This window comes from Crinia signifera, chromosome 9 (genome assembly GCF_055691185.1).
Source record: "Crinia signifera chromosome 9, ASM5569118v1, whole genome shotgun sequence".
Taxonomy (NCBI): Eukaryota; Metazoa; Chordata; class Amphibia; order Anura; family Myobatrachidae; genus Crinia; species Crinia signifera.
This window is the reverse complement of record NC_139225.1, coordinates 70,981,403-71,053,491: the sequence shown is the minus strand read 5'-3', so window position 1 is coordinate 71,053,491 and position 72,089 is coordinate 70,981,403. Positions and strand designations below refer to the sequence as shown.

The window sequence follows — 72,089 nt, the reverse complement described above, 5'->3', positions numbered from 1 at the left end:
ACAATGGCCCTTATTCTGATTGAGTCAGACGGCTGTATGTTCGGTCGGACGGCCAATGTTTTGCGTTTGTGCATGTGCAAAGGAGTTTCTGTGCATGTGCGAATGCCTCGCATGTCTGACCAGGGTGTGAATTCTGTGCAGAAAAGGATCGTACAGACCCATCCGAGCAGGGGGTGGAGAGGGGCGTGAAGGGCTGTTTGGGCTCATTACCATATGCGTACACCCCACCCCGCGTTTCATGGGCATTCCCATGAAAACGCTTGGCGTACGTATGGTAATCCATCTGTGATGCACATGTGGGGGGGGGGGACAGCTGACATAGCCGGATGCCAGTTGACTGCCCATATCCCTGCTTTCACACTGAGAAATGTCCAAGTCTGGACATGAGAAATGTCTGGAGCACTCAGAGCTGTCTGACTGCTTGGTCCATCATTCAATGGTCGGCGACCATCGGAGGATGGGGGAGTTGTTCACATGAAACATCCACTTGTGGTCTGTTCACTCGGCGTCTTACCACATTCGGACTGTGTGAGCAATCCATACGGTAGGCAGGGCTAAGAACACTCGGTGGCCGTCCGAAAATACGCATCCGTCCGAGTAAACTAGAATAAGGGCCAATATTGTGAACTGTTAGGTGGTCAAAATTGACTGGAAATGTATGTTATTGAGGTTAATAATAATGTATGAACAGAAACATGCCCAAATAACATGATTTTAACTGTTCTCATCTATTTTCTTTTTAAAATGCAGGTCCAAATTTCAAACCAATACCTAAACATGACACTTGATCTTTAAGAAAGCCGCCAAAAGACATAGGCAGGAAAATGCGTCAGTTCGACAATTCTTGCCTTACCCCCCTGTCGACGGCTGGCACACCCATCAGCGAATTGTGAACCAGAGGCAGTAGTCCCATTTACAGCACCTGGGAGAGGATCAGAGTGAACCCACATGATCACCGGTAGCTGCAACCACTAACTGAGTTAAAAACTATGCTCCACTTTAAAGCACAAACCATGAGGGGTAACTATATTACAATTAGAATGTTATAATGTGCCTTTTATGACTGACTATTTCTGAAAATGATTATTAACATCATTATCACAATCAAGGACAGCTTATGCCTTAGGACAGTGGTTCCCAAACTGTGCACCTAGGCTCCCTGGGGTGCCTCGGAGCACTTGCAGGGGTGCCTCGGTTTGGTTGTCCAGAACAGATTCAAATTATTTATGGTCAATGTAATAGGCAAAATCAGTGCTTGTGTCTTACAGTTTATAAATATGTGGACAAACAGAAGTGAATTCTGTCCCTCACCACATAACTGGACCTAAAGATGACATACAGATGTAGCAGGCTACATCTTTGCCCGGCGCCCGCCAGATCCCTTTCACTGTTGAGCGCCGGTGATAGGGACTGGGACGCGCGTGCGCTTGCGTCGTATGCGCATGTGCTTCCCAGTATTACAGCGGCTGGGTAGCGTCTTCCTACCCATCTCCGCTTCAGGGAGACGCTGTCCAGTTGGAAGGGGGGGTCGGGGCGGCGAAGGGGACCGGCGGCGACGGTGGGGCGATGGCGGGGGAGGCGGCAGGGACCGGCGGCAGGCTCTGTTACCACGGAGCATGCGAGCGTCTCGTGCACGCGCACCTGGCGGTAGCCGGCCGATGGTGGGGGCTAGCGATGGAATCGCCAGCCCCTGCAAAGATGTAGCCTGCTACATCTGTATAAGCACAACTTATTTAATTAATTTTTTTCTGAAATTCTCGTTAGAAAACTTTGCACCTTGACAAATATTCTGATAATCTAGTGTGCCATGTTGCAAAAAAGTTTGGGAACCACTGCCTTAGGAAATACTAATGAGTCTGATAGACTCTTTTTCCTTTTTCTACTTATTGAGCTGTATCAGCCGGAACATGTGGGGTTGTTTTTATATTGTATTTTTATATTTCTGCATATTTTCATTTTATTCGGATTTTTCAATTTTATCTTTATGTATAAAACTATAAAATATCTTAAATAATCTACATTTTGGTAGCTTGCTCCTAACTTTGTCTTAATTTTTGCTTTTGGTTCCTTTTATTGGGAGTGAGTGTTCCCGTATAGATGTCAGCTGGAGTGGTATTATCCCTTTAGCGCTCAAAATGTTTTAGTCTTTATCTTTTACCAAACCAATACCTGATGATAAATTAGAACCAAAACCAACACATGGGGGTCAGTGCATATCTCTAGATATGGTTACATTTTAACATAAATTTCTTGACTGGCATTTGTCAGGACCTAGATTTATTGTGAAAGGATTGGTTGTTATAGCCCACTGATTTACTACACCTTGCAATAATTGACTCATTAAATATGTAACTCAATTATTGTAGACTTAAATATAGCTGAATAACCAAACTCATTTCCACTTGTTTTTCATCATTTTCTATAAAAAATGTATAAACATAAAGATGTAGCCCACTGATCACTGGTTTTCCACAATAAGTGTTCCTGTTAATTTAAGGGTTGCCTACTTTTGAAAAATCATTTCAGGGAGAGATGTAATAGCCGGGGGAGCTTACGTCACCAGGGGACGGCCTTATGTCACCAGGGGGTGGGCCTTACATCACCTGGGGGCCCCTACAGTACTTTTATAAGCATGTCACCAGATTGGTAGTGAGGACGGCATACCCTCCAACATGGCCCATTCCATTAGGTACAAAATGCTCTGTTCCTGGACTTCCCTGCCAGTGGCAGTTGCAGAGGTGAGGCTGCAGCACAGTCCAATATTCAAAAAGGGGAGCCACACCTACTGCCACCCCAAACATCATTGTCCTGGACTCACTGGCAGTTGATGTGACCCCCCTCATTGAATTTTGGTCTGTGCTGGAGTCCAACCTCTGTAACTGCCACTGGTAGGGAAATCCAGGAACATAATTTTGTACCTAATGGAATGTGTCATGTTGGAGGGTATGGGACAGTGCTAGGAGACCATGCAGAGGGGAGTAAGGGGAGAGGGCAGGGAAGGAGTAGTGGGGACAGTGCTGGGATCCCAGGCAGAGGGGGGGGCAGGGGAGAGGGCAAGTAATGAGTAGTGGGGACAGACTAGTGCTGAGAGAGCGGGCAGAGGATAGTCGGGGGAGAGAGATCAGGCAAGGAAGGCGTAGTCATGGGAACAGTGCTGGGCGACCAGGGGGAGGGCAAGGAAATAGAAGTGGGAACAGACTAGTGCTGGGAGGAGAGCAGGCAGAGGGGAGTCAGGTGGGAGAGAGGCCGGGCAAGGAAGGAGTTGTCATGGGGAAAGTGCCGGCTGCCAGGAGAGCAGGCAGAGGGCTAGTGAACAGAGTGCCAGTGAGTGAATAAACTTACCCCGCCCCGTAAGACACGCTGTTCTTTCCTCCTAAGTTACTCTGGCAGCATCATTGTGAAGTGGCCCCCACAATCCTTAGAGAATTCATTGAGCAGTCATACATCTGCAACGCATTGGTGGCGGTATGTATTAACATACATCGCCACCCTTCGCACGGCAGCCGCCACGATGCTACCGCATATGTACTAACATATGCGGCCAGCATCGGGTTGCGGTAACGGAGACCCCCGCGATACCTGTGATGTGGGCTGCGGGGTCTCCGTCACCTCCCGGCGGCTGGCAGCATCCCCCTGCGTCTCCTCCTCCCCCCTAAAGCCGGATGTCCTCCCGGCTGTCACACCAGGGGGAGGAGGAGATTTTGGAGGGGGGTGGCGATACCCAGGGGGGTGGCGATACCCAGCCTTGCGAAAACGGGGCGGACGGGGATTGATACATAGGAAAATGCCGTAAAACGGGGGTATTTTTCCTTTAGTAAATCTCGCCCTGTGGCAGAGATCAGCCTGACTATGGGCCAGATGCACTAAGCTTCAAAGGTGATAAAATAAAGAGTGATAATCAACTAATCAGCTCCTGCCTGACATTTTTCAAACAAATGTCTGTGACATGGCTGGTAGGAGCTGATTGGCTGGCTGTTTATCACTCTCCATTTAATCATTTAATCACAGAAGCTTAGTGCATCTGGCCCTATATTTGGAGAAAGCTCTATACTTCTTTATTGTCTCTTTTATGCATACCTTCCTACTTAAGATGAGCATTGGGAATCCTGCTCACAGCGATCACTACTGATGATGACTGTTTCAACTGTTACCAATCAGGGGACCAATTCAGAAACGCTATTAGCAGGTCAAATTTGTCCCCGTCCCCGATAGTCGGGGTTTGCCCATGCGCAAATGTTCACATGTGCCAATCCCGGGAGCGAAGGGCTTCATCAAGTTCCACACTCGTCGCCCATTCGCTGAATGGTGGGTGGGAAGGGGGTGGGCATGGGGCGGAAGCATTTTATGGGTTTGCCTATAAAAACACTGGTCATACCCCTGCAGATGCAGTCATGTCGACGCCTGCTTTGGGCGGGTGACTGACGTCACATGATGTCACCGCCCGCCCCCTTTTCGCCCATCTCCCTCCGGGATAAAAGTAAGTATACACTAACTTTTATCCACGAATGGCAAAAAAATAATTTGATGGTGAGCGACCATCCAATGATATTTCCTCAGTGCGGTTGCATACAAGTGGATGTGTAAGCGTACAATCTAGTGAGCAGCTTTGGGCAGCGACAGGGCCAGGCACTCGGCGGAGCAGCGGTTTGCACTTACCTGTTTGCTAGGCTGCGAACATACACAGCCTAGCGAACAGGTGTAAATCAGGCCCCAGATTCGACAGGCTGTAATCTGACCATTATGACCCAAAGTAATAATCTAGCAGTGGTTTACTGAACAAATGACTACACATTTTGTTTTATTTCACACAAGGGCATTATTAATAAAATGCAATTTGCTTCTCATGCTGAGCCTTCTAGAGATTCAGAGTGACGTATTTCAATCACTAAGAAAAACTGTAATGCTAATCCATTAAAGCTCCCTGGAGCGCATGGACCCTCAGCAATGCAAGTTTTACTGGTGAGCTTCGTTTCTCGCATTAACCCTTTGAGCGCCAAGGGAATTTGCCAAAGAAGCTGTGAAAATTGCCAAGCAAACATTTTTATTCATCATACTGACCAGTAATGTTACCAGTCATATAGGAAACAATTATTTTTTACAAAACATTTTTTATTTGAATTTATATAACAAATGTGGGTGACGCTGGCATTTTTAGTGGATATTTTGCGCATCACTCACAGAGATGTTGGCACTCAAAGGGTTAAGTATATTCTTGTGTTTACTCTATTACATACAATCACATTGGGCAAGATTCAGCAAGCTGAAAATGCCGTAAAAACCCAGTTTTCTGGGTTTTTACTGCATTTTCATATGCAGCAAAGCCCCATTGCTGGGGCTTCGCTGCGGGGGGTTATGCCAGTTCCTATTTGGCGTAACCCCATGGAAGCCTATGGGCTTCCCTTCGCGTCCCCCGCCGCCCCGTGCGCCCCCCGCCGATCCGCGCCGCACCTGTGTCCGGGCAGCCTCCTGCTGTGCTGCCCGGACCAGTGATTTTCTCCTGCCTGCACCACTTCTGAGTGCAGGGAGGAGGAACCGGAGCCCTTACAGCTATGTAAGGGTTCCGGCAGGGAGGGGGGGGGGGCCCGGTGCACATCGCCGGGCATTGCTTTTGTGTTAATAATCGCAAATGTTAGTGCATATGCGATTATTAACTATGCGAATGCCGGCGATATGCACCAGGTATTATTGCTGAATCTCGCCCACTATGTTGATTTTTTTACATCTGCTAATTTCATTGTCTTTTCTTAAAGATACTAGGGGCGAGATGTACTGTAATAGCGATTTCTGGCAATTTTTTAGTAATGGAAATGTGCGATTTTAAGCAAAGGTGCGATTCTTAGTAACAGGAATGTGCGTTTTTTTGTAACGGGAGTGTGTGGTTGTTTTGTAAATTGAAAAATAAAAATGGCATGGCCCTCAGCATAACCAGCCATGGGCTCATGGAGCCAGTCCTGGTTTCCCAAACATGGGGGGGGGGAGAGTAGGGTTCCCCCATATTTTGGAACCAGCACTGGGCTCAAACAGCTAGCGGTATCATACCACAGCTGAGGGAAACTTTTTATACAGGGATCCCTGCCTGAAACATGAACACCCTGGCAGGTCATCCCTGGACAGGGTACTTGGGGAGTTGAGATATAGGTTCACCCCCCAGGCTTAACCCTTCCGGGGTTGAAGCCTGGGACTATCCCCGACACCTCTGGGTGATGGACGCTGGGCTGATTATTTTGTTTTTAAAAGCTTAGCCATGATGGCATGTAGCTGCCTCCATGGAGATGGCTACATTGAATCAGGTGGGGAACTCCTCTGGAGCTCAGCCCTGCTTTGGCTGATGTCACTGGGGATATCTTTATTGGGGGAATCGCTACTCACCTATGTACCCTGTCCAGGGCTGATCAACCAGGGTGTTAATGTGATGTCTGGCGGACCTTGTATAAAAAGTGTCCCCCGGCTGTGGCTGTTGGAGCCCAGTGCTGGTTTTAAAATACAGGGCACCCCTACACTTTTTGACCCCCATATTTTTGGAACCAGGACCGGTCCAAGAGCCTAGTGCTTGTTTCTTCAATATGGGGGGACGGTCCCATCACTTTTCTCCCTGTATTTGGGAAACCAAGACCCGTTCAATGAGCACAGATCTGCTTATGCTCACAATGTTTTTTTGTATTTTTTTTACTTTTAGACACATTGTTGGACAGAACCATGCACAGATCTCACTGTCTGTGCGTGGTTCTGTCAAACTCACCAGCCAGGACCTGGTCTATATTATTAGCGATTTTTGGAAATGTTTAGGGTGTGATTTGAAAAATCACACCCTAATAAAAGTGCGATTTTATGTTTTCTATGAGAAAACGTCTGGATGTGACTTTGAATGTGCAATTTTTGCTCATGGCAAAACATGCGATATTTACCGAAAATGACACACTACTACATGTGCGACTTTCTGTAAACATGCATTTTTGGATGCTTTTGTCTAAAAAAATGCAAATTACTAAAAATCGCACCCTATTACATTTTGCCCTAGATCTATTATACACAAGATTGTATATCACAAGAAATATTTTCACACTCACTTCTCTTCATGGCCAATCTATTTATAGATATTTACTCCATGTGCTGGTGTTAATACTGGTAACACTTTCTTACTAACATCAATATACTGTACATGTGAAATCCATAATTCAAATAAATGAGTTATGCCTTAAGCATAATTATGTTTTGCTTGACTGTAGTTGCTTTTCACAAGCTTATAATAGAAAATGGAATTAGCAATGGCATATACAGTACTCTATAAGATGGGGTCATCTTCATTGTTTTGACATGTGACATAAACTCCACACTTCTAACTCCTAGAGGAATGTACACAGACCTGCGGATAAGTATTCTTTCCTTTTTACATTAACCTGTGCATAGACTCACACTGTGGTGAAGAGAATCCAGGGAACAGCTGGGACAGAAAACACAGAAATATAGGTACACTGTAGATTAATAGCACTTTTACACCAAAATCCCAGATCCAACCCGATATTTAGAACACTGGCCCTTATTCTAGTTGATTCGAACAGATGTATTTCGGACAGGAACTGAGTGTTCTTAACCCCGCCTACCGTACGGATCGCTCACACCGTCCGAATGTGGTAAGACGCCGAGCAAGTGAATGTTTCATGTGAACATCTCCATCTGTGGGAACCTCTGCCATCCTCCGATGGTCGCCGACCATCGAATGATGGACCGAGCGGTCAGACAGCACAGAGTGCTCCAGACCACTTGGACATTTTTCCATATGAAAGCAGGGATATGGGCGGGCAGCAGACATCCGGATATGTCAGCTGTCCAACCCCCCCCCCTCACACATGCGTTACGGCAGCATTACCATACGTACGCCCAGCTTTTTCATGGGAACGCCCAGGAAACGCGGAGCGTATGCATATGTTAATGAGCCAAAACAGCCCTTCACGCCCCTCTCCACCCCCTGCTCGGATGGGTCCGACCGATCATTTTCTGCACATGCGCAAATACCAAACATCGGCTGGCCGAATGCACACGCAGTAGTCCAATTTAATCAGAATAAGGGCCACTGTTCCATTGCAGGTCTGATCTAGTCTTTGCCTTGTTTACACTGTGGTGTCGTCCCAGAATATTCCCGGGCCAGCAATGAACATGCGTACATGGGGCTGCACTTGTAGATGACATCATCTCCAAGTGCCAGGAACACCGAATGACTCGCCGGTACTGCCGATCGCCACACTGGGGGCAAGCCAAGCACTCCCCTGCCTTTCTGCACCCCTAGCCCCCATCTGCGAGGTGAATGGATGACGTACACAGGCATCATTTCGGGATGCAGTTATAATCCCGGCTTTCAAAATTCTGACCCCGGAATCCCGGGCACCGAAATCCCGACCACTGAAATCTCAACACTTTCTCCACAACACCCATAGAGGGAGAATAAATTAGTGTGCCGAGCGTAGCGAGGCACCGGGCTCGCAAGGGGGGGCGATACATGTCCCCCCCTTATCAGGATTTCGGCGGTCGGGATTCCGGCGTCGGGATTTTGAGCGCCGGGATTCCGACCGCCGGAATTTCGTATCAAACTCATCCTTTCACCTCCTCTTTTTCATCGCAGGGTAAACTTGTTATCAAAATATGCAAAACGATGTGTATTGCAGGTGGGGTAGTAACATGTGCAGAGGGAATTAGATTGTGGTGGGGTGTGTTGAAACTGAAATCTATATTGCAGTATAAATAAAGCTGCCAGTATTTACCCTGCACAGAAACAAAATAACTCCCCCAAATCTTGTTCTCTCTCTGCACATGTTACATTTGCCCCTCCTGCAGTGCACATGGTTTTACCTATTTTGAGAACAAATTTGTCCTGCAACCAGGTCTGAAGGGGGCCCCTTGTTCAAATGAAGCTATGCACGGCCAATGCAGGCAGTGTGGTGTTGCATGGATATTACATGCATCTCCTCATAAGATTTATGGGGTCATTCTGGTTGGCTCGTTAAGTAGCGGTAGGTCACTGCTTAGCATGCCTTCTAAATTCTGACATCGCTCGCCGGGTGTTTGAATACCCAACCCCCGCCTCCCAGTGAATATCCCTGCCACACTTGAAATGGATGTTTTGCATGCTCAGGGTAGTGTGCGGGCAGAAAATCATTCGATGGTCGCCGACCATCTAATGATTTCTACCCTGCTTACAAATGTAAGCCAGTGTGGTCTGACAGACTTGTAGTGTCCGGGTCTGAGAACTGGGCAGGCGGCTGATGTCCTGTGACAGCAATCATTGGCGGATTCAGGGGGGGAGGCACCTGGGCACGTGCCCCTGTCATTTTGTAGCTGAGGACCAGCCTCGTGTCTCTAGCCCCCCGGGAACCAGAGATATCGACTGGCAAAGCTGTAACGTTTTTTATCCCCATAGGATAATATGGGACCCCTTAATTCCGCCCCCCACCCGGTTCCGACGGCTGCCAGTTCCCCCCCTGGCATCACAGAAGCTTTTGGTTGCACCCATTCAATTCCAAATCGCTGAGCCTTCAATATGATACCAGGCTGGTCCATATCAGTCTATCGGTTCCAGAGATATTGTGGGTAAACCGATTTTTTTTAATTTTTAAATGTAATTTCATGGCTGTTCGTGTTCTTTGAGGGCAGATTACTCTGGAACCAAACGTTCCAGTTTTACTGGACCAAAACCATTCAAAGCCCACTCAAAAGTTCTTCAATATGATACTTGTCTCATGTAAATGGGTCAGTTGGTTCCGAAGAGATAGCCGGTTAAATGAGATAACTGGTTAAAGGGGGGGAGGGGTGGTTGTCTCTCTCCCTCACACCAAAAAATGCAGGGATTAGGCTGGTGTAAAAGGGGACAACCTGGGAATGCATTTTCTGGTTTCAAAGGGGTATTATTTCAAATAGCCGGGAACTGCAGTGCTCTGAATACAGGCAGGCTCTGCCACTGTCATTGGCTATCACTTCTGCCTGGCGGCTGTCCCCCATTTACCGCAAGCATGTATTCCCCCTTGGCCAGGGGCGGGCTGGGCCGGGGGGGCAGGGTGCCATGTGCCCCCCAGGCCGCTCTGACAGGAGGACTGCAGGCTGCGGCCGCCTTACCGATTTCTGCACTGCCGGCGGCCATGTTCCTGTAGTCTTTTAAACCATGTCTGCGGCTACAGGAACATGGCCGCCGGCCTCCACAGCTACGTGGAGGAGGGCCTGGCCGCCTGTTCCCTCTGATCCCCGGCACTGGTGGATTTAGGGGGGAGGGCACCCGGGCACCTGCCCCCCCCCCCCCCCCCCCCTGTCATTTCTGACACAATATTTTTTTTTACTTTAAATGCCGCCGCAAAGAATTAACAGCCGGGCAGATCGTCCTGCTGCCCGGCTGTATACAGTGTCAGGCTCATCTGTGCAGCAGCCCCTAGCTCCCGAGTCCCGGCTATTTTAAAGCGTATCTCGCGCTGCCGCGGTCCAGCAGCCAATCAGGAGCCACCACTCCTTATTGGCTGCTGGACCGCGAGCAAGCTATGATTGGCTCACGGTCCCGACAGGCGGCAGCACGAGCTAAGCTTAAAAATAGCCGGGAGCCGCCCGGGACCTAGGGGCTGCTGCACAGCTGAGCCTGACACTGTATACAGCCGGGCAGCAGGACGATCTGCCCGGCTGTTAATTCTTTCAGGCGGCGGCAGGGGGCGGCATTTAAATTGAAAAAAAAAAAACGAAGTACAGGAGGTCATAGTTAACGATGGACATCCCCTCCCCTGAGATTGAGAAAAAAGCCTGCTAGCAAGAAGGAGGAAACTGTGCAGGTAATGTTTCACTACACAATGATATACAAACCATGTGACCCATGAACTCATTGTATCACCTTTTTTTTATTAGAGGTTGTTAGTTAAGCGCTCACCTTTGTGTGTGTCAATAAGTGACAAGATGCTGATAATGTGTAATCAAAAATGTTTTATTTGGTAATTGCAAACAAATGTACATATGAAATCAGGGTAAACGGTGAAAGCTTTGAATGAGCCCCTTTGGGGGAATTGGGGTGCCAGCAGGCCCCTTTCTACCATAAGCCTGGTGGGCTTATGTCTCATCCAGGTGGGGGTGGTGTGGGGGCTGCCAGTGATAAGCCCTTGCGGGTGTAAGGGGTCAGCAGAACCCTTTAACCATAAGCCAGCAGGCTTATGTCTTATGTGAGCAGATGAGTGTGGTAGGGAGAAGGGGTTTGAGGTGGGCAGGTGCAGGTACAGTCCAGAGCAACAACAGTAGCAGGGGCTGGAGGCAAAGTCACTGGATCACTGTGTGGGTTTTGCTGGGTGGCGGCGTCCCGCTCCCAGGTGACTTACCCAAGTGATCTTCCTGCAGAGTGGTACGCAGCGGTGCTGTGCTGAGGTCCCTGGTTGCTTGTGCCAGTCCGAGGTGAAGGATGTTCACCCGGCTGGCTGAGAAGTGTGAGGCCGCTCCGTTGGAAGTGCGGCCTGCTCGGACGCTACTTCCGGGTAGTCGCGGTGACGTCACCGGGGGACCGAGCGCTCGACTCCGGCTTGGAGGAGACTTCGTTCTGTCGAAGTCTCCTCCAAGCCGGAGTCGAGCGCTCGGTCCCCCGGTGACGTCACCGCGACTACCCGGAAGTAGCGTCCGAGCAGGCCGCACTTCCAACGGAGCGGCCTCACACTTCTCAGCCAGCCGGGTGAACATCCTTCACCTCGGACTGGCACAAGCAACCAGGGACCTCAGCACAGCACCGCTGCGTACCACTCTGCAGGAAGATCACTTGGGTAAGTCACCTGGGAGCGGGACGCCGCCACCCAGCAAAACCCACACAGTGATCCAGTGACTTTGCCTCCAGCCCCTGCTACTGTTGTTGCTCTGGACTGTACCTGCACCTGCCCACCTCAAACCCCTTCTCCCTACCACACTCATCTGCTCACATAAGACATAAGCCTGCTGGCTTATGGTTAAAGGGTTCTGCTGACCCCTTACACCCGCAAGGGCTTATCACTGGCAGCCCCCACACCACCCCCACCTGGATGAGACATAAGCCCACCAGGCTTATGGTAGAAAGGGGCCTGCTGGCACCCCAATTCCCCCAAAGGGGCTCATTCAAAGCTTTCACCGTTTACCCTGATTTCATATGTACATTTGTTTGCAATTACCAAATAAAACATTTTTGATTACACATTATCAGCATCTTGTCACTTATTGACACACACAAAGGTGAGCGCTTAACTAACAACCTCTAATTTATACTATTTCTGAGCACGGACAACTCAAGTTAAGCTGCCCCACATACAAAAGGCTAATAAGTGCTGTAACCACCCAAATTATCTACTATCACCTTTTTTTTAACCAAATGAATACATAGAGAAGGAGCTGACATCTTGTTATATAAAAACAAATCTCATAGTTTAATAATAACTGAATAAATAGAAGGGAACACTGGCCATGACACCACAGGCTGCTCCCCCTGTATAATAATAATAATGCCATGACACCACAGGCTGTTCCCCCTGTATAATAATAATGCCATGACACCACAGGCTGCTCCCCCTGTATAATAATAATAATGCCATAACACCACAGGCTGCTCCCCCTGTATAATAATTTATATATGGCATTACTTGTGTTATATTATACAGGGGGAGCAGCCTGTGGTGTCATGGTACTATTATTATAAAGGGGGAGCAGCCTGTGATGTCGTGGCATTACTTTTATATTATACAAGGGGAGCAGCCTGTGGTGTCATGGCATTTTTATACAGAGGGAGCAGCCTGTGGTGTCATGGCATTATTATTATACAGGGGGAGCAGCCTGTGGTGTCATTACACGTGCTTGCGTGGGTTTCCTCTGGGCACTCTGGTTTCCTCCCACAATCCTAAAATATACTGGTAGGCTAATTGGCTTCCAACAAAATTAACCCTAGAATGTCTGTGTGTGCATGTACATGTGGTAGGGAATATAGATTGCACGCTCCAATGGGGCAGGGACTGTTGAAATATTCTCTGTAAAGCGCCGCGGAATATGTGTGCGCTATATAAAAAACTGTAAATAAATAAATATCTGCAGAGAGAGTTAAGGCCCATACACACTTGCCGATTTTCAGCTGAAAATTGCTCAAAACAGCCGTTTTGAGTGATTTTCAACTGAAAATAGCCTAGTGTGTATGCCCCCCAGATTGCCGACTAGCGATGATGCGCGCTCCCGCATCATCGCTAGCAATGTGGTTCATCTGCTGGTTTTACCAGCAGATGCAGCGATGATGGATGGTTTACCATCCATCATCGCTGTGTGTGTACGCTGCGCCGGGCTGAAAGATTAACCACTTTCAGCCCGGCTCCCTCCCCTGGCTCCTGAGTCCCTCCCCCCTTCCCCTGCTCGTCGCACGGAGACGGAGCAGGGGGAAGAAGACACACTTCCAGCCACACCTCCACCTGTCAGTGGAGCTGCAGCTACCTGCTCCGGAGTCCGTCCGTCCGCCCCCTTCCTCACCGGCACGCAGCAGCAGCTATACTCACCTGTCAGTGGAGCTGCAGCCGCCCGCTACGGAGTCAATATGCCCCCCCCCCCCCCCTCACCTGCACGCAGCAGCAGTTTTTTTCCAGTCCCCCTGCCGCCTCCTCAGCTGCAAATAAAACAATAGCAGCAATTCTTGTGAGCAATTCAGTGAGACCACTGCCACCAATGTATGGCTGCCTAATCAGATATATATTATATACTCTGTGTATATATATATATATATATATATATATATATATATATATACATATATATATATACACTGTATATATGTATATATATACACACACAGTATATATATATATATATTATATATATATATATATATATATATATAGTGTGTATATATATATATATATACACTGTGTGTATATATATATATATACATACAGTGTATATATATATGTATTATATATATACAGTGAGTGTGTGTGTGTGTATATATATATATATATATATATATATATACAGTATATGTGTGGGTACTTGCGTATTTTGGCGGCGTCCATCGCATCGCATACCATAAGGCATGCGATGCGATATTGTACAATGTCATATAATTTTAAAATTGTATGACATTGTATATGGCATACAATGCTATACAATGCGATTAAACATTGTATAAGCACCCTAAAGGGTGCTTATACAATGTTAAATGCACCCCCACGCCACCCCCCAACTATAAACGTGAACCCAAGGCGTGGCGAGCGCAGCGAGCCCGCGAGGGGCGGCGGTACGCGTCCTCCGACCTTTTCATACCCCCACTATCCACGTCGGCGTGGAGTTGAGAATAGAAAGTGTGGCGAGCGCAGCGAGCGACCGAACCCGAAGCGTGGCGAGGGAACGCGGATACCTCTGAAGCCCGCAAAGGGACGCGAATACCTGTGAAGGTATCCGCGTCCGCTCGCCACGCTTCGGGCTTGGTGGCTCGCTGCGCTCGCCACACTTTCTATTCTCAACTCCACGCCGACGTGAATAGTGGGGGTATGAAAAGGTCAGAGGACGCGTAGCGCCGCCCCTCGCGGGCTGGCTGTGCTCGCCACGCTTCGGGTTCACGTTTATAGTGGGGGGGTGGCATGGGGGTGCATTTAACATTGTAAGCACCCATTGGTGCTTATCCAATGTTTCATTGGGGCAAAAATCGGGTGCATGGCATGCGATGTCGCCAAAATACACAAGTACCTATGTGTGTGTGTGTGTATATATATATATATATATATATATATACACACAGTATATGTGTGTATGTGTGTATATATGTATGTATGTATGTATGTATGTATATATATATATATATATGTGTGTGTGTATATACACACATACAGATGGAGTCGGCTCCATCATTGCAGGAGCTGGCGGTGGATTCGCCACATGCTAGCCCCCGCCAGACTTTGCAAGGGGACATGTGCGCGTATCCTTACAATGGAGCTCCCCTCGCCGCCGGTCCCCGCCACGTTCCCCTACCTCCCCGTCTCCCTGAAGCGGAGACGGACAGGGCTCCCGTCCCCCACCGACGGTAAACTGGGACGCGTGTGCGTGTGGGACAGTCACGTGTCCCAGTCAGATGTAGTGTCTGCTCGCCAGCGGGGGGCTGGTCTGGCGTGCGCTGGAGGAGCGGCGCTACATCTGTGTGTATATGTGTGTATATATATATATATATATGGCAGGAATGGCCGGGGCGGCATTTAGCTGATCGCTGGGCTCCGAATATACTCAGCCCAGCGATCAGTTCTGAATCAGGCCGCAATAACAGAAATGCACTGAAATTAAAGGGCCTCTTCTCCCACCCTTGCAATACAAACCCTGCCCATTATGTAAATATCCTTTTATAATGAAAGATTTTCATCAAAGTCTTTGGCCGCCTGAAAATCTCTTGCTCTTTGGGGAAAGTAGCTCAGTGTGTACGCACTACTTTGGTGAAAGATATATCTATCAGAGAAGTCTTTTGAAATGAAAATCTTCAAGTGTGTATGGGCCTTTAGATTTGGGTGTTATTTTGTTTCTTTATTTTTACATTGCAATATAGATATCAGTTTGAAGTACAAACCCCACCCAAATCTAACTCTCTCTGCACATGTTACATCTGACCCCCCTGCAGTGCACATGGTTTTGCCCATTGAGAGAATTTGGTTTTGCAAGTGAACCAGAATCAGGCCCCAGGTCGTTAGTTCAGTGTACGCAATGTGAAAGCAACTATAGCCGATTTGCATCCAGCTCTGCGTCAGCCTTTTATAAGATCGCCATATTATCTCTTCAAACGTGGACATCCATGAATTACACATGTTCTATGGCTCATTAAATACAGGTGAAATGCAATCTTTAATTAAACCAGCCAAAGAACCTGCGTAATTCCTGAGTGTTCCGGTTTAAAGGGATATTATGGTAAAGCATAGGCCCGAAACCGTGGGTGCTCCGGGGCCCGAGCACCCACAGAAAGTGTGGAGCACCCACGGCACGGGCCACGGCAGCGGGATCCCAGCAGCGGGTATGCTGTCATCAGTGGGGGTCCCTGCGGCGGATGGGAACTAGTAGTGGTATTAATATGGCTGCTAGTTCCCATCTTCCGCAGGGACCCTGCTGCTGACGTCATATCTGCTGCCGGGACCCCGCTGGATCCAGGATCCATGGGGGTGAGTCCACGGTGGGAAGGGGGGGGGAGCAGGGGGTTGGGGTGGTATTGTGGTGTGTGGGGGGGGGGTTTCTCTGTGGGGGGGGGGGGGGGGGGGGATTTTGTGGGGTAGGAGCACCCGCCCGAAAAAATATGAATCGGCGCCCCTGTGGTAAAGTTAGCATTATATTCCAGACATTTAACACAAATTGCTATGCAAAATATTTACTTGAATTCATTGCTTTAGATCTAGTTAAATTGTAATCCTAATATGACTTGTATGCACTCTAGTGGTGGATATAGAGAATATTCTTGGAATTTAAGGGAATAAATAAATTATGTGCAAAGGAAATCTTTATTTTTAGAATTTATCTACAAGGAATGACAATTGAAACTTTAACACAAGGAGGTACTAAAGCTCAATTTTGAATGATCTTAATTCATTTTGGGCTTCCAGGGCTAAAACACACATTTACTGACAGATGCATTTTTATATTAATTTTTAAATATTAGTAAATGTGTGTTATAGCCCTGGAAGCCCAACATCAATTAAGATCAATTTAAAATTAATCAAAATTGTCCTTTATTCATACCTCCCAACATGACCCTCTCCAGAAGGGACACATTGCTCTGCTCCTGCACTTCCGTCTTAATTTATAATTGCGATCACCTGTGTTAAAGCACCTTTTCTTACAATTTCCCTGTTCAACACAGGTGATGGTAATCATACATTATGAGGAAAGTCCAGGAGCAGAGCATTGTGTCCCTCCTGGCATTCTGATTTTTGGGAAATTGAGCTTCTCCCACATTTATTCTCAGCGACAATAAAGCGCTGCAAGGCACAATTTGCACGGTATGGCCAGCCTGAAAGAGTGATTTCGGACAACGGTCCGCAGTTTGCTTGTGAGCAGTTTAGATGATTTGCTTCCGAATGGAAGTTTGAGCATGTTACCTCTTCCCCACGTTATCCAAAATCGAATGGTAAAGCTGAGTCAGCAGTTAAGATTGTGAAGAATCTGTGCAAAAAGGCTAGCAGTGATAATACAGATGCATGGAAAGCCATATTACATTGGAGGAATACACCAACAGAGGGCATGGGGACCAGTCCTGCACAGCGTCTAATGTCAAGGAGGCTTAAGACATTTTTACCAGTAGCAAGTACTTTACTCTATCCAAGTGTAGTACAAGGTGTACCAGAAATGCTACAGCAGAGGAAGCAGATGTCCAAGTTGGGGTATGACAGATTTACTAAGGAGTTGCCTGAACTTGCTATTGGTGAGCCAATTCGTATGAAGCCACTTCCTGGAGATCGCACAGGCCGTTGAAGACGTGGTACCTGTGTGCGCAAAGTTGCACCGCGCTCATATCTTGTGGATGTGGAAGGTAATTTTTACAGATGCAATCGTGTGGATTTGCGAGTAGCTGAGCGGCCAATTCTACAGGAGACTGTAGGGCATTCCGTTCCTGGTCTAATTATTGAGCCAGATGTGCCAATGGCAAATCAAGAATTTGAAAGGCCCCAGGTCATTCTACCAGGTGATGGGGAAAATGAGAACATGGAATACGCAAGCATACCAGATGGCAGTCCATCATTATCACCCGCTAGAGTTCTAAGGACTCCGGCTCAACAGAATTCAACTCTGGCTCAACCTGTCTATACTCGCAGTGGACGTCAGTCACGGCCACCTGACAGACTTGATTTATAGTTAAAGAAACAACTAATGAAGGACATTAGCAGTGTCAGTTATGTTATACCTTAAGTATATTTAAAAAAGGGAGATGTTTGTGTAATGTCAATCTTATGTGTTTGGCCACACCTATTGTTGCCATGGGAGTTGGGGGTGCGGTTTCCTGTTACTGTTGTTCTTGTTTAACATGGCTACTTGAAACTAGCATGCAGTGTCTGTCCTCATTTATTACATCTGAAACACATGGGTCATGTTGGGAGGTATGCTTTATTAAATATACCCCAAAAGTTTTGAGTATATTTAAGAAACTCAGTCATGACACAAGGTGTGTACACACGGGGGAGATATATTGCTCAGTGTCTCCTTTTCATCAGCGACCAGAGATGGTCGCTGATGAAAGGGAACCTCTGCCGGCGGTGCCGCAGAGGTAATCAGCTGGTCTCAGGAGTAAGCTCCTGCGACTAGCGATTAGAAGGGGGCTGAAAACGGGAGCGCTCACTCCCATCACTGGAAATTTGGTCACCAGTGACCATATTCCCAGCGATATCAGCCCCTATCGCAGCCGTGTGTGTGCACAGCTTAAGGTGGGAAGTTACTAAAATAAGAGTTTTATTTCAGGGTGGATGTTGCTATGGACAACCAATCAAATACTATCTATTACAGGTTGAGTATCCCGTATCCGTATATCTCTTATCCGAATTATTCCAAAAAGCGTGGTTTTTGGAATCATTCGAATTTTTTTTTTTTTTTTTTTTTTTTTTACCCCCCCCCCCTAACCCTCTTTTCATACTTACCAAGTCCCAGGGCGTCCACAGCAGGCCTCCGGCATCTTCTCCAGGGTCTCCAGCGGTCCCAGGAATGCATTGCGCGAGTGTGCGCGCACACTCGCGCAATGCATTCCTGGGACCGCTGGAGACCCGGAGAAGATGCCGGAGGCCTGCTGTGGACGCCCGGGGACTGCGTGGACGCCGAGGGACCACCGGACACCATCAGGTAAGTATGGCTAAAACAATTTATTCCAAAAACCGGAATATTCCCCTATCCGGAATGCTCTTGGTCCCGAGCATTTCGGATAGGGGATACTCAACCTGTATCTTCTAGAAAAGTGGTTCTCAACCTTGGTCTTCAGGACCCCCAACAGTGCACATTTTCCAGGTCTCCACACTGAATCACAGGTAAAATAATTAGCTCCATCTGTGATCTTTTAAAATGTGTCAGTGAATAATGAGAGCACCTGTGCACATGCTGGGTGACCTGGAAAACATGCACTGTTGGGGGTCCTGAGGACCCAGGTTGAGAACCACTCTTCTAGAAGGTGCTAAATAAATAAGGACTGTTTATTCTGATTGGTTGCCCAACATGCTATGTGAAATAGAACTACCATCTTACTAAATGTCCCCCTAATAGTTTGGATGAAATGAATATAAAATAATAACAATAATAATAATAATAATAACAATAATAATAATGTAATTTATATAGTAAAAAATTAAAAAATACTCCAGGAACCTAACATTTGCATTTCAAAAAGTCGGGGAGCACTTCTCATCCATTGCTACCTTCACCCTGTAGTGGCAGAGTGGTCTCACTGCACGACCTCTGACCCCACTACTGCACATGCACTGCATGTCCACACATCTTCCAACTCTATCCTCCATAGCAAAAGGATGTGCCACTAAGTGTCTAGAGATGGAGACTGTGGGGGTGCACTGCCATCGACGACCATCGATTGAATTCTCCAGGGCTCGCAAATGGAGACTGACTTATATTTGCGGGCTTCTGACTGAAGACAGTGCGGGCAGCTGACGTCATGTGACACACTGCGACGCGCTGACATTTACATAGGAACGCCTAACATTTGCATGGGAACGTTTCATGGGCAGACCCATGACGGAGCGCCACCACCGCCCCCCATCTGCCCTCTAGTTTTATATCTCTTTTTTGCCGTGCAGTGTTCTGGATATTTAAAATACAGTGCAGGATTCCCAAGTGTGCCTCTGTGGCGTGTATTCAGTGTTAAAAGGGAAAACGAACTGTTCCTTATTGTCTGCTGTTTTTCGTATATTCAGCTCCTCTGCAGCCGTCCACCTCCATAGCCGGTCTCCTGTGCTTGTGGTTAGGCACTGCTATTGCCGATTCCCTCTGCAGTGTTGGTAGAGAAATATTATTACAAATACTGGAATAATTTGAGGACATTCTGTGCGTATAGGACATTTCTGTATGTATCAAACAGTAGAATGTAAAAAAAAAAAAAATCATTAACAAAAATATGTACAGTTACTCCATTATCATGTACAATTATAGCATATTGGACAATATTAGTAACATGTAGGTATTTTGTACAGTGACCCACTGTCAATGGAGATGCTTATGTTAATGGTGTGAGGTCACAATGGTCTGTCAAACTATGTCACAATGGATGGGGCACCATGGCCAAAGTACTGGTGACATGACAGAATCTAGACACATTACTGTATATCTTTAGTGGCAGCATCAGGAAATGTTCATCTGCATTGTGCATGGAGGTAAATGATTTCTGTTGTTTCCTGGGGTCTCTGTATATTAAGCACCCCAGTCATGTTATGATATGTACAGTGCTCTTTCCTTACAGATAATCAGCAGTTCCTGGTTAATATCAACTGTAATGTGATTCAACTGTTAGATCACATCCGTAAGAAGCTGCAGTTACCAGTTACAGGTAATCAGTAGGGTTAATATAATATGATTCATTATCATCATCATCATCATTTACTGTAGAAAAAAGTAAACTAAACCTGTCTGACCCTTAAATCAGATGTGATTTCCCTTGAACCTAGGGTTACCACCCTTTTGTTGAGAGATTCCCGGACAATGTCCCGCCCCTTGACCCGCCCCAACCCCCAGCCCCACCCCTTGACGCACCCCAGCACTGCCCCATGACCTGCCTTATCATGTTTTTTAACCTTTACTCCAGTGATGTGCGGTGAGGACATTGCCTGGGGAGGCACTCACCTCCCCGCACACCCACACACCCCCCACTGCACTGCCGCGAGCAGGAACAGGCAGCAGCGGGTACATGCTGCAGCCTCTCTCTCCCCCCCCCCCCCCCCCCCACTGCCGCGAGCGGGCACAGGCAGCAGCGGGTACATGCGGCAGCCTCTTCCACCCCACCGCACTGCCGCGAGTGGGCACGGGCCTCTCTCCTCCCCCCCCCCCCCCCCCCCCTGGGCAGACTCACTTGTCCTCTCCTCGGCTGTGGCTTTCTCCCAGCAGCGCCCGACTACCCGCTGGCCGCGCTGCTGCATCTTCACCATGTGTGTGATAGGACAGCGGATCCAGCACTGGAGCCGTTGGCCCAATCACATTCATACTGGTGCCCCTGTCATTGCGGCATCAGTATAAGTGCCGCTTCACCATTCATTTTCAATGGGCTTTTACAGCCCATTGCTGCACCCTGCCTCCTGCCCTCCCCTACCCACCCCCCGCTGCCCAGAGTTTTAATGTTAACAGCGGGAGGCACCTCTCCCGCTGCCTCCCACCCTCACATGCAGCAATGTAAGAGGGTGGGAGGCATCGGGAGAGGTAGAAATTATGAAAATAATAAAAGATATATAAATATATCTTTTTTTTATTATTTTCATCATTATGACAGGGGAGTCTCTGCCTCCCCTGCCTCCCCTGACTGCACGTCCCTGCGTTACTTCCATTGATTTTGCACACCGTGATGCCCATTACACGATAAGCCACACCGCAATGACCATTGCGCCACACACCGTGATGCCCATTACACGTTATGCCAGGGCTCGACAATTTTTTTTTTAAATCTAGGAGCCAGGATGAAAGTGTAATGCCAGACAAACTATAACCAGGGAAGGTGCGCACCAAATATTTCCACTGTAATGCCTATTATGTCACAAACCCATTACATGTTATACCACAAGCCATAATGGCAATTTCACATTATGCCACACACCATAATACCTATTATATATTACATCACATTCCGTAATGCCCATTACACATTTTGCACACATACACAGTGATGCCCATTACAAGTTACATTACACACCATGATGCCCCTTACACGTTACGTCACACACACACACCGTGATGACCATTACACGTTATGTCATACACCGTGATGCCATTTACATATTATACCACACAATGCATATTACGTGTTATGCCACATAAGTGGCACTTACCTACATGTTAATTGCTAGGGAATTCTTGCTCGGTCTGAATTACCACCGGACTCCTGGGAACCCTAGGCTGAGTTGACATAAGGTGAGAGGGAATGATGGGGTGGCAAGGTGATAGGGTGAGGTGAGGGGGCAACAGGGGCTGAGGTGACAGGGGGTGAGAGGGGATAATGGGGTGGCAAGGTGACAGGATGAGGTGAGGGGGCAACAGACTGAGGTGACAGGGGGTGAGAGGGGATGATGTGGTGGCGAGGTGACAGTGGGCCTTATTTTGGTTCATTCTTTCTGACAAAATCCTTCTTAGATGGACAAAACCATGTGCACTGCAGGGGGGGCAGATTTAACATGTGCAGAGAGAATTAGATTTGGGTGAGTAATTTTGTTTCTGTGCAGGGAAAATACTGACTGCTTTATTTTTACACTGCAATATAGATCTCACTTTGAAGTAAAACCCCACCCAAATCTAATTCTCTCTGCACATGTTACATCTGCCCCACCTGCAGTGCACATGGTTTTGCCCATCTAAGAAGGATTTTGTTAGAAAGAATGAACCAAAATAAGGCCCAGTGTCAGGTGAGGGGGCAACAGGCTGAGGTGACAGGGGGTGAGAGGGGATGATGGGGAGGTGAGGGGGCAACAGGCTGAGGTGACAAGGAGTGAGAGGGGAGGATGGGGTGGCGAGGTGACAGAGTGAGTTGAGGGGGCAACAGGCTGAGGTGACAGGGGGTGCGAGGGGATGATTAGGGGGCAAGGTGACAAGGTGAGGTGAGGGGGCAACAGGCTGCGGTGACAGGTGGTGAGAGGGAATGATGGGGTGGCGAAGTGACAGGGTGAGGTGAAGGGGCACCAGAGGCTGAGGTGACCGGGGGCGAGAGGAAATTGGGGTGTGTGTTGGAGGGGGAGAAGAGAGGTTGGAAAGAGGAGGCAGGTCTTACTAGCGTCATCGTTGGGCCTCCCATTCACTTGCGCCGGGCCCCTGCGGTGTGTGTCCCAGCGCTGGCTGCCATTGCTGCTGCCTCCTGTTCCTGGCTGCTGCTGCTACAGCCTCTAATCTCCCGGCGCTGGCTAACACTGCAGCTCTCCATCTCCCAGCTGCTGCAGCGCTCGCTTAGTCTCCCGGCCGCTTCCGCTGTCTGTCTTCCGGCAGCTGCAGCTCCTCCTCTCCTGGCCTCTTCAGCTCCCTGTTTCCAGGGCAGCGCAGTATTCCCGGACATTGTATAGCCCGGAATGCCACCCGTCCGGACTCTGGATGCCGGTCTGAATTACTGGACTGTCCGGAGTAATCCCGGACAGATGGTAACCCTACTTGAACCGGGAGTGATATATATATCTCATGCGATTGATCAAGCCAAGATAAATCACATGAGATATATCTTATGGTATACAATTGTACCATAAGATATATCTGATGGGTTGGATTAGGGGGCTAGAGGGACTGAAAACATCAGTCAAACTTCCTGCGATATATATCACATACGATTTTTCATCATTTTCCATCTGATTCCATGTGATTCTGATCAATCAGTGGTGCAGTACGAGCAATCTAGGGGCTCCTATCCCACACTCTTGGGACCAGAGCCGGCCCTAGCCAATATGATGCCCTAGGCAAGATTTTGGCAGGTGCCCCCTAGCACTGCCACTAGTTCCGCCTCTGACCCTGCACCGCTTTCCCAGCACCATCATCACTCATCACAGCAGTTAACATTTTGGTGCTCCTACCCTCTGTATTTTAAATAGAAACAGTGCGCACATTTGGCACGCATCCAAAAAAGGGGTGTGTTCTCACTGGGAAGGGGAATGGCCACACAATAGTATCCCCAATTCAAATTATGACACACATTAGTGGGTACTTCTTTACTTTCACGGCGCCAGCATGGCGCCGCGCGTCAGAGTCCCCTTGCGGGGCTCGCTTCGCTCGCCCACGCTGCGGGCTCGGTGGCTCGCTACGCTCGCCATTCTAATTAAAATCAACTCCATGCCAACATGGATAGTGAAGGTATGAACTATCCATGTTGGCATGGCGTTAACTCCGTTTATTTAACTTAATTAGTGGCGAGCGTAACCCGGAAGTACGCGCGGCGCCATGCTGGCGCCGTGAAAGTAAAGAAGTACCCATTAGTGCAACTTTATTCACATTATATCATGTGATAGTGTCCCTTATTCATGTTACATCACTTAGTAGTACCACTTAACCTTATATAATTTACTTCTCACAGTAGTGCCCATTATTCACATTACATCACACTGAATTGCTCTTTTAGACCACACAGTAGTGCCCATTCTATATGTTAAACCATACAGTAGAGCACCTTATACACATAATGCCACACAGCAATGCCCCTTACACATGACATACAGTACATTATTAATGTCCTTATAAACATAATGCGCAATACACATTACGCCAACCTTTATTAATGCCCTTAAAACCAGGGACGTGCAGTCAGGGGAGGCAGGAGAGGCAGAGCCTCACCTGCCATAAATCATGAAAAGAAATACAAAGATGATATTTATAACACATATACTGTGTTATAAATGTCTTATTTGTATTTTTTTTTTAAATATAATTTATGGTGTGAAATGCTGTGGGAAGGCTGGGAGTCAGTGGGAGCTGTACCTTCAGCTGACAGTTAAAAACTGTCAGCAGCAGGGGGCGGGTATAAGTTGTGGGCACAAAAGAGGCTGAAAAGCCCATTAATCAGCAACAGGGAAGCGGCACCTTCACATCTGCATCAGTGACAGGGACGTGCCTTCAGCCCACATCAAAGCACACCCCCCTGTCACTGAGACAGATGTGATAGGACAGCGGATTAGTCTGTCACACACTGACAGACTGATCCCCTGTCACACATGGCTGGGGCAGAAGCATGGCCTGGAGCAGAGCCTGGACGCTCCAGTGTTAACCTACTGCGCTGGGAGCGGAGGGCGGCCGGGGAACTTGTGTGGGACAGGCTCGAGGAGGAGCTGTATTGCCTGCAATGATGCAGAGAGCAGGAGGAGCGGGTACAGTTTACCCGGCATGTCAGGGTGGCATGGCTCACCTCCCTCCTCCTCCCGCAGCCGCGGCTCTCCTCTCACGACCAATAAACAATGAACAATCACTAGGTCGACCACTAATGGTCGACAGTCACTAGGTTGGCACCTAAGAATGGTCGACATACCCTACATCGACATTGACAGAAGGTCGATATGAATAAGGTCAACATGCGTTTTTCAAATAAAAACACCAATGCAAGAGACACCTTGTGATTTCTAGCATTGCAACCTGATCACTTTTTGGGTCAACATAGGCCAGGTAAAATGCATGTGAATGCAGATGCTCTCTTTAGACTGAATGGGACAATATATAGGGCCTTATTCAGATCTGAGCTCAGTACAAATTTGATTGGAAAATGGGCAAAACCATGTGCACTGCAGGTGGGGCAAATGTAACATGTATAGAGAGAGTTAGATTTGTGTGAGTTATTTTGTTTCTGTGCAGGGTAAATACTGGCTGCATTTTTTTTACACTGCAATTTAGATTTCAGTTTCAGCACATCCCACCCAAATTTAACTCTCTTTGCCAGTGGCGGAAGTCCCGGAGGCAATGGAGTCATTTGCCGCCGGGCGTCACGTTTGAAGGGGACAACCGGCCTGACATCCATTGCCTCTGGTAAACTCCAGCCCCTGCGTGCCAGCAAGAATACTTGATGAGAGCAGCGCTGCAGTGATCAGCAGCGCTGCTCCAGGAGCTCAGTGAGAGGAGGAGACGGGACTTCCTGTCACACGCAGAGCCCCTGTCTCCTCCTGACAGCCCTGCAGCCCGTCCAGCTCTCCACCTCCTATGATCTTCTTGTTTATGCCTCATGATATAGATGGATGCCTCTTTTATAGGTGAGAGGGGGCAGTTGTAGTGTGTGTTAAACTATTTGTGTTTTGTGTGTGTATCTATATAGAGCTGTGTTTCTATACATGTGTTGCTTTGTGTGCATGTATGGGCTGATTGTGCATATGTGGCTGTGTTTACAGAGGTGTGTGCATATGTAGTTGTGTGTATACATATGTGTATGTTGCTGTGTGTATACATGTGGGTGTATGTGCATATGTAGCTGTGTGTATATATGTGTTTGTGTGTGTATAACTGTGGGTGTATGTGCATATGTAGCTACTGTATGTGCATACATGTGTGTGTGTTGCTGTGTGTGTACATGTGGGTATATGTGCATATGTAGCTGTGTATACATGTGTTTGTGTGTAAGTTGCAGTGTATAATTGTGGGTGTATGTGCATATGTAGCTACTCTATGTGTATACATGTGTGTGTGTGTGGTAGTGTTACATGTGGCTTTATGTGTGTATGTGGCTGTGTGTATATATGTGTGTCCCTGTGTGGCTGTGTGTGTCCATGTGTGTATGTGTGTGACGTGTGCCTATGTGGGTGTGTCTGCATATTAGGATGGATAACCAATAGTCTCAAGAAATACTGGGTTTTTCATGTGTGTGTGTGTGTGTGTGTGTGTGTGTGGGGGGGGGGGGGGGGGGGGGCAACATCACACTTTCGCCTCCGGGCCTCTGTTATAAACTTACGCCACTGCTCTTTGCACAGGCTACATCTGCCCCACCTGCAGTGCACATGGTTTTGCTCATTTTCCAAACAAATTTGTACTGAGCTCAGATCTGAATAAGGCCCATAGGGAGAAGCTGGGTGGGGTAAGGCTGACATGGGTATGTCTCCAAACTCCATTGGTGAAGTTAGGCACAAAGGAGGTAAATGTTAAATTTTTCTGAGATACTGGAAGCTTCATCAAGTGGTCAGAAGTTTAGGGGGAAGGTGCTTGGCAGAGAAACCTAGTCTAGAATTCAGGTGGGTTCCATCCTGCACACTGCAGAGAAACACTTCCCTATTAAGCCGGGTTAAAGAGAGTGGTCAGTAGGGCGGAGTGAAAAAACTGAAATTGAGAAATTCAAAATCGGCTAGTGTCGAAAAGTTGTGACTTGACTTGAATAAGAAATGTGCAAAAGCATTTTGATCTGGGTCAACATCTTCTGTTCTGGCAAGAGGCCTGAAGTTTCACTTTTTTGGTGAAAATGACGAAAACTATGAAAAGGCTCCGATCTAGTTAAAATTATGTCAGGATGTCTTAGAGTGGTTCATTAATATACTTTAGCTTAGTAAAAGAGAGTACGAGATTGTCCTAGTGCAAAGTGACTGACTTTGGTTGGAGAAAAAATCCCTAATAATTTACCCATTTTCATGGTCACAATTGTGAATATTGTGTGTTTTCTCCTGAACGTGTTTATAATAGAAGAAGCACAAATACTCTAAATGGAATTTCGGTGACACTGTGTGAAATATAACACTGCATAATAGCCCTTAATCAGACCTGATCCCAGTACAAATTTGTTCTAAAAATGGGCAAAACAAATGCTGCATTGCAGGTGGGGTAACGTGCTGAGAGAGTTAAATTTGGGTGGGGTGTGTTAAAACTGAAATCTAAATTACCGTGTAAAAATAATGCAGCAGGTATTTACCTTGCACAGAAACAAAATAACTCACACAAATCTAAAGGTGGCCATACATCTACAGATCGATTGTCAGATTGGGCCGGTTGGAACAAACAGCTGGTAATATCTGAATGACAGTTTTTCAGCATTTCAAAGCAAATGGTCAACTGTCATTTGCTCTCATCTTTTACCGGGATTTTGTTCCAACCAGACAGATCGGACAATAAATCTGTAGATGTATGGCCACCTTAAATCTCTCTGCACATGTTACATCTGCCCCACCTGCAGTCCAGCATTTTTTTGCCCATTTTGAGAAAAAATTTGTACTGCAATCAGGTCTGATTAAGGGCCATTATGAAGTGTTATATTTCACACAGTGAAATACATGAAATTGGATTTATGCTGCTCTCTTTGCAGTGCATATACAAAGATAGACAATCCTGTGTATATAAATAAGAAATAACTGTTGCAGTCTGTTATTGAAAAACAGTAACTGTTACAAAAAGTATTACAAGTAAGTGTAAACTGTCTAATGTATCATTTTACATATCACTTCTGTTTATTGACAGAAAAACAGTGTTGCATCCCCTATGCTGGGAACATGAATGGGCTGCATTACAGCATATAATTATGCCAAAGATAAGCCAATATATTAACTGTTAAATACGTTGAAGTGTATTATGATGTAATAAATGGTAAGCTTGCAGCAGGGCCCTCTAACCCCCAAGTCTGTCTGTCATTACCCAGTTTGTTTTATCACTGTCTACTATTGTAAAGCGCAACGGAATCTGCTGCACTATATAAGAAACTGTAAATACATAAATAAACAAATACATCTAATGTTTAGGGGGAAAAAAACAAGAACATTGATTCAAAAAATAACAGGTTAATCATTCTATGAGTGGTGTCCAGCAGTACATATATGCCAATCACTGTGTTCATTTCTAGGCAGCAGGGCCGTCTTAACAGCAGTGTGGGCACCTGGGCAAAGCAATGCACTGGGGCCCTTACCCATTCTCCCCTCCTAGGGGTGGGGGGTGGTATCAGCAGCAGCTTTGATGTCCCACGGGTGGCAGGGGGTGCTCTATCTTCCATTCAACATGTAGGACCTGGAGCAGTAACTTCTGCTAATTACTCCTTTACTGCACAGGTGGTGGGAGGGTGAACACTAACGTGTGGAAGGGGGCACTGAGCTGTATGAAGGGTCCCTTGTAAATGACTTCCAGGGAGGTAGGGGGTGTTTTGTACACAGGGGACGGTTGGATAATGGAGTGGGCTTAATATTCGTCATTTTCTCCTTCATACTTCATGGCAGCCATTACATTGGGTTCATCCCTCTCTCCTCTCCAATTAGACAGGTAGTTTTTTCCCCCAGGATCCAGCCCCTCCTCTTCCTTCTCTATATAATCTGACACCTCCCCATTGACCATAGTCTTTTTCCTGTCTCCTTCTGTCTGTGACAGGTAGTTAGTTAGTTTTATTTCTTTATTTTCCAAAAAAACGCCCGGTAGGCTGGTGATGCTGCCGGGGGCCTGGGTGGTCAGGCTGGCGGTGCCTTAAGCCTATATGTGTGTCCGGGGCCGGTGGCAAGGACTTTGAGCCTGCGGCTGGTTCTCAGCCATACGGCGATTCTCCCCCCCCCCCCCCCCCTCGGCAGGGTGAGTAGTGTTGTTGGACTAGGTATTGTTACCTGTGGTCCTCGGCGCCATTCCGGCAAACATGCTCCCCGGCGGCTCCGGTGCTCTGCTCGCGGTGAGTACGTTGGCATCACTTCTGGCGGATGCACGCGGCGTGCGGGTCACGGTCGCGTGCGTTCCAAATACCGGAAGTACGCGTCCGTCAATAGGAGACGCGAGGCTTCCGGCAGGGGGGAGGAGACGCCGTGACTGCTCGTGCAGCAGCCAGCTAAAGCGCCTGATCGGTGTTACAGGCGCTGGATTGTTTACCTGTTGGTCGGGCTTGCAGGTGAATTTGAGCATGGAGGGTGCCTCTCCAAAAACGGTTACACCGCTGCCCAGGTAAGTCCTCTTTTTGAGGACAGTTGTATTTATTTTGTTAGTCAGATAGTTAGTATACTTTCTTTTCTTTATAGTGTGCCTCCAGTACCCAAAAAAAAAAAAAAAAAAAAGAAAGGTTGCTAAAACGAAGAGTACTAAAGTCTGTCCAGGCTGTGATAAAACCTTTGTTGGGGAATGAATATATCAGCATAGTTATAAGAATTTTGTTTCTAGGATGAATATACTGGGAATAAGAGGTCCAGTACACAGATTAGTCTGGATAGAGATGATGGTTATGAATCTATGCATGATTATATGGATAAGGATATGTCTGACGGATCGTCAGCAGAGTCAGGCGAAGTGCTGGAGGATGAACGCCTGTTTAACGTATAGTTAGTGGAGACAGTTCTAAGAACCTTTATAGAACGTCAATTATAAGCAACCTGTGAAGTCTGAATTGATTCTTTATTTGAACACAGATCAAAAAAGGGAAGGTCCTTCCCGGTGTATAAAGTTGTGAAAGACTTTTTAACTAAGGAATGGCTCAGTGTGGATAAAGAGTAGGCTCAATAAAGAGAATACAGAAAATGTTTCCTATTTAAGACAAGGAATTTGTTAAATGGTGTAACATTCCTAAAGTTGATACAGCGGTGTCAGAAGTGACTACCCGTACTACTATTCCCCTTCAGGATGGGGCATCACTTAAGACATTTAAGAGGTTGCATTTTCCTCCTCGGTCTCGCTAAAGTCGGGAGTAGCCATGCCTCACTCTCCCGGGCACTCAGGATCTGGTGTTCGGCCTTGCAAAAAGATCTGCAAGAAAGTCTCCCGTGATCAAATCAGCATGAGTCTAACCCAGATACAGCTTGCGGTGGACTATATGTGTGAAGCCTCTTTAGATAGTTAGACTTTGCGGCAAAGTCTCTATCCTCAGGGGTTGTGGCTCGTGGGGCCTTATGGCTTAAATCATGGGCGGCAGATTCCCATTCAAAAATACAAACTGGCAACGCTGCCTTATGAAGGTGCCTTTCTTTTCGGCAGTCGCTTGGATCAGATGATTCAAAGGATGTCAGGCGGTAAATCGGTAAGATTACCACAAGACAGAAGAGGGCGTTTTTCCTCATTTTCTTCAGGACAAGCCTATAGACAAGCCAGGTCATACGGACCAGGTAGATCGGTCAGAGACAGATACGCTCTAGGGACATCCAGGGCGTTTTTTCGCCAATAAAAAAAAAAAAAAAAAAAAAAAAGGGTGAAAATTCTGGAGCCGTGCAGAAACGGTGACGGTGGTCCCGTGGTGGAGCAGGTTCCGGTAGCAGGGAGGCTATTGGCATTTGCTCACATCTGGGAACGGACCGTTCGAGACAGATGGGTTCTGGAGGTGGTCAAGACTGGCTATCATCTAGAATTCATGTCAAAACCAAGAGTAGCAAAGTTTTGTGTTTCAGAGCTCCCAGTTTCGAAGTTAGAAAGGGAAGCTCTAACATTAAGTTTAAAAGGGCTCATCACCTCGGGAGCAGTGGTGAAGGTGCCAGACGGAGAGAAAGGGTCCGGTTTTTATTCCCGTCTGTTCATTGTCAGCAAAAGTTCTGGAGGTTACAGAACTATATTAGATTTAAGAAGGTTAAATTGGCGCATAAAAAAGAGAAAATTTCATATGGAGACCACAAGGTCTATTCTGATGGGTATAAGAAAGAACGACTATATGGTCTCCATCGACTTAAGAGACGCCTATTTCCATATTCCCATTTTCCCAGACGACAGAAAATATCTAAGATTCTGCGTGGGTCACGGTCATTACCAATTCACTTGTCTGCCCTTCGGCCTCACCTCATCGCCTCGAGTCTTTACCAAGGTGTTAGTGGTATTGATAGAAGTGCTGAGAAAAAAGAAGATCATGATATGGGCATATCTCGACGATCTTTTTGATTGTGGCACAATCAGAGGAAGAGGTGATGGTAGCAAGAGATTCACCATTCAGTTTCTTCAAGAACACGGGTGGCTAGTAAACTGAGAGAAAAGCTGTTTAAAACCAACGCAAAATCTTCAGTTTTTAGGAGTACTAATAGACACCGTTTGGTTTCCGATGTCCCTTTCCGAAAAGAGGTGCGAGAAAATCCAACAATTGATTTCTAGGATATACGAAGAAAATCGCATACCGCTAAGGTCAACAATGAGCCTTTTGGGTATGATGGCCTCTACGGTGGACATAGTCTCATGGGCGAGATGGAGGATGAGGCCTCTACAGTGGTTCCTTCTAGATTATACAAGAAGGCAAGTACCTCTGGAAAGAAGAATAAGAATTTCAGATTCAGTAAAAAAAAAATAAAAAAAAATTCACTGGTATGGTGGGAAGCCGATCAACTAAAGCCAAGAAAGTCTTCACTAGCAAGTCCCCAATACAAGGTGATTACCACAGACGCCAGTGCCGTGGGTTGGGGTGCTCACGGTCTGGGCAAAACATGTCAAGGTCGGTGGTCTCCCCGCGAGTCAGCTCCAATCACAAAGAATTAAGAGCCGTATGGAAGGCGATGAGGTTCTTCAACGAAGATATTAAGGGTGCACACCTACGTATTTTTTCGGACAACGCTACAACCGTCTCTTACGTCAATAGACAAGGAGGTACACGGAGTCATGTGCTGTTGGGAGAAGTGCAAAGCATCATGTGTTGGGCCGAAGAAAATCTGCAGTCAGTGTCAGCGTTGCATATGCCAGGGGAAAGCAATCAGCTTGCGGATTATCTAAGCCGCACAAGTATAGTCCCAGGCGAGTGGGAACTGAAGGAATCCGTTTTCCAAAAGATAGTGGAGCAGTTCGGCCAGCCAGAGGTGGATCTCATGGCTTCAGCAGTCCACAAGAAGCTTCCACAGTTTTACTCTCGGTACCCGACTTGGGAGTCAAGTGGAGTGGACGCCCTGTCTCAGAGATGGGAATTCCGCCTGGGGTACGTTTTCCTCCAATTTTCCCTCATTCACAGGACATTGTGGAAGATCAGAACGGAGGGGGTCCAAGTCATAGTCGTATTACCCTACTGGCCAAGGAGGGCTTGGTTCCCCATGTTGGAAAGAATGGCGATTGCAGATCCAGTATTCCTTCCAGTGACACAGGATTTGCTCAGGTAGGGCCCAGTCAATTGTCAAGAGCCTCACAAGTTGAATTTAGCGGCCTGGAAAGTGAGAGGCAACAGTTGAGAAGCAAAAAATTTATCTTCAGAAGTAATCGAAGTATTTCTCCAAGCAAGGAAGAAGGTATCATCAAAGGTTTACTACAGAGTATGGCGAGTATTTGCGAGCTGGTCGGAAGGCAAATTCGATTTCCCTAAAGCAAGTATACCCCAAGTTTTACAGTTTCTCTGTGATGGTCTTAATAAAGGGCTTTCGGTTGCTACACTCAAGGTTCAGATCTCTGCGTTGAGTGTGCTACTAGACAAGAAACTTGCAGAGCATAGTTTGATAAGAAGATTTTGACAAGCTATTAAGAGGATGCGGCCTAGGGTTAGGTCAATAGCCCCCCAGTGGGATCTTAATTTAGTTCTAAATGGACTTATGGAGGCTCCGTTTGAGCCATTGGACAGAGTTAATTTGAAATTCCTGACGTGGAAAATGTTATTTTTGGTAGCGATAACGTCAGCAAAGAGAGTATTTGGAAATTTTTCCGGATCGGGTGGTACTGGGGACCAGACCATCCTTCCTACCCAAGGTGGTTTTCCTCATTTAATTTGAGTCAAGAGATTATTTTGCCTTGTTTTTTCCAAAATCCTCTGAAAAAAAAAAAAAAAAAAGAGGAAAAATTACATACGTTAGATGTCTTGAGGGCTATCAAGATATATCTGCACAGAACGGCTGGGTTCAGGAAGTCAGAAGCATTGTTCGCGATTCCCCAGGGGGCGAAGAAAGGATTAGCTCCATCGAAGCAATCAATTTCAAGGTGGCTGAGAGAAGTAATTGCATTTACCTACAAGAAAGTGGATCGTGTGGTACCGGAAAGCATTAAGGCTCACTCAACAAGGGCAATGGCGGTTTCATGGGCGAGAGAGGCCTAAGTTTCAGACAAGGAGATTTGTCAAGCAGCCACTTGGTCTTCTTTACATACCTTCTCCAGGCATTATGCGTTGGATGTCTCAAGTTCTAATTTCGTATGCGAGATTCTTAAACGAGTTTTGGCTTGAGGTATAATATAAGCCCACCCTACTGCTTTGGTACATCCCAATGTAATGGCTGCCATGAAGTATGAAGGAGAAAGCAAGGATTATACTCACGATAATACCTTTTCTTCGGAATACTTCATGGCAGCCCAAAAAATTTTTTGGCCCTCCCTATTTGTGTTTTTTCCCTAGGATCAGGACGGAGACAGTCAAAGACTATGGTCAATGGGGAGGTGTCAGATTATATAGAGAAGGAAGAGGAGGGGCTGGATCCTGGGGGAAAAAACTACCTGTCTAATTGGAGAGGAGAGAGGGATGAACCCAATGTAATGGCTGCCATGAAGTATTCCGAAGAAAAGGTATTATCGTGAGTATAATCCTTGCTTTCTGGTGGAAGAGCAGCTTGTTTGACTGCAGATATCGCCATTATCTGGAAATAGATTTCTTAGCCTAGGATAAAAACCTAGAGTCCCAACTTTCAGGAGGTGCTGGGAACTTGGGTATCAGAGATCAGGAGCCAGAGCAATCCATTGACAAAAATATAAAACTACACCAGACGTTTGGAGTTGGAGCAGGGACCGGCTGCTTGAAGGCTGATATCTCTGGTTCTGGGCATGATAGAGATAAGCCGCTAGTGTCAGAGAGAACCTGAGAAATATGACTGGAAATTGTAATTAACAGGTCGGATGTGGACTGCTGCTTTGAAGTTGGATATCTGCAGTTCCCCAGGGCCGATTTTCAAAATTCTGGTATCCCTGGAAAAAGGGGATCCGCAGCGATCAACATAGAGCCCTTATACGCCTAGGGCCCCTGGGCAAGTGCCCATTAAGCCCATACAAAAAGACGGTCCTGCTAGGAAGGATTGATCAGCAATACTTATTACAGCATAATGCACTTTAATGTATTTAACTGTTAATATATTGGCTTATCTTTGGCATAATTATATGCTGTAATGCAGCTGCAGGTGGGGCAGATGTAACATGTGCAGAGGGAGTTAATGCGGCCATACATCTACAGATTTATTGTCCGATCTGTCTGTTTGGAACAAAATACTGGTAATGGATGAATACTGGTAATGGATGGAAAACTGCCAAAAACTGTCATTCAGATATTACCAGGTATTTGTTCCAACCAGCCAGATCTGACAATCGATCTGTAGATGTATGGCCACCTTTAGATTTGTGTTGAGTTATTTTGTTTCTGTGCAGGGTAAATACCTGCTGCATTATTTTTACACTGCAATTTAGATTTCAGTTTCAACACACCCCACCCAAATTTAACTCTCTCAGCACGTTACATCTGCCCCACCTGCAATGCAGCATTTGTTTTGCCCAATTTGAGAACAAATTTGTACTGGGATCAGGTCTGATTAAGGGCCATTATGCAGTGTTATATTTCACACAGTGTCACTGAAATTCCATTTAGAGTATTTGTGCTTCTTCTATTATAAACACGTTCAGGAGAAAACACACAATATTCACAATTGTGACCATGAAAATGGGTCAATTATTAGGGATTTTTTCTCCAACCAAAGTCAGTCACTTTGCACTAGGACAATCTCGTACTCTCTTTTACTATGCTAAAGTATATTAATGAACCACTCTAAGACATCCTGACATAATTATAACTAGATCGGAGCATCTTCATAGTTTTCGTCATTTTCACCAAAAAAGTGAAACTTCAGGCCTCTTGCCAGAACAGAAGATGTTGACTCAGATCAAAATGCTTTTGCACGTTTCTTATTCAAGTCAAGTCACAACTTTCCCACACTAGCCGATTTTGAATTTCTTAATTTCAGTTTGTTCACTCCGCCCTAGTGGTCAGTGCTCCTGATGCCAGCAAGTGGCCAGGTGATAGCGTTAGGCCACCTGGACCAAGCGAGATGAACCACACTGGGCCAGTGGTAACTGTAAAAATACCATCAGGTCGCCCACTACATGCAGCTGTGAGGGAATAAAGACCATTTTACCTTGTAAAACTGTCAGTGTTTGTTCTTCTCCCATCTAAAGTGCCTCACAAAAGTATAATAATATACCCTGCTCCAGTGGCGTAACTAGGGCTCTGCAGCCATAGCGGGGGGAACTTGTCACCGGGCCGCAGGGTCACGGTGCTCTCACAGAGCCTGAGGCAGGAGTCCTGTGTGAGCTGCAGCAGCATGCCCGCCACCCTTCTTCAGTGGCCGCCGCTCCCCCTTCCACCATGCACGCCACCCCCCCTTCCTCACTGCATGCTGTTTTGCAAAAAAAAATGGGATGGAGGGGGGGATCCAGAATTTGTTATGGCACTGTGAGCTAAATTTCCAGTTACGACACTGTCCAGCTCTTTCCACAAAGAGCTATAAACATAAATGTATATTTACTAGTCATACTCATAAATGTTTAGTAGTTGTGATGAAACAATGCAAGGGTGGTGGACATCATGTTGTTTGTCCTTACAGATACAATAGACCTGTGTGATATTCAAGGTTCATTAAAATTCTTCTGCTTGGTCAAAAATGTTGCTGAGAGAGCAGATAAATATGTCAGCCCACATGAGACTTATTACGTATGCAAAATAGAGAAGGGGAAGCCAGGTACAGTATGTCTCTCAGCCATTCCTCTAATTTCTCTCAATGTGAATCCCAACTGTGTACTCAATCTCTGTAATTCGTTTCTCGTGTAACTGCTGTCTAATTTTTATGCCAGAGCTATTCAACTGACTCCATATTAAGCCAGCGGTTCAACTTCCCTAAGGAGCTTGATACTGTATACTTATTATCAGCTGTGGCTCCTACCTGGGCGTAGGAGAGGGGGCTTTCCTTTGGTCTCCGCTGTCCAGGGTCCCCGACAGAGTCCCGGGGCATGTACAATGCAGTTGATAGGTGCAGCCCATGCACAGTACCAGTGACAGTACTGTGCATATGCAAAATAGCCTGGCTTCTTTTGGGCTGCATTGACTTCCCATAGAAGCTGGCTAGGGCTGCACAGTAAGGCAGGGAGTGGCTTTCTATTGGAAGCCATCTCTCTGCTTATTGCAGCCTGGACTGGCAGTCCTGGAGGGAGGGAACACCTCGCAATGCAACTGCCTGTACTACAGGTGACTGGCAGGTAGGAACTTTCAATATGAAGTTACTGTCAAAGTGAAGCCAGTGCAGTCTAACGGACGGAGCTTAAGTCACAGTGGCCGTGTAACAGTGCAGACCAGACATGTGACTATGGGACAGACTCATGTGGTCACTCCTATTAGGTTCAAGGGGTGTGTGTTGTCATCCAGATCTGGACATTGGGTCACCAGCAAGTAGGTCGATAACTATTAGCTCAACATGCATTAAGGTCGAAATGACTGTAGGTTGATATGGGTTAGGTTGACAGGGTCATTAGGTTGACACAAGCATTAGGTCAACATGGGGAAGGTCGACAGTCAAAAGGTTGACAAGGGGTTTCACTTTTTTTGCAGCCGACATGTGACGACAGGCAGTATTTCAGAATTTGATGGCAGATAAGAACCACTTGGCCCATCTAGTCTGCCCTACCATCCACTAGGACATGGTGGGAGAATAAAATAGTGTCGCTCGGCACCGTACCCGAAGCAGCAAAGGGACGCGGTGCTACGTTTTAGTGTCCATGTCGACTGCGTCGACATTCGGGACAAAATTTTTAAAAAACCCCTCGAACTTTTGACTGTCGACCTTCCCCGTGTCAACCTAATAACCCTGTCGACTTAACCCATGTCGACATACAGTCGTGTCGACCTTCCTGCATGTGGACCTAAATGCATGGCGACCTACTTGCTGTGTACCGAATAACCCATGCCAGTTGTCATCATAATGGCATAAAAAGCTCAAGCAATGGAACTGCAACCAGAGGCGTAGCATAGAGCAGGGTTGCCGACCCTCCCGGAATTACCGGGAGTCTCCCAAAAATCGTGTCCCCCACCCGGCCCCCCGGAAGGGTGGGCAACCCTCCCGGAATCAGGGGGACCCCCACTGAGCCCCCCAATCCGCGGGTCTCAGAGGAGGAGGCGGAGCTAAAACGACACACTAGTGTCATTTTAGCCCCACCCCCTTCATGGAGATCAGTGATTTCGACTATTTCCCGTAATGGGGGCTGGGCTTAATGATGTCACAGTCAAGCCCCGCCCCCCGAACGGTTAATGAAAGTCTCCTCTCCGGGCTTCTCCCGGAGAGGAGCATTTGAAAGTCGGCAACACTGGCATAGAGCCATGGCACTAGAAGCAAGCACCACCGCCCCATATACATTGTCATAGACATGTAGATGAGATGATTGTTCCCAAAGCAAAAAAAAAAACCAGATCATTGATTCATTGCCCCCTCAGCCAGACAAAAATTAATAGAAAAATGGATTCCACCAGCTTACTACAGAAGACTGACATCCCCTGCTGGGCTGTCGCAGATAGCCACACAGCTATTCACAGACCAGCCTCTAGTTGCTCCAGAAAGTCCAGACCAATGAGTGCCTTGGTCCCAGATTTCTCTGCCCTGAGCTTTCAGCACCTCTTCCCCTTCCTCTGTCCCCAGCACCATGACATTCCTCAGTTCCCAGCCCCATCACCTTCCTCAGTAGCCAGCCCCATCACCTTCCTCGGTAGCCAGCCCCATCACCTTCCTCGGTAGCCAGCCCCATCACCTTCCTCGGTAGCCAGCCCCATCACCTTCCTCGGTAGCCAGCCCCATCACCTTCCTCGGTAGCCAGCCCCATCACCTTCCTCGGTAGCCAGCCCCATCACCTTCCTCGGTAGCCAGCCCCATCACCTTCCTCAGTAGCCAGCCCCATCACCTTCCTCAGTAGCCAGCCCCATCACCTTCCTCAGTAGCCAGCCCCATCACCTTCCTCAGTAGCCAGCCCCATCACCTTCCTTGGTAGCCAGCCCCATCACCATACCTCATCTTTCGATGCTCACCGACCTTCGAAAGATGTGGAAGGTGCCCGCATATGTAAGGTTGCTCTGAGCAACTTTTCATATGCGTGCATGCTGGGAAGGAAATGGGCGGGCATCTGACATCCGGTGATGTCAGCTGCCCACCCCCCTACCCGCGTCACGGCCTCATTAGCATAGGAATGCCCAGCGTTCTCATGGGAACGCCCATGAAATGCTAGGCATTCCCATATGGTAATGGGGCTGCCCAGCATCCCACATCCCTCTCCACCCCCCGCCCGCTGGGTGCATGCACCTGGCGAACAGAATATTTGCCATGGGTGCACACACCTGCATATGCACATGCGCAGAAATGTGCATGCGCACACACAAAACATCGGTCCACGTGTGAACGCAGGCTATCTGCAAACCGACCTGAATAAGGTCCTAAGTCTGTTGAAATGACCTGAAGCTAATAATGTCGACACAGTAAATGGTCCTGATGGTCTTATTTATAACTGAAGTAATTTTTATATACACAGTCCACTCTGAGTGAATACACTCTCCACTTATGCAGAGATAATTAATCCTTTAAATTTGGATAGTATTATAAATCATATTGAAATTTGATCATATGATGTTCGTATAGGGATTCAATTATTAACTCAGGTATGTATGCCTGAGTGAATTGTGTGGGGTCTGATTATTTACATAGGATAGATCTTTGGTGCCATCTTCTGGCCATATAATGTAATTGAGTAATTGGCTGCTGGATATGAATATGAGTCACCTGAGACACTCAGGTTGGCCTTGAGGGGGGGGGGGGGGGGGGGAGGGGAGAGAGAGAGAGAGAGAGAGAGAGAGAGAGAGAGAGAGATCCCAATAAGGGCACTCACCAGGATTTCACGTAATGACAGCTTCTTTATTGGTAATCCATTACCAGAGTTGCTTACGTTTCGGCCACTAGAGGGCCTTTCTCAAGACGCCACGACATTGACATCCACACAGCTCAGAGGTCAGGATATATGTGAAATATAACCCACAACACTGAAGTGTGGAGGTCCACAATATAATATAGTCAGATATCATAGCCTAAATCTGAGAATTCTGTTCTGGGATTGTGTACATAGGAATTGAGTAGTGGGTTTATTAACACTATAATATAAACCCAATTTAAGAGCATCTCACACTGGCATATAATATGCTATTTATAAAGTTGAATAATTAACTCAATTACACTATATGGCCATATGAACATCATATGATCACATTTCTCTATGGTTTATAACTAGGGCTGCCTACCTGACCCTCTCCATGAGGGAGAACATGCTCTGTTCCTGGGCTTGCCTGGTAATGATTGGCAGCACCTGTGGTGACAACTTATCTTTCTTGTCAATTACCTAGCTAACCACAGGTGATGGCAATCCTACATTACCAGGGAACCCAGGAACAGAGCATTTTCTCCCTGAAGGAGAGGGTCAGGTAGGCAACCCTGCATTCAACATTAATAGCTATACTTGATAAGACATCTTCAGATGGACATTCGTGTCATTTTAACACACTCATTTATTTCTTTGAGCACATTGTATGTGTATGTGTTTGTTCGTTGTTTGTGATTTTAATTTCTATTTTTCCCTGTTTGTATCAATTCCCATACAGAAATACAGGGAATATTAAGACATTATCAACAAAAGTTGGGCATTTTTCAATCCCGAATTCTGGGATTGAAAAAATGCCCCAGGATTGGCTTCTCTAGTTGGTGTAATGGTTAGCATTACTGCCTCACAGCACTGACACTGGAAATCCTGAAATCATGCCATTGTATGTAGTTTAGCCATGATATTTAAAAAAAAAAAAAAACACCCAACAATTTAGTGTCTCTTCCACCCTGCAATCCCTATAGGTCAGAGTTGCCTACTTTTAGTCTCCTCTCTGTTGGCAGCACTTCGGGGGCGGGGACCTGATGCAGACGTCATAAATGACACAATTTGCATATTTAGCCCGGCCCCGGAATAGCCACGAATCGCAGCAAATTAACAATGCTGCAGGGGAGATGCGGTGGGGGGGGGGGGGGGGTGTCTATCCGGGAGGGTTGCCAGCTGTTCCGGGGGGCCGGGAGGGGACACTATTTTCGTGAGCCTCCTGGCCATTCCGGGAGGGTAGGAAACCCTGCTATAGGTAATCATGCCTCCAAACATAATTCTTTTGTTTCAGGTTCCAAATATGAACATTGTTACAGAGAGATTACACTCCTGCTGTCCAGTCCGGATTCTGAGATCACAGGTACTAGCTCTGTTTTAGCAGAATACGGTCGCTAGGTCGACACTATGAAGGTCAACATACTTTATGACCACTAAAGGTCGACAGGACTTAGGTCAACACATGAAATAGGCCAAGGTCGACAATGAGGTCAACGGTCAAAATGATGATATAAGTTTTTCACATATTTTTTCCAAAGCAGGTGGTACTTGCGAGGGGACGCGGTACACTGATAGTGTTCCCATGCTGACTTACATTGAAATTTGAGACAAAAAACATGTGAAAAGCGCATGTCGACCTTTTCGCTGTCGACCTAATGCTTGTGTCAATCTTTGGACCCTGTCAACCTATTTCATATGTTGACCTAAGCTCTGTTGACCTTTAGTGGCCGACCTAATGTATGTCGACCTTCATAGTGTTGGCCCTATGACCCATACTCGTTTTATCAGTCTCAGCTATACACTGAGTGGTCATCAATAGTAATTTACTTCCGCACTCTTTTACACAGATATTCTGAGTGCTCAGTGTCAGTTCCTCGAGAAGAGTCGCCTCAAACTTCTCAAGGATTCAGAATCCAAACAGTTAACAGCTCTTGATTTGCGTACGCAGCTGTATTCTACTCTGCCGCTGCGGACAGTAAGTGCCAGTAAGAGGGGATGAGCGGGTACAAACCTGATGTAGGGCAGAGCAGTCACAGCCACAGTGTGTCACTCCCATTAGGTTGCTGATCTCCACCTGTCTGAGGAGCATGTGATGGCATAGGTGTAGCTAGTTGACATGGTGCCCTGACCATGGGTATATTCCAACAAACCCCTCCAACTTAGTCATTTTTCCTTCTTCTAGTAATGTCCCCTACACATTATGCAACACATCACATTATGCCTCACACCAAAATGCCCCATACATAATATGTCACACAAACCATAATGCCCATTATGCCTGGTTTACATGCTCTTTGCCGAGGGGGGGGGGGGGGGGGGGGGTGGTTATATAGTGTTTTGCTGGGGAAATACATGGTCATTTTTAGGGGGAATATTACCTGATCGCTGCCAGGGGAGAGTTACATGCTTGTTGCCAGGGGGAAGTTGCATGCACGCAACCAGTGAGGGTTACATGCTTATTTCCGGGTTAAGGGGGTTTACTTGCTCTATGGACCTTATTCTGGTTCACTCTCAGAGGCAAATTCTTTCTCAAATGGACACAACCATGTGCACTGCAGGTGGGGCAGATATAACATGTGCAGATAGAATTAGATTTGGGTGGGGTTTTTCTTCAAAGTGAGATCGATATTGCAGTGTAGAAATAAAGCAGCCAGTATTTTCCCTGCACAGAAACAAAATAACTCACCCAAATCTAATTCACTATGCACATGTTACATCTGCCCCACCTGCAGTGCACATGGTTTTGTCCATTTGAGAAGGAATTTGCCTCTGAGAGTGAACCAGAATAAGGCCCTATTTTCCAAGGGGACTTGCACACTAGCGCTCCTGGAATTTGCACCTCTGAGTAGCGTTGGGCAAACTGTGATTCTCTGACAGACACTAATATGGGAGTTCTGTTTCACATTGGATGTTGCTATGGGCAACCAATCAGAATCTATTTCTTATTTATCTAGCGCCCTCTAGAAGATAATAGATAGTATCTGATTGGTTGCCCATAGCAACATCCCTTGTGAAATAAAACAGTGTCTGTGTCTGTCTCCTCCAAGGCAGCAGTGCAGACAGAAATTGTGCCAGAATTTGCAGAGATGCCACCAGAATTTTCTGCCTATTTACCGGCACAGCGGAGGAGGTAGGAGAGGGGGCCACTGCCTTGCCCTCTCTCCTCTTCAGCTCCTGGAGCTTGAACTCCACCGGAGCAATCTTCCTTATGCCTCTGTGTTATGAGCACCTCCAATCAGAGAGCTCACTAGTGTATTGCACGGCTGGAACCCATTGCCTGCCTTAATATTTGTGTTTCGGGGCCCCTTTTAACCTTGCTGCCTAGAATGGCTGTCCCCTTTGACCCTCCTGTCACTGGTCCTGCCCCTCCCACCCCTTATGTCAGCCTGTCTAGGCTGCAGTGACCACAAGAAGGCTGCTGCACCAAGAAGTGGCAGCGACCTCCTATGTCTGTGTGGCGGGTCACACGCTCGTCCTGAACTGTTCCTGTAGTACACAATAAATACTATTTTTATTTATATTTTTGTGATGGAGGCGTAGTCATGCACCATTCCATTAGGACCACCCCTCCCGATTACCTAAGCCTGACCACACTGTCTATGGCCATGCCTACACTTTAAAATGTGACAATGGTCTTTCGTAGTACTGTGGTAAGCATATGCTATTCAACATTTTATAGTATTTTATATTGAATCTCCCTCCCCTTTCTTGTGAAGGCTATGAGCTAGTTAAGTATTTTCTTTATTATGCCTCTGCCTTCACATTCCTGGGACTCTGTACTCTGGCCAAGTCTATTGACATCATCCCTATTTGTGCAATATTCCATAAGCCTAGTTGAGGCGCACTGATCCATAGACAAAGTCACCTTTAACCCTGAGCAAACACCAACTCTGGCTCCAGGAGAGCTCTTAGTGAATAGCCTCACTGCAAAGCATAACAAAACATTGCTGGCATAAAATTGGAGAAATATAGCATAATAAGGAGAAATATGTTTTAGTATTATAGATGCCGGAAATAACTGTTATAGGTCTAGACCTATCCAAAAGGCCAGAGTGACTATTAGGGATGGCCAATGACCATCAATGATTAAAAATCATTGATGGTTTAAGACCGATATAGAATAGTTTTTCTCCCGAGGGTGCGGTGAGAGTTTGCCCCCCTGCACCCATAAAGCCCTGCCCCCAAGTTATTAGCCCATGAGCCAGTCAATCAAAGAAAATAGATGACCATCGATAATCAAAAACATTGATGTCATCAATTAGATATTATGCTGCCATGGATCCCTAGTGACTATCACTTTCATTTTGCCTGGTTCAATTAGAGTTGACTTGGTATAGAGGGGTATTAAAAGTATTTTCAGTAGAATATAATATTGTGTTTCAGTGGCCAACCACTTTACTCATTTAGATCAGAAGCAACAATCTAGATACAAAGGGGAGAAGACTATAAGAATTTAATTAGTATTGGATCTCTAAACCTGGATACACGCTTAATGATGTGATGGATCGATATAATGCAGAATATATCATTAATTGCCGCATTTCTTTGTATTTGGTCGTTGCCGGGATCATCCCATCAGATGTGCAGCGAGCCTGACAGGATGGCCAGCAGGAATGAGCAGTATTGGGTACACACTAGATTACTGGTCTTCGACCTATGGCCCTCCAGATGTTGTGGAACTACATGTCCCAGCATGCCCTGACAGTTTTGGTATGCTCTTATAGGAAAAAATGCGGCAATGCATGTTGGAACATGTAGTTTCACAACATCTGGAGGGCCACAGGTTGAAGTCCCATGCACTAAATGATGTGCCCAATATGTTGACAACATATTGCCTAGTGTGTACCTATCTTTAATGTTGAGATCATTGGGGCAGATGTATTAAGCCTTAACAAGAGATAAATGCAAGGGTGATAAGGAGAGATAAACGTCCAGCCAATCAGCTCCTTACTGACTCTTTTCAAACACAGGCTGTAACATGGCAGTTAGCAGGTGATTGGCTGGATGTTTATCTCTCATTACCACCGTTGGATATATCGCTTGTTAAAGCTTATTGCATCTGCCCCATTGTTTTTAAAGTCTTTATTAGTCAATCCTTTCACTGGCAATTGCCACAATCCTTATGGGTAAAACAGAGTAAATATAATCAGATTCTCTTGCTTGCAGCTATTTAAATTGAAGACCTTGCAAGAATGCAAGTCCCAATTGAAGACCTTGCTTTGAAAGTTTACTATATTTTATTTGAAGTATGGCATTTAGTAATTACAAGGTTTCAAATTTTGCATTTTTTTTCTATATGAGGATCCATATTGAGTTATTGTGTTTTTATATGTTGACAGTTACAGTAGTTTCTTTTGCATACTTTATGGTATAGGTTGTCTCAAGGTCTTGATTTTAGCAATAGCTATGCTTAAGCAAAGGTGACTTAACCAATGCCTGTTATTTTGACTTAATGCATGCTTGCCGACCTTTTAAGCTACCTCTCCAGGAAGAAGCCCCTAAAGGAGACAACTTGCTACTATGGGGGCGGGGTTGACAGTTACTAGACCTTGCCCCTTATGCTGCAATTTTTGGGTCCACACGGAGTAAGGGGCCTAAAAGACATGGTTCTAATGAGCATTTGAGCAATAGAGGAAAGGCCTCCACAGCAACAGTGCAGTTCTGTAATGAGTGGTTCACCAAGTCACTGATACATATCTAAGCACGATTCATTCTGTCCAGGTGGAGCCCAAGTGGGTATCATAGAGCAGCTGGTTACAAAGCACATCACATGTCCCCCTTGTCATGAAGCCTCACCTCACCTGATACACCAATCCAATTCCATGTAAAACTTAGCCAGTGGGATGCAGGAGAACCGGCCTCTCTTTTGTGTGTGCAGGAGACTGCCCAAAAAAAAGTGAGTCTCTTGTAACTTGCGGGATAGTGGGCAACTATGAAATATTATCTGTGGATATCATGGCTATCCTCAAAACCAGGAATACTAAAGTGCCTTGAGACCACGGTTCGGAAACACTAACCTATGACAACCTTACTTAGGACCAACTCAACCAAAACCAACATCTATCAATTTACTAAGTTTAGGAACTTGAGGGGATTTGGGATTAGGTTGCAGGGGGGAAGGAGGTTAGGGTTAGGCTGTGGGGAGGGAGTGAAATGCACTTTAAGGTGGGGTTAGAATTCGGCTGTGGGTTGGTGGGTATGAAGGTTAGGATTTGGGACTAGTGGGGAGTTTTAGGGTCAGGCGAGGGAAGAGAGGGTTAGGGGGGGCAAGGGGGAAAGTAAGTATACTTACCTGACATGTGTCAGGTTTCCCTCCATCAGTATTCTGATTGCTGGCATCCCCACCTCTGGTCATCCATATGTATCCCACTACATGTATATTAGGAAAATGTAATGGAAATGTAATTGTGGCATTTAAAGCTTCTTAGTGAAATCACCAATACACAGTTCTATCATGTGCACAATTAAGACCTCCATGACTATACTGTGTGTTTCTGCAGAGTCATGGATCAGAAAAGTCATCTGAGGAAGAAACAAGAAGCAAACAAGGAAACATACGGAGCACACGGAATAAAGCTCCAAACACTCGAAAGAACCGATACCATTGATTCTTCACACTACCTAAGTGTGAATTAAGATCATTGCAAACACGCATCATGAATCTCACATGGAGTATACTGGGATCGGATTGTCGAAGTGCTGAAGACAATTTAAAAAATAAGAACATGTAATTAAAGACAAGTCTTGACTTAACTTGTCCTTATAAAAATGTGGTGCATTGCTCCTTATGAATAGTGGCGTCACTCCAAGCTGCCGCTTCACTTTAGTATTGTATAGGAGTTTATGTGTGTGTGTGTGTGTGTGTGTGTGTGTGTGTGTGTGTGTATATTTATTACAGTACAGATGAGTAATTCAGGTTTGATAATACAAAGGTTATAAAATACAGAATAAAGGTTTAGATGCTGTGTCTCCCTGTGGGGAACTCACTCTAGGAAGAACGGTGCACTCAAGGCTGCTTCAGAAATTGTGGGAACCAGTACAGATGAAATAGAAAAGGCCCCTCACCTCATCAATCACCCCCCTCTACAAAGCCTGAGGGAGGATGTGTGTGTGTGTGTGTGTGTGTGTGTGTGTGTGTTGGTCTCTGTTGCAACATGTGACCATACTGAGGAATATTTTTCTCAGTAGAGTGGTCAGTGGTGCAATTTTACGTGCTCAAATAATGGTCACTACACAACATGTCTGGGTCAAAACGGAGGGTATGGGTCATAGGGTCGACAATGATAACCTAGACAGTTAATAGGTTGACAGGCAAAAGGTTGACATGGAAAACTGTAACAGAAATGGTGGTGTAGGAGGCTTAAAACTGGTTCAGGGACATTCAAACTATGCTATAACAGTGAGGTTGTGGAAGAGTTTCATGTCACAGGTTATACAACATCAGCAAGGCAAATGGGGTTCTCAGGATTCAAATTTTCTGATGGTGAACTCATTTGTGTTTGGCTGCTGAATTTACCGGTAGCCAAACATGGTTGACCCTGAAGCTTCGCAAAACAATCAGTCCGATCCGTGCAATGCTTCTATTTGTAAAATGAAAGTAAAAAAAAAAAAAAATGAGTCCTGGTTTCAGAAATACAGAGGAAAATTTGACAGAGGTTCCTATGTATTTCAAAAACCAGCACCTGAATCTAACAGTCAGCAGGGTAATGCCACTTTAGTACAAGTGCCCGTCATGCTATTAACTCTCTAACTGTTCAGCCCTGACCAGTGCCCCTGGGGGAGTGGGGATCACCCCCCAAAAAAGGGGTCCCCCGCAGGCCACTCAAAGCCAGGGCTGAAACATGAGGCTATCCCCGACACCCTTGGGCGTTGGGTGCCTGGTTGATAGTATTAAGTGTAAGAATGAGAGTTAAAATAATTTTAGGTTTGGCTGTGTGCAAGCCTCCCCCGCATGCAGGTACTTGGAGAACCACAAGTACTTGCATGCGGGTTATTAATGGGAGTTTAATAGTTTAATAGTTCCACACTGAAACACTGTAGTAAAGTAAATACCCACATACACACACAACATACAAAGGGGATTATTCTGGTTAACTCTGAAAGGCAAAATCACTCTTTAATGGACAAAACCGTATGCACTGCTAATGTAACATGTGCAGAGAATTAGATTTGTGTTTTTTATTGTTTCTGTGCAGGGTAAAAACGGACTGCTTTATTTTTACACTGCAATATAGATATCAGTTTGAAGTACACCCCCACCCAAATCTAACTGTCTCTGCACATGTTACATCAGCCCCACCTGCAGTGCATATGGTTTTGTCCATTAGAGAGTGATTGTGCCTTTCCAAGTGAATAAGAATAACCCCCCAAAGTAAAAAGTTTATTTACATACATGCATGTACATACATATACTTACCTATGTTTCCACAAAGATCGTCCCTCTTCTCCATTAGTAATCCATTTAGGAGCTGTGGGGAAAAAATATACTTACCTATAACATTGCCTAAAGTGATGCAACTATGGTGCTGCAGACCCCGTGGTGGCTTGGGGGAGCCAGCACCAGTGGGGTCTACAGTGTAGCGCAGAGAATACCAGGAAGTGCGGTACCCATGAGAGACGTGCCCGGGCTGTTGAGATGCACTCTCTGCTCTGCAACACACTGCTGCTGTTGCGCCTGTCACAGTGTCTGACATGCTATGGTGCCAGTAGCCTGAAGCCCCTCAGTCCAGCAGCTGATGTCCAGTCTCTCCCTCCCTAACAGCAGCACAGGTAGGGGAGATTTATGTGCACACTCACAGCCACCTTCCGCACAGGCAGGAACTGCCTCCCTGCAACAGTCTGTTCCTGCTCATGAAGGCACTCTTCCCCTGCACTCTGGTTACCAAGACCTCTCCTCGCCCGATAATCACAACAATAAAGGTTAAACCTTACAAACCCTGGTTATCTACAATTTGGGGCAAGAATGTGTGCTTGCAATTATTTTTACCAGAACTATATATACATTGTGTGTATATATGTACACAATATAGCATACTTTGCCCCCGCTCATGTTGTACTCTCCCAACAGCTGTTCTCCCCGGTGCTGCTCTTGACTCCCATTACCCCTCCCCCCAAACCAGAGGTGTATACGACAAGCAGGGAGGCAAAATAGTCACTGTCAGCATCCCCCTGTCTGTGTTTTGGCATCCGAATGTCATTGTCATAGTGTGTCAGCAAATGTGTGTCTGTGTCCAGATGTCAGCATCCGTGTGTCTATGTCAAGTCTGTGGGGAAATGTACTAAGATGTGGGGCGAAATGCAATAGGGTGCATTTTTTTTTTGCGATTTTATTTAGCAAAAACTGGCGTTTTCGGGCATTTCCTGAAAATCACATATTTTATAGGGTGCGATTCGCGGCTAAAAAAAAATCACACTTTTTGACACTAAATCGCACATTTTGAAGTGGCGATTTTTAGTCACTCTTCAATTCGCATCCAGATGTTTTCCCATTGGAAAGCATCTAACTCGCAAATGTAATAGGGTGCGATTTTTGGTAAAGGTTACCAAATATCGCCAAAAAATTAGACCAGGTTCTGGCTGGCGAATTTGACAGAGCCATGCACAGATCATTGCTTTCTTGGCTCCTGATTGGCCGCTAGGCGGCCAATAGAATCATTCCGAGGAGAGGCGCAGAAGACGAAACATCTCTGCCTCTCTCCTCAGTCCGATGCGGGGAGCTGACGAAATCGCCGGCATTTGGCAGAAGACCTGGACTACTTCGGAACGAAGAGGACAGATATTCGCAGGAGGAGCTTGGTGAGTTGGATTTCCTTCCACAGGTCCCCCATGGATTTCTTCGGATCCAGGACCCCGGACTCTTCAGCCCTGGAGCACCGGACCAGCCCCAGACTCTGCAGCCCCGGACCCAGGAACCAAGGCACCGGACCCTGGACCATGGAGCCCTGGACCCTGGAGCCTCAGACACCGGACCCCGGGACCTATCGACGGGCTCAAGATAGGTAAGTATCAGTATGTGTTGGCTTTGCATGTATTAAAGTTTTATTTTTATTGTGTCTGACTATTTTTATTACTGTGGAACTACAAGTGCCAGTGGGCCCTTTAATGCCTCACATTCTGGGACTTGTGGTTCTCCAAGTCCCTGCATGTGGTGCAGGCTTGCTGGGACTCATAGTTCCACAGCAATACACAATAGTTTTTCTATTTTTTTAACACAATCATCAGCTCGATGCTCACCACCCATGGGCATCGAGGACAGCCCCGGGCTTCAGCATGGGCAGGTAAGTTCTGGAGGGGGGGACCCCTTCTTTTAAGGGGGTTCCCACTCCCCCAGGACCCCTGCCCATGCTGACCGGTTAGGGGGTGAATGCTTTGGCCGGGGGGACTTGTGTAAAAAGTCTCCCCCCGGCTGTAGAATTACCCTGCTGGCTGGTTGGGCCCGGTGCTGGTTCTTGAAATATAGGGGACCCCTAGTCATTTTGTCACCCGTGCTTTGGGAACCAGGACCGGTCCTTGAGCCTGGTGCTGTTTTTTTAAAATCCAGGGAACCCGGGACCGGCTCTTTCAGCCCAGGGCTGGTTATGCTCAGGAGGGGGGACCGCACGCCTTTTCTTTTCCCGTTTTTTTTTTTGTAACACAAAATCACGTTTTAAAATGCGCACATTTTCATGACTAAAAATTACCCGAAATCGCACCATATCGCACTTTTTCCTGAGAATTCGCATCTCATTACATATGCGAATTCGCTGCAAAAAATGCGATTTTTAAAGGTGCGATTTTTTTTTTGCTTGCAAAAAAATCGCACCCCATTACATTTCGCCCGTGTATTCTACTTCACATGTGATGTTGCTATGGGCAACCAATCAGAATCTCCTTTTATTTATTTAGCACCCTCTAGAACACAGGTCTTCAACCTGTGGCCCTCCAGATGTTGTGGAACTAAATGTCCCAGCATGCCCTGAGGTTTTTTGGCATGCCCTTATAGGAAAAAATGTGGCAATGCATGTTGGAACATGTAGTTTCACAACATCTGGAGGGCCACAGGTTGAAGACCCATGCTCTAGAACATGGGTCTTCAACCTGTGGCTCTCCAGATGTTGTGAAACTACATGTTCCAACATGCATTGCCACATTTTTTCCTATAAGAGCATGCCAAAACTGTCAGGGCATGCTGGGTCATGTAGTTCCACAACATCTGGAGGGCCACAGGTTGAAGACCTGTGTTCTAGAAGATAGTAGACAGGATCTGATTGGTTGCCCATAGCAACATCACATGTGAAGTAGAATACACATCTTAGTAAATTTCCCCCTGTGTGTCAGCGTATCCCTGTGTGTAGGAGTCTATCAGTGTCCATATGTCATTGGCTGTCTTTGTGTCAGCTTCTTTCTGCATGTCAGCAACTGTCTGCGTGTCAAGATCTGTCCATTTGTCAGCATACCTTGCAACTGTCCCGATTTTCATGGGACAGTCATGTTTTTATTTTGTGACCAGCCCATTGTGTTACATGGCTGCATGGCTTGCAAGAGCTTCGTTCCCAATAAGCCACTCCTCCTCTCAGTGAGGACACTTTATTATTATTATTATAATTTTATTTATAAGGCGCCACAAGTGTTTCGCAGCGCTGTACAAAGGAACAATACAGGGAGACAAAACTTGGCATAACATTGAATAAATAACAAAAATACAGTACAAATAAAGAGCACCACAGTTCAATACACATTACAGCCTAAATGTAAGTAGTGAGGACCCAATCAACATACAACTAGAGGCTTGAGGCCAATGATGGAGATGAGTATGAAGATGGTCACTGAGTGTTGGAGTAAAGGAGAGCTGTGAGTGAAATGTGAAGAGAAGTGGGCTTTGACAACAGGAGGGAAGAGGGCCCTACTCGGAGGAGCTTACAATCTAGTAGGAAGGGGAGACAGACAGATTACAAGAGGTGCAAGCGAGGGGGTGGTGGTTAGATAGCAGGATGTAAACAGGAAACAGGCAAGGGGTCGGAGAACCAGCTGGTTTATGCAGTGGAAGGGTACGCTTTGATGAATAGGTGAGTTTTCAGTGCCCGTTTGAAGCTTTGCAAGGTCGGGGAGAGTCTAATGGAGCGAGGGAGTGCGTTCCACTGAAGGGGTGCAGCACGGGCAAAGTCCTGTACTCTAGCATGGGAAGCAGTGATCAGGGTGGAGGAGAGACGACAGTCGTCAGCTGACCGTAGAGGGCGGGAGGGTGTATGAATGGAGATGAGGTTAGAGATATATGGAGCAATGGAATTAGAGATGGCCCTGTATGTGAGTGTGAGGTGTTTGAAGAGGATTCTGTAGGGGAATGGAAGCCAGTGCAGATTTTGTTGAAGGGGAGTAGCAGAGTTAGAGCGGCGGGAGAGGAAGATAAGCCTGGCTGCAGCATTGAGGACAGATTGGAGAGGAGCTAGTTGGGATTGAGCGAGGCCAGTGAGAAGAGCATTACAGTAGTCAAGCCGTGAGAGGACTAATGAGTGGATGATCAGCTTAGTTGCACTCTGTGAGAGAAAGGGCCTGATGCGAGCAATGTTGCGTAACTGGAACCGGCAAGAATGGGCCAGGGCTTGGATGTGGGGTGCAAAGGAGAGGGAGGAGTCAAGTGTGACACCCAGGCAGCGGAGTTGGGGAACAGGGGAGATGATGGTGTTGTTAACAGTGATAGAGATATTAGTAGGGGGCATAGCTCTGGGTGGGGGAAAGATAATAAGTTCGGTTTTGTCCATATTCAGCTTCAGAAATCGCTCAGACATCCAGGTAGAGATGGCAGCGAGGCAGCTGGAAACTTGAGAGAAAACAGTGGGGGACAGATCAGGAGAGGAGAGGTAGATTTGGGTGTCATCTGCATAGAGGTGATATTGGAAGCCAAGGAGTTAATGAGTGCACCCAGAGAGGAGGTGTACAGAGAGAACAGAATGGGGCCAAGGACGGAACCCTGAGGGACCCCGACAGGAAGGATAGAAGGTGGTGAGGTAGAGCCAGAGGCAGAGACTGAGAAGGAACGGTTGAAGAGGTAAGAGGAAAACCAGTTGAAGACTGTGCCAGAGAGGCCAATGTGTTGGAGTGTGTGGAGGAGGAGAGGGTGATCCACAGTGTCAAAGGCAGCAGATAGGTCCAAAAAGATAAGCAGGGAGAAGTGACCCTTGGATTTGGCTGACAGCAGGTCATTGGTGACTTTCACTAGGGCAGTCTCAGTGGAGTGAAGTGGGCGAAAGCCAGATTGAAGGGGATCTAGGATGGAGTGGTCAGACAGGTAGCTTGTGAGACGCCTGTAAACCAGCCGTTCTAGTATTTTAGAGGCAAATGGGAGAAGAGAGATAGGGCGGTAGCTTGTGGGAGATAAAGGGTCCAGGATAGGTTTTTTAAGAATAGGCGAGACCAGAGCGTGTTTGAAGGGTGAGGGAAAGATGCCAGTAGAAAGAGATAGGTTAAAGAGGTGAGCAAGGTGGGAGCAGCCAGTGGGGGAGAGGGAACTGAGGAGACGGGAGGGGAGAGGGTCCAAGGGACAGGTAGAGGGGGGAGAGGATGAGATGAGTGAGCGGACTTCCTCAGCTGTAGTAGGGCAGAAGGATGACAGAGTGGGGTAGTTGGTAGGGGAGGATGATTGGGGTGGGTGGGCTGCAGAGGGGGTATGGAAGGAGATATCATGTCGGATTACCTCAATTTTAGAGAGGAAGAAGGAGGCAAAGTCAGTGGCAGTGAGGGATGAAGGGAGGAGGGGTGGTGCAGGGCGAAGTAGAGTGTTGAAAGTATCAAAGAGACGTCGGGGATTGGAGGAATGGGAAGAGATGAGAGATTTGAAGAAAGATTGTTTGGTATAGGAGAGAGCAGCGCTGTAGGAGGAGAGAATAAACTTGAAATGGAGGAAGTCTTCCAGAGAGTGAGATTTTCTCCAGAGGCGTTCAGCAGAGCGTGCACATTTTTGCAAGAATCTAGTTATGTTGTTGTGCCAGGGTTGTGGTTTAGAGCGTCGAAGGGGAACAGTGTGGAGGGGGGCTACAGAGTCGAGAGCAGAGGTGAGAGAAGAATAATAGAAAGAGGCAGCCTGGTTGGGGCAAGTCATGGTTGAGAGAGGAGAGAGGAAAGTCTCCAGGGAAGACAGGGCAGTAGGGTCAAGAGACCCGAGGTTACGTCTGGTGACTGTGGGTCTGGGCAATGAGGGGAGAGGGGAGGATGAGAGGGTGAAAGAGAGCAGATTGTGGTCAGAGAGTGGGAAGGAAGAATTAGAGAAATCAGAGAGGTTACAATGGTGGGTGAAGACTAGGTCAAGGGAGTGTCCGAGATTATGAGTGGGGGTGGAGGTCCATTGAGAAAGTCCAAAGGAGGTGGTAAGGTCAAGAAGGTTAGAGGAGGCAGCATTATTGATGTCAATTGGAATGTTAAAGTCACCGAGGATGATAGAGGGGAGGTCAGAGGCAAGAAAGTGTGGAAGCCACGCAGCAAAGTTATCAAGGAAAGGGGAGCAGGGGCCAGGGGGGCGGTAGATTACAGCCACAAGGAGGTGAATGGGGTAGAAGAGGCGGATAGTGTGTACCTCAAAGGTGGAGAATGTGAGGGAGGGCTCAGGTGGGATGGCGCGGAAGGTGCAGTTGGGGGAGAGGAGGATGCCCACTCCTCCACCCTGGCGGCCATCCGGTCTGACCGAGTGTGTGAAGGAGAGGCCTCCATAAGAGAGGGCAGCAGGGGAGGTAGTGTCAGATGCGGACAGCCAGGTTTCAGTGATGGCAAGAAGGTTAAAAAAGTGGGAGATAAAGAGGTCGTGGATAATTGGGAGCTTGTTGCAGACTGATCTAGCATTCCAGAGAGCACAGGAGAAAGGAAGGGAGGGGACAGGTGAGATAGTAATTAGGTTGTGTGGGTTGTGGGTGCGTGTGAAAGGTGTGGAAGTTGAGAGGGGGCGAGACCTGGCAGCAAGGACTGGTATGGGAGTGGATCTAGGAGCCATATTTCTGTGTAAAGTTGGTCAGAGTAGTGATATAGAGTGAGATTGGAGTGGCCTAGAATGAGCAGTGAGAAGGTGGAGTACTGGAAGTGTGGAGAGCCTACAGGAAGTATAGTTAATGTATAAGTGAGACAGAGGCAGTGTGTGACAGCATTTAGTTCAGCATGGAGATCAGTGTCCAGGTTGTGCAGACTGTAGGTGATGATGAGGAAGTTAACTCACTGCAGTTTGTTGATTGCTGGGGTTGCAGATGGAGGACAAAGTGTTCTTTGTTCTCCTGTTTCCCTCCTGTTCATCTCCTGTATATCTCCTATGTTATATTACTATAGTCTGCATACTTTACACTAGAAGACTACACAGCCAGAAGGCCTAACAGCCTAGCATATAGTGAATAAATAGCAGCACAGGTCCTAGTGATCCCCACCCCCTAACTCCACCCACACCTAATTGATTTATCAAGGTGTGATCAAAGACAGACCACTGCCCCCGCTAATACACAGACATTTCTTGTTTACTATATATTCCAAAGGGAATAATAAAAACAAAGGTTTGTGGAATTGTCAATACCTACAAGAATTTAGTAGCCATAGGGAGCAAAAAGTGGAGAGATACAATTTGCAGCAGATTAAAGCCCATACCTAACAGAATTTAGTAGCCATAGGGAGCAAAAAGTGGAGAGATACAATTTGCAGCAGATTAAAGCCCATACCTAACAGAATTTAGTAGCCATAGGGAGCAAAAAGTGGAGAGATACAATTTGCAGCAGATTAAAGCCCATACCTAACAGAATTTAGTAGCCATAGGGAGCAAAAAGTGGAGAGATACAATTTGCAGCAGATTAAAGCCCATACCTAACAGAATTTAGTAGCCATAGGGAGCAAAAAGTGGAGAGATACAATTTGCAGCAGATTAAAGCCCATACCTAACAGAATGCCTAACATGCCTTTCCTGGCAGAAGTCCTGAATCCTGCAGTGTACCATGCATTACTGTGTGTGGAACATAGTGCAAGAGCCATTAAGGTAGGTGGTGTAATGTGTAAACGGCATTATGGGGGGGGGGGACAACATTTATAGTTACACCATTTATTGGCTTCTATGATGGGAACCGGCAAATCAGCCTGCCCGCAAACTCAATTGAAGGTATCCCTGGGGGTGACCCCTATTAACCTTGGGGAACCTTCAAATGACTTTGGGGTCAGGCTGACATTTTCAAAATCAGACATTGTCCAACATTTTCAGCAGCTGAGAACTGGCAGAAAACAGTGGAACCAAATTTGTCCCATCTACTATTCAGAGGGTATATACTGTATACACTAACCATTCATCTGCTTAGAAGAACAGGAGCAAATATACAGTAATTGCTAGCAGCAGCACCGGTGCAAGGCACCTCAGCGTCCCAGGCTCGGGGCGTCGTGAATGCGTCCATCAGGGAGTCACTCCATGTAGGGGGGGGGGCTGTGGCCGCTGACTTGCTCCGGCACCCGGTCCTTGGGAGGGTGTCAGCGGTGGTGCAGGTGAGCAGTGCCGGTGGGGCTCAACTGGCTTTACGGGGGGACAGAGCACCACTCACCTTGCTCCACGCCGCTGACCTGCTCCCAAGTGCTGCCCTGCTCCCAAGTGCCACCCTCCAGTGGCCGGCGCCCCAGGCAAATGCCTAAAGCTGCCTAGTGGTGGAGCTGGCCCTGGTTAGCCGCAGGGAAAAGGACTCTTCCTACACACCCAGGAAGGGAATTGGCTTATAATTATAACTGACAGAGGAAATTAAATGTGTTTATACTGTAGTATTGCACCATACACTGTATATAACTACTTACAAGTGATATTACTTGTAATCCACCATATGATAGTTTAACTGCAGAAAGCTAAATTACATTCTAGGAAAGAGGGAGCTGTTCAAAGAACATTGAAAGAGCAAATAATATAAATAGCACTGTAGAGCAGAGGCCACATTTAAACAGTGAAAGGGAGAATGGTGACAGCCCAGCTGCTTAGGGCATGCTGGGCAAACAACCAGAATGAAAATAGGGAATATGCAAGGGCACACCCTCCTTTAAGAGATAATGCCCCCATCCAATCTGAGACACACTACCTTTTTACATTGATCACTTGTCGGTAGATATGTATGCAGCTGTCACCTTTCACACTGGCACTTACACCAGCCTCATGCTGGTGTAAGACATGTATCAGTAACAGGCGGCCGGAGTATGCATGAGTTTAACCCAAATGCCCAGAACACTTACATGGCACTTTCAGCACATATAGCTGCTCCATGCACTTGCCATTTAGAAATGCTTGTTAGTCTCCGTTTAGAACATGTTGTAAGCACACGGCTGCCTTTAACTTTGGACACAATGGCCCTTATTCTAGCGATTCAGTCGGATGCATATTATTGGACAGGAACCGAGTGTTCTTAGCCCCGCCTTCCGTACGGATCGCTCACACCGTCCGTATGCGATAAGATGCGGACCGAACGGACCGCGAGTGGATTTTTCATGTGAACACCTCCTCCATCTGTGGGAACCTCTCCATAATTCGATGGTCGCCGACCATCGAATGATAGACCGAGTGGTCAGGCAGCACCGAGTGCTCCAGACCACTCGGGCATTATTCTGTGCAAACGCAGGGATATGGGCGGGCAGCTGGCATCCGGCTATGTCATATATCTGCCCCCAACACGTGTGTCACGGCTGGATTACCATACGTACGCCCAGCATTTTCATGGGAACGCCCATGAAAGGCGGAGCGTACGCATATGGTAATGAGGCCAAACAACCCTTCACGCTCCTCTCCACCCCCTGTTCGGATTGATATAACCGATCGTTTTCTGTACAGAATTCACGCCATATTTCGACATGCGCGGCGTTCGTACATTCGCAGACACGCCTCTGCACTTGCGCAAACACCAACCATCGGCCGTCCGTCCACATTCGGAGCCATCCGACTCAATAAGAATAAGGGCCAATGAGTGGCACACGTGCATACTGTGTATTGCCATTAAGGAGCATATGCAATTGGCTTGCAAGTAGGCGATGTGCACGAATCTGATGAGGCAATAGCGTTTCATCCCAAAACTTTTAACTTTCTCAAGATTTTCCAACCTGAAGCTAGTTCATCCACATCACAGACAATGCACATCTGTCTTATGCACATGCTTATTTCAAGATTATGCAGACCTGAGATATATGTACACCAAAATGCTACGTGTTATGGGTCCTTGCGCTTACCTGTTAATGTCTTGAAAAAGATCCCTGTGGAGGATCGAAACGTCGACCTGTTGATTTTGACTATGAAATAAAAAATGTTGAACTTTCAAAATACTCTTTTGGTGAGTGCCTGCTCTCTACATGCAAACAAGTCCTTTAGTGTAGCACAGCCCCTGTATGTTCGTTTATTGATTTGAGTGCGGTGTAAATACTATAAATATATTTTTTATTATTATTTTTACAGCTTAATGAAATCTATGGGGTTATGGATAAAATATATATAATATGGAGCACATTCTAGAAATGTAAACTTTTAAGCTTGATCCTTAAATTATTTCTAGTTTTTTTCCGAATTTATACATCATAGCTAACAACAGGATGAGAAACATATTCTTTACAGCATTCCAATGGAAGAAAAAAAACAAAACAGTCAGGGGCTGCCTGCAGGGGCAAACGCAGGATTTTCAGAAGGGGGTTTACAGAGGGGCGGAGCAAAGCACGGAGATGGACACTTAGGTGACCCAGTATATGCCGGGTCAGTTAAAGTATTATACATAGAACAAATGTATATAAATAATAATAATAATTAATATATATATATATATATACATACATACATACACACACACGGGGGCATCAACAGCAGTGTAGACCCCTGGGCATAGCAATGTATTGGGGCCCCTACCGATCCTCCAGCGGTATGGGTGGGGGAAGCTTTGATGTCCCACGGGTGGTAGGGGGTATTATATCAACCGCTCAGCATGTAGGGCCTGAATCAGTAATTTCCACTAATTACCCCTTTACTGCACAGATGGTGGGAGAGGGGGTGATAGAAGGGGACATTGGGCTGAATGAAGGGGCCCTGATACATAACTTCCAGGGCGGTAGAGGATGTTTAATATGCAGAGGAGGGGTGTATAGTGGGCTTATTATTCATAATTTTCTGGTGGGAGGACAGCTTGCTTGACTGCAGATATCTCCAGTTCCCATAAATAGATTTCTTAAGCCCCGCACACACGGGGGAGATATATTGCTTAGCCATATATTGCTCAGTTATGGTCGCTGATGAAAGGGAACCTCTGCCAGGGGAGCAGCAGAGGTAATCAGAGGTAACCAGCGATCATAAGGGGGCTAAAAACGGGAGTGCGCACCCGGCGATTTATCGCTGGTGCGCACTCCTATCGCTGGCAATATGGTCGCCAGCGACCATATTTCCACCGATTTTAGCCCCTATCGCCCCCCGTGTGTACACAGCTTCAGATTTTAATGGAATTAAAATACTAGATAATCCCACCTACCAAATGGTATTCAGGACTAGGGGATCAGAGTTCAGGTGGCAGAGCAATCTGGCAATGAGTATATAAAACTACATACCAGGTGTGTGGAGCTAGAGTAGTAACCAGCTGCTGGAAGGCTGATATCTCTGGTTCTGGGAACAGTAGAGACAAGCTACTAGTGTTCATCAAAGGGAGAGAGTCCCAGCTTTTGGAATATACCCTCACAAAGGGGCCCATTTATCAAACCATATTTGCGGCTAAATCCCCGAAAACGCACGTTTTCGGGGTTTAGCTGCGAATATTAAGTATCCCCTAAATCTATCATAGGGGGACCGCAGCAGGAATCTCCAAAACCTGCTGCGATCCTCCCTGCAGTGCCGCCGGCCACATCCCCCATAGGTTTCTATGGGGGATGCGAAGCTGCCCAATGTATCAACATCGGGCAGCCCGGCTTCGCACCCCTGGGCTATCACCATTCTGGGATGTCGATAGCCCATTGTAGCCTATGGCTACACATCGCACTGCCCGAGCAGTGCGGTAAGAGGGGGCGGTGGGGGTCAGCGCATAACAGCGCATGCGCAGACCCACCGGCTTCCAGGTTAGCACTTCGCAGGGACAGGCTCCTTTCAGAGCCCTGTCCCTGCAGTGCCAGGGATGATACATCCAGGTGATCTGATCGCATTTTACAATGCGATCCTGGGCGGTAATATTCCGCCCAGATCACATTGTAAATGCGATCATGATAAATGTGCCCCAAAAACTCTAAGTCAGAAAGAACCTGAAATATCTGACTGGGAAGAGCAATTAACAGGCTTGGATGGGGACCACTGCTTTGAAGTCAGATATCTCTGGTTCCCAAGGTCCTATTTTTAAAATTATTGTACCCATGGAAAGAGGGGACCCTCAGCTTTCAGCCTAGGGCCCGTAGACTCCTGTGGGGGTTTCTGGGTACTCAGAAACCTCCCCCCTGCGTGCGCTACTGGCTGACTGTATTGGGTGTGAACCCAACACTGCCAGGAGAGAGGGGGCGCAAAACAACTTAACTATTTAAAACACAGCTGCCTTATATTTGTATACTGCATACAAAGGAAGGTAGTAGTTTGCCTTTATGTGTAAACAATAATTGCCTTGTGTGTAAACAATAATTGCCTTTGCACCCCTTGCAGTGCAAAATGCAGATGTGGGATTTATTCCAAACTCTAAATGGGGACTGTCATCTATAAAATGTAATTGCAATATAAAGTATTAGCCAAAATTGATTGTATGTCAAACTCTTCACAATTTTGGTCTGCCATTTATAACTTATTTCTCAACAGCTATTCTATGTAATAAAGAACTATAATTTCTTGCAATATGTTACTTTTTTTCCCAGGCAATGCTTATTTGCACATTGTAACAAAATGTACTGTGTCAACATAACTTACTCACCAGGTAATCTGTGTAGAATGAAAAATGTATGTACAAGGATCTTGACAAGTATTTTTTCTCTTCCACTGTGCAAAGGTGGAAATGCCTGGAATTAATGACACACAGTATACCACATGGATGCGTCCTAAAATGGCTGTCTCTTTTGGAGCATGAATGGTCCTGCAACTTATGACCCAAAATGGCCACCATAACCATTGCAGTTCCTCCATGCTCTCTATATTTATAAATACAATTATTTATAAGAAGGTGCCAAGATACATTAAATGTAGTAATGGTGGTGACAATGGGGAAAATTTACTAAAGGAAATTTGTAAAAAAATAGGTGTATTTGTATCCAAAAATACACTTATTTTTGACATTTACTATCCCTAAAATACGGCAATTCGTATTCGTATTGATGTGCTATCAATACGAATAGGAATTGCCGTATTTTCGGGATAGTAAATGTCAAAAATAAGTGTATTTCTGGATACAAATACACATGTTTTTTACAAATTTCCTTTAGTAAATTTCCCCCAATGTTTCAGGCAACTACATTATGTAGCCTGAGGAAGAACTCATGTTGTAGTTGCCCAGAATGTTGCAATTTATCACTTGGAGCTTTAAAAAGGGAAATATATTATAATATTCTATCTATCTATCTATCTTGATTGTTGTCCCCAGCACTCTGTTGCCTCAAGTTTGATGCCACAGTACAGTTGTATTTAAAATTATTCAACCCCCAATGCTGTAAAGGGGTTTAGGGACTATAGTGTACATTTGGAATTGTATTCAGAATGAAATCCTACAAGGACGTTTTAAAGAACCAAATGCAACTAAAATGACATCAATTGTTTATATAACACAGTAGTAAATGTTTATTTTGTGGTTTCTTCATTGCCACAATTATTCAACCCCTTAAAGACTACCACTCTGAAGAAGAGAGGTTAATTCTGGTGTTTTCAATCAGGTATTGAAAACACCTGTGGATGTCACCGAGCACCAATCAAGCATAATAAGCACCAATTAGGCAGCTTTAAAATGACTGTGATACTCAGCTCCTTCTAGACATTTACTGGTGTGGTTACAAACATGGTGAAGTCAAGAGAATGGTCCAGGAAGACAAGAGAAGAGGTGATTTGTCTTCACAGGAAGGGCAATGGCTATAAGAAGATTGCAAAGAAGTTAAACATACCAAGAGACACCATAGGAAGCATCATTCGCAAATTCAAGGCAAAGGGCACTATTGAAATGCTACCTGGTCGTGGAAGAAAGAAGATCCTGACTTCGACTGCTGTGCGCTACCTGAAGCGTAGAGTGGATAAAAGTCCCCGTGTGACTGCTGAGGAACTGAAAAAAGATTTGTCAGATGTGGGTATAGAAGTTTCAGCTCAGACAATAAGGCGCACACTGCGTAATGAAGGTCTCCATGCCAGAACCCCCAGGCGCACCCCCTTGCTGTCTCCCAAGAATAAGAAGAGTCGACTGCAGTATGCCAAAAGTCATGTGAGCAAACCACAAAAGTTGTGGGCTAGTGTTCTGTGGACTGATGAAACAAAATTAGAACTGTTTGGGCCCATGGATCAACGCTATGTTTGGAGGAGGAAGAACAAGGCATATGACGAAAAGAACACCTTGCAAACAAGGAGGAGAAAAGACTCTCTCTTTTTTGGGGCACTCTTAAATTGTGATTACAAAACCGTAATCAATTGAAACTTTGGTAACAATATATTGTAAAATATATTCTATGGTATAAAACAACACAAGCTAATCGGTGGTATGGAGTCTTACGCCAAATTACAGAAAAAATTACAGAAAAAATTTCCAATGTGGGAACAGTGTCAATTGTATGTGGATAAATGTAGGTACTAGTGACACGTGGGAGAGTGGGGTAGATGAGTCCCACCCAGGGTATGGTAGACTTAAAGCTTAACTTTTAATAGGTTTAATGTTTAAAATTTATACTAGACAAAAAACGTAAGAATTACGTTGACACACAAACATAGAACATATATAAATTCACACCGATATATCAGTGCCCACCGGGCATGGGTTCTCCTAGTTCAGTAACACACCACACTATAGGTAGAAGAGGGTAAATTGATAGATAGAAATAGCTTCTCTGTATATGTCGACTCGAATAAACTATCCTGAGTATTATGCTTAGGTCTGTCCTAAAGCATCTGAGTCAACACATTGTATCCAAAAGGAACAAAAGGAACAACGTCCTGTTACCAAATGTAACTACCCGTGGGTGTTGCTAATATCTGATCTGAAAAATAGAGTTGTAGGCTCAAAAATGCCTTACATCAAAATATATGCCAAATAGGTGAAAATAAATGAAAGAAACATATAATTCACATGAATATTATCACGGTAAAGAATATGTAAACTTGAAACAGGTTTGTATCTACTTTAAGTACGTGCTATCGCGATACAGAAAATCAAATAATCATCACACTTGCAAGGATATACATGTAACTGCCAATAACATTCACTGTAATTCAGAGCCATCAACCATGCTTCTGATGTTATTGTCTTGTATTATACACCAGATTGCAAGAAATATTTTGAGGACATTGGTTGCTCAAGTAATTTAAGCTAGCAGCTATGGTATGGTAAAGCTAAGTATGTTTCCAGTGATTAATATACAGTGAATATCACTGTTAGAGCCTCTTATTAGGTAGACAGCAAAAAATAGCCAGAGTACTTAAAATACTTGGGTGTGCTCCCGCGGTGCAGTGGGTAGGAAGAGAGAGGATGGGAAAGTGGAGAAATGAGGGGGAGGGGGGGGGGGGGGGAAATGAAAAGAGGGAAAAAAAGGGGGAAAAAGAGAGGTAGAGAAAAGGAAAAAAGAAAGAAAGAAGAGAAAAGAGAAAACAAGGAAGAAAAGAGAGTGAAGAGGAGATATTTAGTGAAAGAGCTGACTATGCCCACAGGTCATGGATATTCCCACCGACTTTATATACCCTTGACAGTGGCGGGATTGTCTGGTTGGAGGTTAGGAAGTCCCCTTCCACCTCTCACAGGCGGCCCTTTTCCAATTGCCAGCTGCCACCGGGTAAGGTGGGCTTTTATGGGTATTGTGGGGGAGGAATCCTGCCTAATGTGGAGTCAGTGAAAGGGAATCAGTGTTACCCTTTAGTGTTCAAGCGGCTGCTGCCCTGCTTCTTATACCTATCGCCTGGGGTGGAATATTGTATCAGAGAAGGAGAGGTCACCCGTCTCCTACAATACCTTCTGACGCCCCAAGCACGTTGCCATCACATTAGTTGGTGGACTTTTTCAGGTATAGCGGGTGAGCGGGCTTTAGGGAACACAAGCGGGATTTACTACAAAGACCCCGTAGTGGGATACTACTGTCAGGTATACCCTGGATAGACTAGTCCAGTGCAGGGTAGGTAGATAGTGGTACTATAGTCCTGATAAGTAGTCCCAGAAAGGAGAAGATAGCAATGCTGTGCAAGGTGTGCTGCTGTCCTCCATATGTGTGTAAAATGCACACAGTGGTGGGGGATGAGCGTCACCTGACCCGCTGAATGAGTGTAGGTAGGAAATTTGAGGTAGAATAGGGGAGAAGAAACAGTAGGATCAGTGTGTGGGAAGAGGTAGTATGGGTAAGAGGTATAGGGTTTGCGGGAGAGCAGGTACCTGTGTTTGACATCACACTCTAGTCTGAGAGATGTCCGACATCTGAATAATCAAATGAGGCTCAGGTTATCTGTCGTGGTGTGTATCAGCACTGTACTGATCTGCTGCTGCTGCGGTCGGCGCAAGGTATGCGCTCCGTACACACGGTATCTGAAAAGTCACAGGGGTTGCCGGGGTTAATGGCCAAAGCTGCCGGAGTTGCTACGACGGCTTCAATATCTTCCGTATGCCGTACTACCGTGGCTGCTGCTGGCGGCTTGAAGCAGGTGAGATGAAATAAGACAGGGAGGCGCACGGTATCAGCGTCTCTCCCTGTGAATAAGCCAGCATCTTCCGTATGCAGTGCGGTAGCTGGGTCTCCCTGTGCGGCTGCTGCTGGCGGCTTGGGGCGAGTGAGATGAGACAGGGAGGCGCGCAGTGTCAGCGTCTCTCCCTGTGAGTGATCCCCTGTGCGGCTGCTGCTGGCGGCTTGAGGCAAGTGAGATGGAGTGAGACAGGGAGGCGCGCAATGTCAGCGTCTCTCCCTGTGAATGAACCAACGATCGTTTCACCTGGTCGGCTTCTTCAGGGTTCAGGTGTGTCACCTCATTTGATTATTCAGATGTCGGACATCTCTCAGACTAGAGTGTGATGTCAAACACAGGTACCTGCTCTCCCGCAAACCCTATACCTCTTACCCATACTACCTCTTCCCACACACTGATCCTACTGTTTCTTCTCCCCTATTCTACCTCAAATTTCCTACCTACACTCATTCAGCGGGTCAGGTGACGCTCATCCCCCACCACTGTGTGCATTTTACACACATATGGAGGACAGCAGCACACCTTGCACAGCATTGCTATCTTCTCCTTTCTGGGACTACTTATCAGGACTATAGTACCACTATCTACCTACCCTGCACTGGACTAGTCTATCCAGGGTATACCTGACAGTAGTATCCCACTACGGGGTCTTTGTAGTAAATCCCGCTTGTGTTCCCTAAAGCCCGCTCACCCGCTATACCTGAAAAAGTCCACCAACTAATGTGATGGCAACGTGCTTGGGGCGTCAGAAGGTATTGTAGGAGACGGGTGACCTCTCCTTCTCTGATACAATATTCCACCCCAGGCGATAGGTATAAGAAGCAGGGCAGCAGCCGCTTGAACACTAAAGGGTAACACTGATTCCCTTTCACTGACTCCACATTAGGCAGGATTCCTCCCCCACAATACCCATAAAAGCCCACCTTACCCGGTGGCAGCTGGCAATTGGAAAAGGGCCGCCTGTGAGAGGTGGAAGGGGACTTCCTAACCTCCAACCAGACAATCCCGCCACTGTCAAGGGTATATAAAGTCGGTGGGAATATCCATGACCTGTGGGCATAGTCAGCTCTTTCACTAAATATCTCCTCTTCACTCTCTTTTCTTCCTTGTTTTCTCTTTTCTCTTCTTTCTTTCTTTTTTCCTTTTCTCTACCTCTCTTTTTCCCCCTTTTTTTCCCTCTTTTCATTTCCCCCCCCCCCCTCCCCCTCATTTCTCCACTTTCCCATCCTCTCTCTTCCTACCCACTGCACCGCGGGAGCACACCCAAGTATTTTAAGTACTCTGGCTATTTTTTGCTGTCTACCTAATAAGAGGCTCTAACAGTGATATTCACTGTATATTAATCACTGGAAACATACTTAGCTTTACCATACCATAGCTGCTAGCTTAAATTACTTGAGCAACCAATGTCCTCAAAATATTTCTTGCAATCTGGTGTATAATACAAGACAATAACATCAGAAGCATGGTTGATGGCTCTGAATTACAGTGAATGTTATTGGCAGTTACATGTATATCCTTGCAAGTGTGATGATTATTTGATTTTCTGTATCGCGATAGCACGTACTTAAAGTAGATACAAACCTGTTTCAAGTTTACATATTCTTTACCGTGATAATATTCATGTGAATTATATGTTTCTTTCATTTATTTTCACCTATTTGGCATATATTTTGATGTAAGGCATTTTTGAGCCTACAACTCTATTTTTCAGATCAGATATTAGCAACACCCACGGGTAGTTACATTTGGTAACAGGACGTTGTTCCTTTTGTTCCTTTTGGATACAATGTGTTGACTCAGATGCTTTAGGACAGACCTAAGCATAATACTCAGGATAGTTTATTCGAGTCGACATATACAGAGAAGCTATTTCTATCTATCAATTTACCCTCTTCTACCTATAGTGTGGTGTGTTACTGAACTAGGAGAACCCATGCCCGGTGGGCACTGATATATCGGTGTGAATTTATATATGTTCTATGTTTGTGTGTCAACGTAATTCTTACGTTTTTTGTCTAGTATAAATTTTAAACATTAAACCTATTAAAAGTTAAGCTTTAAGTCTACCATACCCTGGGTGGGACTCATCTACCCCACTCTCCCACGTGTCACTAGTACCTACATTTATCCACATACAATTGACACTGTTCCCACATTGGAAATTTTTTCTGTAATTTGGCGTAAGACTCCATACCACCGATTAGCTTGTGTTGTTTTATACCATAGAATATATTTTACAATATATTGTTACCAAAGTTTCAATTGATTACGGTTTTGTAATCACAATTTAAGAGTGCCCCAAAAAAGAGAGAGTCTTTTCTCCTCCTTGTTTGCATATAATTACTCTCTAGGGTGCACCTCCACGCGATTTATTTTGTGAGAATCTGTTTCACAGACCTCTTGATCATACCTGAATTGTGGATTATCTGAATTATACTGTTTTTGTATTATACCCAGTCACTACTGTTACCTGTGCACTGATCCATCTACCATTTCCCTTTTCCCTTACAAAATAAAGAAAAGAACACCTTGCCTACTGTGAAGCATGGCGGAGGGTCAATTATGCTTTGGGGCTGTTTTGCTTCTGCAGGTACAGGGAAGCTTCAGCGTGTACAAGGTACCATGAATTCTCTTCAGTACCAGGAGATATTGGATGAAAATGTGATGCAGTCCGTCACACACCTGAGGCTTGGGAGAGGTTGGACCTTTCAACAGGACAATGATCCCAAGCATACCTCCAAGTCCACTAGAGCATGGTTGCAGAGGAAAGGCTGGAACATTTTGGAGTGGCCATCGCAGTCACCAGACTTAAATCCGATTGAGAACCTCTGGTGGGACTTAAAGAAAGCAGTTGCAGTGCGCAAGCCTAAGAATTTGACTGAACTGGAGGCTTTTGCCCATGAAGAATGGGCGAAGATACCCGTAGATCGCTGCAAGACACTTGTGTCAAGCTATGCTTCACGTTTAAAAGCTGTTATAACTGTAAAAGGATGTTGTACTAAGTACTAAGATTGAATGTCACTTGGGGGTTGAATAAAAACTAATAATGATGTGAGCACAGAAAAGACATTTGTGGTTATTTCATTATAAACTTAAGTTTATATTTCTCTGACCTACAAGTGCCTCTTTCATGTAAATGTAAGCAAGATGACTGAATGATCAAAATCAATGTCAAACTGGCCAAAACATTCAATTTCAGTGGGGGTTGAATAATTTTGAATACAACTGTATATCCTCCTTGTGGCTGGCGGCACTCAGGAACCCAACAAATGACATAACTTAGTAAAACATTTTATTCAACGTTTCGGGGGTTCTAGACCCCTTTCGTCAGGATCCTGACGAAGGGGTCTAGAACCCCGAAACGTTGAATAAAATGGTGCACGTTGAATAAAATGGTGCACTTAAACTTTCAGTATTGCCTGTACCAGATCTTCAGAAATAAAAAGAAGTGTACCAACTTCAGATCATCAGAACATTTCATTGGATGTCCAAATTTATTGGGGGAAAAAAACACACCTTTTTCAAATATGTATCAAAGAATAAGTAAAAAAATCTGACACAGAACAGAATAAAAAGGTACATTTCCTTAATATTAGTTTGAATCAACCTTTGGCAGCCATGACTGCCTCAAAATGTTTATTGTAGCCATAAAAACCTTTGCACATATTTGCTGGCGGTTTTTCCCACTCTTCCATTACACACGTTGAAGCTCTTGTAGGGTTGTAGGATTGCTTTTCCAGAGGAAAATGTTATGAAAATGTTAGCTCTCTCCAAAGATTATTGCATGAATTGAGATCAGGACTCATTAAATGTATGTGTTTTGAGTCAGTGTTGGAAGACCCATGTTTTTTGATCAAACCTAGTTTTCTTGCACTAAGTATCACATTTCATTCCAAAATGCACTTGTAATCCTATGATTTCACAATTTTTTTTCGAAGGCCTCCAGATCAGGGGGCAGCTGATCCAGGACCGCGTTTAACAGAAAGCAGGCTGTTCTTCTCCTAGCTATCCTAAAGGATGAAGCAAGTTAGTCACTTGGTCCATCAGTGGAATCACGGATATACCAAAGAGTTCTATTTAGGTTTTGGCTGTCCAGAGAACATTTTCCCAGAAGGACTGTGATTTGTCTAGGTACATTTTGGCAAAAATCCGTCACTCCTTTTAGGTTTTTGTTTCTTTTTACCAGAGGGGTCATCCTTAACCTTTGCCCTTACAGGTTGAAAACACTGTTTAAGGTTAGCCTTTAATTTGGATGTTTTTTCGTTCACAATTCATACCAACTTTTGAAGAACTCCTCTCTTTTGATTTTTCACTTTTAAATAACTTTGCACATTGCTGAAACATGGATTCCAAGGAGATAACATTTCTGTCGCCCTCACACCGCTCTTTTGTATTCACTACAGTGACAAAGTAGGAGGAAATAAAAAAATATATAATTCTACCAGTCATTGGTTAATTTAAGTCATGTGTGCACTAACAAATTATCACCGATAACTAATTTGGGTACTTATGTAGTATCTGGGCGCCCGATTTTGTGATTGTATGCCTTACCTTAAGGCATACAATCAGATGCGATTTGACGCGATTTTCGCCAAATTCGCATCGAATCAGATATCGCATGCGATGCGATTCGCTGCGATTTTGCATAGGATTTAATGTTAACAAGGTCCTGTTCATTTCCCCACTATCCAAGTGGGCATAGAGTTGATTTTATATAGCGTGGCGAGCGCAGCAAGCCACCAAGCCCGAAGCGTGGCGAGCGGACACGGAAAACATTTTAAGTGAACCGCGGCCCCTCGCCACGGTTCGGGCTCGGTGGCTCGCTACGCTTTATAAGATCAACTCTATGCCCACTTGGATAGTGGGGAAATGAACAGGACTATGTTAACATTGAATCCTATGGAAAATCACATCGGATCGCATGCGATTTTTCCGACCCGATTTTAAAATCGGGCGCCCAGATACTACATAAGTACCCTAATTTGTTATTATCACACACTTGATATTAATTTAGCTTTTTTTTTCCCCCTTTTCAATTTCACTTGCTTTAAAATGGTGCCAATAAAGGTATAATACCAATTATTTCTATTGGTTTTCCGGTTATTGTTTTTTCAAAATTTAATTGTTTTATCTCTTGCAGTTCTGTGCAATACCAGAGTGTCTATTAGACTAAAGAAGCAAACACTGGATAAGAAAGAAGCTGTTTGCTGTCTAGCTGCTGAAAATAAAGCAAAACAGGTCCTTACAGCTTGGCAACAGATAACGGCTTCAGCAGGTTTTACAGTAGGCAATTCAAAGGCTTCACAAGTGGATACAACAATCCAGAAGTCCCTAGTGTAGACCCTACACCCCAAGCTCAGCCACTGACTGGCATTGGGAACATTGACCCTCTTCCCTGAATAGATATTTAAGAGCAAACCACAGATGATGTTAATTAACCCAAAAATAATCAGATATTGGGAAAAACCTGGACTGGATGTAATCACTCCTGCTGCTGCTCTAACCGCAGATCCTTCTGTTCCATATTTACCTCAGGTGGAACTACAGTTTACAGTCCCTGCCACACTTCCCATTACTTTGGAAAGAGATGTTGTGCAGGCTGTACTTAAAATTTAAGGCTTAGGTACTTGGGATGGGATTGATCGCACTCCACTGGGAAGGGGATGATGGGGTGGTGCTGCAAATCCTGGGTCTGTCCTAGACCCCTAAGGATTCTGGTAATCTGGTATCATACTACTATGAGTATGATAGCAAAAGCCAAACCTTCAATCTGAAAAAACAATTCCAGAATAAAAAAATAAAAAAAAACATAACATATTGTAATAATAACCCACAAAAGAGCAGAATACACAATATATAGTTTCTAAAGGTGCCCATACACGGTACTATTATTGTATACAATATCGCGTCGCATAGGTTTTGCAATGCAATGGGATGAGATCTAGTACAAAAAGTATGTGCAGCACATACTTTTTGAGCTGTGCAATGAGGAGTGTGACAGGAGCGTGCATTTCATCGCACATAACAATTGTACCATGTATGGGCACCTAAAAGTCTTGCTCAAAGTATTAACCCTTTGAATGAATCACCCTTCAGTCTATCTTTTCATCTATGAAACATTCTTAAAAATGTAAATAACGCATTTATTTTACATATTTTTTGGGGACAGATTCAATAAGCTGCAATTTCTGTGCTGTGAATTTTTCGCATTAATAACCCGTACACACCATGTGATATTTTTGACAATAAAATTGGCACAACTTGCACAATTGATATATAAAATAAGGGGTTCTGCGCATTAAGGACCTTATCCTGGTTAACTCGCAAGGCTGCGAATTTCACAGCCTTGCGAGTCCCCCAGCCGCCTGTGAATGGATGATTTGCATAATCATCTATTCGTAGCCTTGGCGACCATCAAATGACTTCTTCAGCGCTCGTAGATCTGAGACACCTGTGTGGTGTCAGATCTGTGAGCGCCCTGTGCAGGAATCGGCAGGCAGCTGATATGGGCTGAGGTCAGCTGCTCCCCCCCCCCCCCGGCGTCACCGGGTCATTACCATGGGAACACTCTGCATTTTCATGTGAACGCCCATGAAACGCTGGGTTAGGTTTAAGCGGGACATCTTGCCCACTCACACCAAGAATATTGTTGATAAAAATTGTTGATTACCTGCACACCGAGTGTGTTATTATGTTTCTATTATATGTTTCGGGTAGTGCTGCTGGTTTCTCAGGGCTGTTCTCCCTGATTTGTTAAATCGAAAGGGTTTGTTGTGGGAAACACATCTCTAATGTGCTGTAGTGGTGCAGAGTGATAGCAATCAAGCAGTGTGTTTATTAATACAAAATAAATACAATCTGTCACTTGTTTCTATAGCTATCAGAATTAAACAGTGTATTGTTACATTCTGTGAATGTTGCCCGTATGTGAGAGGTCCTGATTGTTGTGATTAGGAGTGGAAGATAAATGTTTAGCACTACAGATTGATTGGTGAAAGAATATTTACTTGTTTAAAAATTAGTCTGTATCTGAAAACAGTACACATATGCAACATATATTAAAAACAGTATTGAGGCAAGATTAGAGCTCAATTACAAAACTAAAACAATAAAAAGATTATATATATATATATATATATATATATATATATATATATATATATATAGGTATCGGTCGGCACTCGTGCTTGCTGAGGCAGGTTACCGCGGTGCCTTCCTGGTTTTAGATGGATAGACGCAGAATAAAGTGGCGGCACTCACGGGTTTAAGGTGAAAACAAATTCTTGTATTAAAAGTGCAAAGCAGTGGTCACATCAGTGATGTGACCACTGCTTTGCACTTTTAATACAAGAATTTGTTTTCACCTTAAACCCGTGAGTGCCGCCACTTTATTCTGCGTATATATATATATATATATATATATACACACACATACATACATACATACAAGTGGAGGCACCTCAAATATAACAAAACGGGATTTCCAAGTCCTTGGCGCAACACTTGAAGTAGGTAAGTCTGGAGATTTCCCTCAAAGGTTTTCTTACTTTTCAAGGATATTTTCAACAGTACATAAAAAAGAGGGGGATCATTGGTTAGGAATATCTCAACCCCAATATGAGGAAACTGCAATGAAGGAGATGTAGATATAAGCGTACCCCTACTCACGGTAAGTAAGGTGATGTATAGGCCCGTAGCAGTTTCTTTATGGTTTTCTTCCTTTGGTTTTCTTTTTTCTTCCTTTCTCTTTCCCTCTGTTAAGGAATTTTGTTCTCCGTTTGGACGTGTAAATGAAGATAAGGAGTAAAGATTAGTAAGTGGATAATTTGATGTAGTAAACACCCCGTGCAGGTTCAGATATGGGAAGGGTGTGATTATCGTACCTTACTCACCCCAAAATAGAGTAAGATAC

General features: G+C 45.7%; 1 protein-coding gene across 3 annotated transcripts; it reads left to right on the top strand.

The window, feature by feature from the left end:
- Nucleotides 1-20,174: 20,174 nt before the first annotated feature.
- C9HXorf65 (chromosome 9 CXorf65 homolog) lies at nucleotides 20,175-46,125 on the top strand. Of its 3 annotated transcripts, none has more exons than XM_083160547.1 (6): nucleotides 20,184-20,324; nucleotides 20,411-20,497; nucleotides 36,042-36,176; nucleotides 40,673-40,741; nucleotides 41,226-41,353; nucleotides 45,879-46,120. In XM_083160547.1, exons 1-6 carry the CDS (start codon nucleotides 20,300-20,302, stop codon nucleotides 45,984-45,986), a joined length of 552 nt encoding a protein of 183 aa, XP_083016673.1. In that variant the 5' UTR covers nucleotides 20,184-20,299; the 3' UTR covers nucleotides 45,987-46,120. The 3 variants fall into 3 exon arrangements, with proteins under 3 accessions (XP_083016675.1, XP_083016673.1, XP_083016674.1); XM_083160548.1 differs by having other exon boundaries at nucleotides 20,198-20,324; nucleotides 20,395-20,497; nucleotides 45,879-46,122; XM_083160549.1 differs by lacking the exon at nucleotides 36,042-36,176 and having other exon boundaries at nucleotides 20,175-20,324; nucleotides 45,879-46,125.
- Nucleotides 46,126-72,089: the final 25,964 nt, after the last annotated feature.

Coding starts and splice junctions, on each gene's coding strand:
- C9HXorf65 (XM_083160547.1), top strand. CDS start 20,300: ATGTTCATCTGCATTGTGCATGGAG. Junction 20,498..36,041: donor GCTGCAGTTACCAGTTACAG/GTAATCAGTAGG, acceptor TTGTCCTTACAG/ATACAATAGACCTGTGTGAT. Junction 40,742..41,225: donor TCCGGATTCTGAGATCACAG/GTACTAGCTCTG, acceptor TCTTTTACACAG/ATATTCTGAGTGCTCAGTGT.